A 54,463-nucleotide genomic window follows, 5' to 3' on the forward strand; every position below is an offset into this window, starting at 1 on the left:
AGGCTGATGCTTTTACTTTACCTAGCACAACCCGTGTTTTCACTGAAGTCCATACTTCTTAGGCCTCCTCTTCCAGTTCCACCTGGGTGGACACCATAGTGGGCGTCCCCAGGCCAGCTGTAAAACAATCCCTTCAGCGTGTCCTAGTTCTGTCCCGTGGCCTCCTTCTGGCTGGGCGTGCCCAGAACACCCCACCAGGGAGGCGTCATCGGGACTAGATACCCGAGCCACCTCAGCTGGCTCCTCTCCATGTGAGGGATGGAGAGAACTTCCGGGTTCACGTTTGTTGCTCTTTTGGTGGCTAGCTAAAGCTCGGAGGACCGATTCACCTGTCCATTTCATGCCCCTCCCTTGTGAACACGATCCTGAGGTTCCTGAAGTCTTCCACCCGAGCCAAGACCTCAATCCAGCAGATGTGCAGTGTAAGGTTTGATCGCATCTTCAGGTTCCAACTTGATTCCTCAAACCTGACTGCCTGTGTTTTTCTTGTCATGGTGTGCTCCACAGATTTGGTGGGCCTGCATGAACACTAACAAGTCTGAATCTGCCTCTGCACCGACTTCCCAACACCACGCATTCTTGCTTCCAGGGGAGACCGCGGATTTGAGTCCCTCAAGGAGAGAGGTGGTGAGAAGGTATGAAGGAGAAGTGGAGGCGGAAACGTGAAGAAGACAGAAGAGGACGAAGACAAGGTGGAATGAGACCATCATGAGGGTTGACGATTGCTGCCTGCTGGTTGCTGGTTGCCTGTTGGTGGGCAGCTGGGAAGGGATTGCAGGTAGGACGGATGTCTTTCTCATAAACCAATCTCCTCTGTCATCTCGCTTGTCCAAAGCCGTCCTCTTGCCAAAGCTGCTGGTGACCATCACCTCTGTGTTTCTGGAATAAGTACGTAGGTTCTCCGTGTGGACAAGCGAGAACATGTTGGCTTGACTTTGGGATCCCAAATATCTCCAACACACCGCAACCTCTTTTATGGACGTCATATTCAACGTGCTTGCTAACTCAACAGACGGCTTTGGGATCTGTTCAGTTTCTCACCTTCAACTTTGTTTCTTGGAATGTTTCCCACAATCCTTAGTATCAGAGTAGATAAATCAGGGTAATACAAATCGGAAGTTCTATAAACTATAGTACACATATGGCCAAGTCACTGGTTTATTGCACAGTTTATTGCACGGTTATTGTACAGGATGTTTTGGTGCAGCTGCAGGAAGGAAGAACTGCAACATGGCTCCTTCACACACTTGGCTGTATCATCCTATCATTCATGGAGATCCTTTTTTTTGGGGGGGGGGGGTGCATCAATGCTACATCTGTGCTACATATATATGCTATATATGCTATATATGCCATATATTATCTTATCACTCATGGAGATCCTTAGTGCAGTTAGTGTGTGTTTTGTGGGGGGGGTTGCATTGATGCTACATCGGTGCTATATATGCTTTATAGCTAAATATCATCCTATCACTCATGGAGATTTTTAGTGCAGTTAGTGTGTGTTTTGGGGGGGCTGCATCAATGCTACATCTGTGCTATATATGCTATATATCATCCTATCACTCATGGAGATCCTTAGTGCAGTTAGTGTGTGTTTTTTTTGGGGGGGGGGGGTGCATCAATGCTACATCCGTGCTATATATGCTATATATTATGCTATCACTCATGGAGATCCTTAGTGCAGTTAGTGTGTGTTTTTGGGGGGGGGGGGCTGCATCAATGCTACATCTGTGCTATAAATGTTATATATGCTACATATGCCATATATTATCCTATCACTCATGGAGATCCTTTGTGCAGTTAGTGTGTGTTTTTTGGGGGGGCTGCATCGATGCTACATCGGTGCTATATATGCTTTATATGCTATATATCATCCCATCACTCATGGAGATTTTTAGTGCAGTTAGTGTGTGTTTTTTGGGGGGGGGCTGCATCAATGGTACATCTGTGCTATATATGCTATATATCATCCTATCACTCATTGAGATCCTTAGTGCAGTTAGTGTGTGTTTTGGGGAGGGGGGGTTGCATTGATGCTACATCTATGCTATATATGCCATATATCATCCTATCACTCATGGAGATCCTTAGTGCAGTTAGTGTGTGTTGGATGGGGATGGGTGGTTGTGGGGGGGGGGGGGGGGTTGGGGGCATCTATCTGCATCTATCCTATATAATGCTTCATTTGCTTTAACTTAATCTAACTTTTTTTGCATGCCTTGATAGTTGTACTACTTTTTTATTACTAGCCTGTTTTATGTTACACCATCACACTGCAAAAAGGCCCTACTTTGTGTAATCTGCACTGACAATGGCAATAAAAACTATTCTGGTTCTTTTTCTTTTTTCTTTCTCTGTCTTCTGTCTTCTTTTCTGTCAGATAAAAGAGGCAGCTGATGAATGCATGTCATGGCTAGAAAGGCAGCTATTTAAAGAGCCCCAAAAAACTCCATCAATGTTTTCTATCCATGCTGTGAGCATGTAGTAACAGGTACATTGATGCTAACATGTTATACTTGGAGTATTTTAGTATAACTTCCTTCCTGGGTGCATTGATGTCACATAGCAACATAGAAAGAAAGAATATGTAGCATTACCTTTGGCTAGCGGCCTGAGGCATTGGAAGTCAGTGTGTGCTAAAGCTAGTCGCTAGCAGGCTAGTAGCTCACTACGCTATTAATGTAGTTCTTGGGTGTGGCAATGTTGATAAGAAGAATAAAATCAATGTGCTTCATATGAAGCCTGGACATGGAGCCTCTTTTTATCTACCAATGGACTACCAAGTTTTGGAAGTGACAAGAATTAGGTGATAAGTGGGATAGGAGCAGGATTATGTCATGGTGACCTATGATGGGATGAATGTAATATATAAATATAACCAGACTGCAAGGACGTGGGCAGGAGTGAATCAACACTTCCTTTTTTTTTAGACTTCTTTGTGTGTTCCTGCAGTCCTTGCAAATTCACGGGATGTCCACGCTCTTGATAGTGTTTTTGGAACACACGTCAACTTTGATTCACTGATCCAGCTCTTTTTGGAGGTCAAATGTGGCGAGACATAACAGAAAATGGGAACAGAAGAGCAACGGTGCAGCAAGAATGGGATAGAACAAATATACAGCTGAATTGTAATGTAAAGAAAATCAAATCAATAAAAATAAGATGGATCTCAGGCTAAATAGTAAACATGACATGTACTACTGTTTACTACTATGTAGTACCTCGGTAAGCATCCGCCCCCAGTAAGCCTCTCTTTCTGTCAAAGTTGACAATCTACACCACAATTTTGGCATTTACATACAGTAGTACAATGTCACCGTACTACTGTAGTACAATCACCATCACATGCTACTGTAGTACAAGGTCGCCGTACTACTGTAGTGCAATCACAATGTTTGTATTACTATAGTACAATGCCACCGTACTACTGTAGTGCAATCACCATCCCCGTACTACTGTAGTACAATGTCACCATCACCATACTACTGTAGTACAATGTCACAGTACTACTGTAGTACAATCACCATCCCCTTACTACTGTAGTACAATGTCACTGTACTACTGTAGTACGTGGTTGTACTACAGTCCGTAGACATTAACTTGGCTCATCTGTAGCAGTCAACTGCAGCATTTTCTTTGCTCTGCAAAGGTAGAATGTTTGATACCAAGCTGCTGTCTTCCTGTACCGTAAGGCACTGCAGGATTGATCAGCCCGTACATAAGTCACTACGAGGGGATCGCATACGACAAGGAGGATCTCCACAGGAAGCACCTACGAGCCCGGAGAGCCGCACAACCTCAGAGACGCACGCTGGACTTGGACTTTACTGCTTTTCACAGGTGTGGACTTGCTGTCACCATGGTCTAATGTCACCTAATACGCCCACACTACCGCTTTGTCTGTAGAAACGGGGAAACTGCAAAGTCAATCATGTGAAATTTCAAAGATGACACATCAAAAGCATTCATTTTTTTGCCATGCCACAGATAAAGCGGAAGTGAGGAACTAATGAGTGGAGCAGTTAGTGAGGAAGTAATGAGTAGTTACTGAGGAACTAATGAGTGGAGTAGTTGGTGAGGAAGTGACGAGTAGAGTAGTTAAAGAGGAACTAATGAGTAGAGTAGTTAGTCAGGAAGTAATGAGTAGAGTAGTTACTGACAAACTAATGAGTAGAGTAGTTACTGAGGAACTAATGAGTAGAGTAGTTACTGAGGAACTAATGAGTAGAGTAGTTGCCAGGAACTAACGAGTAGAGTAGTTAGTGAGGAACTAATAAGTATAGTAGTTACTGTGGAACTAATGAGGAACTAATGAGTAGAGTAATTACTGAGGAATTAATGAAGTAATGAGTAGAGTAGTTAGTGATAAAGTAATGAGTAGAGTAGTTACCAGGAACTAATGAGGAACTAACGAGTAGATTTGTAAGTGAGGAACTAATAGAGTACTAGTAGAGTAGTTACTGAGGAACTAGTGAAGAAGTAATGAGTAGAGTATTTAGTTAAGAAGTAATGACCAAGTAATGAGTCGTATAGAGTAGTTACTGAGGAACTAGTGAGGAACTAATAAGTAGAGTAGTTACTGAGGAATTAGTGATGAACTAATGAGTAGAGTAGTTACCGTGGAACTAATGAGTAGAGTAGTTAGTGAAAAAGTAATGAGTAGAGTAGTTACCAGGAACTAATGAAGAACTAACGGGTAGAGTAGTTAGTGAGGAACTAATAAGTAGTGGTATTACTGAGGAACTAATGAGTAGAGTAATTACTGAGGAATTAGTGATGAACTAATGAGTAGAGTAGTTACAGAGGAACCAATGAGTAGAGTAGTTAGTGAGGAAGTAATGAGTAGAGTAGTTACCAGGAACAAATGAGGAACTAACGAGTAAAGTAGTTAGTGAGGAACTAACGAGTAGAGTAGTTCCCGAGGAATTAATGTGGAACTAACGAGTAGAGTAGTTACTAAGGAACTAATGAGGAACTAAGTAGGAACTAAGGAGTACAGTAGTTACCGAGGAACTAATGAGGATTTAACGAGTAGAGTAGTTACAGAGGAATTAATGAGGAACTAACAAGTAGAGTAGTTGGTGAGGAAGTGATGAGTAGTAGTCTGGGTTAGGTACGATGGTTCCTCATGAACTAGTGATGCTAGTAAAAGGGTGTCTAAAGTCTTTGTGCATGACTGCCTGCATGGTCATCGAGGTTTTGGAAGGTGAAAGCCTGACCCAGGAAGTGATTTCAACAGCAATGTTTGAGACGTGTGTCGTTGTTTCCTGTAGAACATTCCGCTTGCGCCTGAGACGAGCCTCCCAGGAGTTCTCCAGCGACTTTGAGGTGATCAGTGAAGATGGCGGCGCGGCGCCCGACCTCTCGCACTTATATTCAGGCACCCTGGAAGGTGAGCGTGTGAAGCCTTCAGAAGGATTCACTCAGGCTGACGTGGTTGTCTCTGTCTTGGTCTTCTTGCAGGGGAAGACGGTTCAGCGTGTCATGGATCGGTGTTACAGGGCCAGTTTGAAGGAACCATCAGCACGCTGAACGCCACTTATCACGTGGAAGCGGCCCACAGATACAACATCATCCATCACCACTCCATCATCTATCGTGAAGATGACATGGGTGAGGGAACACGTTGCAGCAGCATGAAAGTGGTGACTGATTGGACGGACTGATTGCACCCCTACCATATTCCACCTTGTGTGCTCCCATGTGAATTTCCATCATAACACTGAGCAAATCATGCTGGGGGAGCACCAACCACATACAGACAATGTAATGTATTATTTCATTGTGATACATCCCATAATGACTGGACACAGTAGCGCTGCACAAGAGGATTGAACACAATCCCATAAACCCGCACGTCTGATCCCAAAGACGTCTTTTATATGATGACATGTAGTACAATGTTTGACCGCCAACATGCCAATGGTGCGTTTGAGTGCTTGTGTTTTTGTTGGAACCAGCAATGAATGCTGTGGATGGAAGACGTCACAGATGCCGCAGCACTCTTAGGTCAATTTAATAATCAACATGAAAACAGATACGTACGTGTTAGTACTTACTCATTGTATGAACTCCAAAGTGTCAGCTTGGTCTGTCTCATGACTCTACCAACTGGACTTTTGAGCTAAACTGGGTCTCTTTATTCATCACCCTGCAGCCTGAACTCTGGTCTGCCACTTTTTAGACGTCCATGTTAAACCCAGACAACAATAACAAGTGCTGTTGTTGCAAAAAGGCACCTATGATGTGTTGTTGTCTTCAAGAAGTGGTGGTGTCTTTCATGTCCCTTTTCAGCTGCCGTAGCGTGAGCATGAGTTGCAGTGTCGTTCAAGCACATGTGATGAAGCAATAAAGAAGATGGCTACCACCACAAACTCACACAATTGGTGCAGTCTGGAATACACATTATTTCAGAGCACCAAAAAAAATACCTAAACCTACGACACCGCGGCTGTGTAGGCAAATACGTCTATTGTTTACAAGAACTCCCTGAATACAAGACTAGTTATTGCAAACTTCCGGTATACAAGACTAGTTATCGCAAACTTCCGGTATACAAGGCTAGTTATCGCATCAAGATCTGCTCTCATGAGTGCAGGTTTCGTAGCCAAAGCTGACAGCCCCCGCAGTGCCTATTTCTTTCTGGCACTAGGCGGCAAGACAGATGTGACCAGGACCACCGCCGTAATGGATCCAACATGATCGCGGGGTAAATGGTTATATTCATGTAAAACATAGATATAGTGAAATTGATGCTTGATACGTAACCCACAATAAGCCACAATAACCAGTAAACCCATAAATAGACATAATAGATCATAATAACGCAATAAACCCATAATAGACCATAATAACAATGATAAACCCACAATAGACCATAATCGACCATAACAACCCCATTTTTGACTACAATAAACTATAATATCCATAATAAACCCATAATAAACCATAATGACAACAATAAAACCTACAATAGACCATAATAGACCATAACACCCCCATAATAGACCATAATAAACTATAATAATCATAATAAACCCATGACATACCCATAATGAACCCATAATAGACCATACTAACCACAATAAGCCCACAATAGACCATAATAAATCCATAATAGACCATAATGATGATGATAAACCCATAATAACCATAATAAACCCACAATAAACCCGTAATAAACCCATAATAGACCATAATAGACCATAATAGCCATAAGAAACCCATAATACCCATAATAAACCCATATTAAACCATAATGACCATGATAAACCCACAATAGACCATAATCGACCATAACAACCCATAATAGACTATAATAAACCGTAATAACCATATAACCATACAAAACCCATAATAAACCCATAATACACCCATAATAGACCTTAATAACCATAATAAACCCATAATAAACCATAATGACCATGATAAACCCACAATACACCATAATAGACCATAATAACCATAAGAAACCCATGATAAACCCATAATAAACCCATAATAGACCATAATAACCATATTAAACCATAATAAACTCACAATAGACCATAATAACCACATTAAACCACAATTAACCCATAATAAAACCATATTAAACCATAATAAACCCATAATAGCTAGACACGTGCATGAGTCTGCCGTTTATCAGGTCCAAAGCCGTACTGGGAAACTCCTCTGCACTGAGCAAACGTACATGGGTCAAATCAAAACCACCTGGTTCTGATCCTTATGCCCTTAAAGGTACAGTACCAACAAACTAGACCAGAGTGGTCACACACCCTAAAGAGTGTGGCCTTGTTCCGCCCCCTCTGAACGCCACAGCCAAACAGAGAACGTCCAATTATCTTGCAGGAAAGGGTGAAGAATGTGGCACACGGTGTTTCCACACAACAATGGACGCACCCCATCTGTGGACGGGCACACAGCCAGTGGACATTCTCGTCTGGTAGGACCTGTTCTTCCACTTCCTGTGGACGTGGTCTGGGAGCTGAACAAAAGCTTGAATGTCCTTGGAGAGGCATGGCGTCACCCGCGGACGTGGGACCCCAGTGTGGCCCCAAGGGGTTGGATTTAGAGTTGCTGTAGATCTGAAATGATTGGTGGCTCTACCCCCCCAGGATTAAGTTCATGTTGATTATGAAATATTGTTCAAATATATGACTTTTTATGATCAATAGCACAATATTATATAATTCCAGTTTGTGCCACCAGCTGCGAACCCAACTTTCTAGAAGTTGAAAAACCGTATAGGAGTTTCTAAGGAAAAGGGGTTCCTTCAAGACGTCTCTCAATGCTATTTAGCTTTAGCATTTTAGCGTTAGGTTTTCTACAGCATGGGTAAAGTCTAATCTGTTTTGGGGGACTACCAGTATGTAAGAAACTCTGGTAGAGCCACTGATTGCGGTGGGAAAAGTTTATTAGCAACGCCCTCCCTGTATGGACCCTCCCTTTTGCTCCATGACTTCCACTTAGGGCTCGTTGGTAAACGATTCGATGTGCAAATACGACTTTAAGATGACTTTAATATTACTTTAATCTTACATTAGTATGACTTAAATATGACTTTAACATGACTTGAATATGACATTAATCCCACTTTCATATCACTATAATACAACTTTAATATGACTTTAATAAGACTTTAATACAACTTTCATATCACTTTCATACAACATTCATATTACTTTAATAAGACTAATATGACTTTAATGTGACTTTAATACGACTTTAACACGACTTTTATAGGACTTTAATATGACTTTTATAGGACTTTAATATGACTATAATATGACTTTAATATGACTTAACTACGACTTTAATACAACTTAAATATGACTAGACTGTGGATGAGACATACTGTAATATTGTAGTCTGTATATGTTGGGCCACGTGACAGTAAGATATGAATATTTCAAAAATGTCTGGGAATACTGCACGGCTATTTTGTCATCTTTTTTGCTAAGCCGGACATTTTCTGTCAGCCTCTGGGGCCTGAATGTGGACGTGCATGTCCAAAAGTCGTTTTAATATTGCGTCAAAGTGGCCATGAATCATCCTGTCATGTTTTCAGAATCGCTGGTCAGCGGCTTTGCACAAGGCAGGGATTGAGAAATCATGTCGTTGTTTCCAAACTTTGATTAGTGTGGTGTTGAGTCACCATGCGGTCTGCAAAGATTAGCATGCATCGGAGGTGCCTGCTATTGAGTGGATTGCTGTGTGCACCAAGTTGATCGGCGTACAAACAAGGCCAAAAGATGAGCGCTTAGCTCGGGACCTAAATGTCATCTACCCCACAACCACTTGTGTCACGTCTGGCACAATAGTGCAGGTTTGTGATTGGCTGCATGAGAGTTTTGTGGTGTGGTGTGACCCCATGGTGTGTTGTGACTCTACCGGGCTGCAGAGATGCGTTGGCAGGACGGGAACGCCTCCTTGGCAAGCTTTGAAGTTAGCCGACACGATAAAACAAACAACGTAAAAGTCATCCCAGGTCATGTGACTTAACACAACATGGAGGATTGGCTGCCAGACGATGCCTTAATGTCTCCACCTGATGCACTCTTGGCTGACTTGGACTCGCCACTGATGGAGCTGCACCAATGCAACGGCTCCCCTGTGGGCCAGCATTATTTCAACCGTCCCAAAGTCAGACCTATCCCGCTGATTTCTCCAGAAAGCCCTTTGGGAATGCCACATTTCCAAATCTGTCTGCTCTGTGTTGAAAGTCCGCCAGTGCTCATATTTGCTTTTGGATTGACTGTTTCTCTGTCCACTCTTTTATTTGTATTTGTGTCATTCCCTTTTCCGTGTTTTCTAAAGAGAGAAAAACAGCTAGCATGTGGCAGCTAAATATGCATGTAATGGTTCACACCAGTACAGTGTTCCCTCATTTATCGCAGGGCGTGGGTTCCCAATACAGCTTGCAGTACTTAGCCTGCAGTAGTAAAGTAGCCAGCATCATTTTTTATGCAATTATTTTGTGTTTTAAGGCTGTAAAAGATTTTTTAAGACAGGTATTAACATTTTCTCACATTTCTCTTAAAAATTGTCTTAAAGTTGAATTTTAATGAGCTCCTCTTACCGTGCATCTTCACAGTTCGGCTGTGGCGTTTTTGTGTCCTTGTTGAAGCGTTTTTTTATTCCTTCACGTCGTGACTCGAGGATTTGTGTGTTTCCTGTGTGGCTTGCCTACCTTCGGCGTGTCTGGAGGTCCGGCTTCTTCTGCCATTTGGGTGCAGAGCATTTCGGTTGGCTTCTTTTGTCCCTTCTATTGTTTACAGTATTAGCTAGTTTGCTAGCCATGTATGGCCGGGACCCCAACAGCTGGTGGTCTACAGCCAATCAGGACGCAGAAGACTACAACACGCAACTTCCCACATTGCAATTCTTCTTGAAGGGCCAGGCTCGGCCTGGAACAACGTTCATACACTGCAAAAAATGTCTAAAAAAAGCACTAAGATGCACCAAAGAAAGAAACCTGTGTGTGAAAGCTGAAGTGCAATGGAGCAAATAATGCAAGTTTGACATTATATCATGAATGTACCTGTGACTAATTGCTCACATCATGAATAGAAAACCACATTGCATGCATTGTTATGCCCCCTTTTTCATATCTATAGAAGGCACAGACGGGGAATGAAATATGTGTTCCTGTTTCACAAAGGATTGTGGATGATGGGCAAAAATGCAGTGAAAAAGAAAGAAAAGAAGTGCACTTTTCTTTTCATAGGCTTGACAATCACATTGCATGGTCATGTGACACTCTTGCAAATACAGGCGGAGAGATTTTTAGGATTCGTGAAGAATGCATCCTGGACTTGATGAAGGTGGCTCACACACTTGAACTAAGTCTTCCCTGGGGAGTGGCAGCTGTTATCGCTGCAAAAAATATTTTCACTTCCTGTGTTTTCACTTTCCCCGGCCAAGTGTCCCAAAACTATTGTTAAGATTGCAATGTGCAAGCGCCAAAGGAAAACATTGATATCCATATTGGACTTACAGATAAGGAGATAACGTAGGTTTATAGCTACCACAACCACAATACAAGCACGTCTCTGTCTCCAGGCGCTCTTCAGCTAATTCTTGGCCGCACCTGGATCAAACACGACGCATCTTTATGACTCCAGGAGGATAAAACACCTTGATTGGTCTCCCCCCCTGGTAGTGACCTTGGCCTACATAACAATGGAAGCTTCTCTGTTTGTTTAAAACCAGCTTGCAGACGTTAACTGTGCTATGGTTTACTTTATGCTAACATACAACATCACAGCTTATTTCATCCCATCTTACTCTTATTTATTTGACTTCTCCTACTCTTCCTGTACCTACTTTACCTGGATAAATGCATTAATGCGAACAAATTAGTATCAGTAAGTCATTATGGATACAGAGCTAACATTTCTACCTCCATGCCACTGATCAAAATTAGGGAGGAAATCACTAACGCTATAAATCATAGGAAGTGTGCAGCCGCAGTATTCATGGATCTAACAAAAGCCTTTGATACAATCAATCATGACATCCTAATAACTACATTAGAAAGGTACGGAATAAGAGGATTAGTTCTGAACTGGGTCAAAAGCGACTTAGCTGACAGGAAGCAATACGTAAAGCTAGGAGAACACACATCTGCAAGTTCATATAATACATGCGGAGTTCCTCAGGGGTCAATACTGTTTAAATAAAACCATTATCATTACCATTACATGGAATACGACACTTATGATACCGCACAAACATTAACACCAGAGAATCAGATGAACACTGACTGTATCATCAGTGACTGTATCGACAGTAACAAATGAATAGGTTCAGGACTATGATATCAGACACGGTGGTTTTGATTAAATGGTAACAAATGAATAGTTTCGGCATAAATGATATTAGACGCTGGTTTTCATGAAATAGTAAGAAATGAATAGATTCAGGATAAATGATATCAGACATGGTGGTTTTCCTTAAATGGTAACAAATGAATGGATTCAGGATAAATTATATCAGACATGGTGGTGTTCCTTAAATGGTAACAATTAATGGATTCAGGATAAGTGATATCAGACATGGGCGTTTTCATTAAATGGCAACAAATGAATGGATTCGAATAAGTGATATCAAACATGGTGGTTTTCCTTAAATGGTAATAAATGAACGGGTACAGGATAAATGATATCAGACACCGGTTTTCATTAAATGGTAACAAATTAATAGTTTCGGCATAAATGATATCAGACGCTGGTTTTCATGAAATAGTAACAAATGAATAGATTCAGGATAAATGATATCAGAGATGGTTGTTTTCCTTAAATGGTAACAAATGAATGGATTCAGGATAAATTATATCAGACATTGTGTTTTTTTCCCTAAATGGTAACAAATGAATGGTTTCAGCATAAATGATGTCAGACCCGGTGGTTGTCCTTAAATGGTCACAAATGAATGGATTCAGGATAAATGATATCAGACACGGTGGTTGTCCTCAATTGGTAACAAGTGAATGGATTCAGGATAAATGATATCAGACAAGGTGGTTTTCATTAAGTGATAACAAATTAATGGGTTCAGGATAAATTATATCTGACACTGTGATGGTTGTCAGCATTCTTCTTGGTCCATGGGTAAGTAGGGGGCACGGGGGGGACAATAAGAAGTATGTATTGATTGTCCATGAATGATGAATAAAGATTGAAGACAGAGGTTAGCATTCTAATGAGGTGTGTTGGTTTTCCTGCAGTCCTCCCAACGAGACAAACTGGACTTGCGCCTGGATTCTGTGGTGTTGAACATCTAAATGTACTTGCCCAAAGCCTAAAACTCCATGAGGTAGGAAAGTCCACTGTGTCCATCACACACTTTAAACAGATATACATATAGCTCATACACTGCACATCAGTGTTTTTCAACCTTTTTTACATTGGAAAAATCTTGCGGCACACACACAGGGTGTCCACATGTGCACTTGGCACCGGGACACCCTGGGCTGCAGTTTGATGATTGACTTTGAGGTCGTGTCATCAGACTTGCTGGTTCAGCTCCTCGGTGGCAGGGCTCCGGGGGTGAATGAGATCTTCCTTATGGTCCTGGATTCTGTGGGCGCACCTTGGTTGACATGGCTCTGCAGCATCACGTGGACATCGAGGGCAGTACCTCTGGATTGGCACACCGTGGCGGTGGTCCCCCTTTTTAAGAAGGCAGACCAAAGAGTGTGTTCCAACTATCGTGGAATCACACTCCTCAGCCTCCCTGGTGAGGTCTATTCGGGGGTCTGGAGAGGAGGATCTGTCCGACAGGTGAATCTCGGATTCAGAAAGAGCAGTGTGGTTTTCGTCCTGGTCATGGAACTGTAGACCAGTTCTACCCTCTCAGCAGGATCCTTGAGGGTGCATGGGACTTTGCTCAACCAGTCTACATGTGTTTTGTGGACTTAGAGAAGGCATTCGACCATGTTCCTCTGGGAATTCTGTGGGGAGTACTCCAGGAGTATGGGGTATCGGACCAGCTAATCCATACTGTTTGTTCCCTGTATGACCGGTGGGTCGTGACCAAAGGTACAGGCGGCCGAAATAAGTTTTCTCCGTAGGGTGGCTGGGCTCTCCCTTAGAGATAAGGTGAGAAGCGTTGTCATCCGGGAGAGACTCGGAGTAGAACCACTGCTCCTCCGCATTGAGAGGAGCCAGACGAAGTGGCTTGGGCATCTGGTAAGGATGCTTCCAGGACGCCTCAGGGAAGACCCAGGACATGTTGGAGAGACTATGTCTCCCAGCTGTCCTGGAAACGAGAGGCAAGAGGAGAGGGAAGTCTGGGCCTCCCTGTTTCGGTTGCTGCTCTTGCGATCCGACCCCGATAAGCGGTAGAAGATGGACGAATGGATGCATGCTTGTGCAGGTGTAATTCATAAGGGAGCATTCATACCAATGATAGTATCTGTACAGTACGGCTCAACTGTGTTGACAAAAGTCGTCCAGTAGACATCCGCCTCGTCTGGACTATTCAGCTAATGTTCTCTTTGGGTCGCCGGCTTATTGTTCATCAAGGGAGGTGATGTCCCCAGCGTCCATTGTCAACACAGACTGTGGAGACATTTATTCCTATCATGCCTGCCTGGCTGCATCACTTCCAATCTTGGGTTGCTGTCAAATGGTCTGAGCAGATGTTCTTCCCATCAGTTGTGTTCCTGCCGGTTCTCAACCGTGACCCCCCTCCCTCCCATGTGACCCTTCCTCTCACCGTCCCGCAGGAGGCAGCAGTAAGCCGTGGCAGGAGAACGGCGGAGGAGGCCAAGATCACCTGCTTGCTGCACCTCACCGCCGACCACCTCTACTTCAAGAAGTTTAAGTCCATGAAAGCAGTTGTTGCTCAGGTGACCTTCACACAGCATGGACCTTGGGAAGTAACATCTGTACTATGTCTGTAGTTGATATGAAGTATGTAGTGTACCCCCAACCAGTAAAACCCTGATTGATTGTACCAGGATTTCTGTGATATGAGTCAATGTTAATAAATGGAATAAAAACCTCTTTAGGACTTTTTAGTCACATGTTTTAGCATTGTTGGAGCCCTGTAGACATGAACTAACACCCTTACTTTTACACTCCTATGATTCTTTGTTTACATCATATTGCCCGGTAGTCTGTCTCCATGCAGTGTAAAGGTCAGGCAATATAACCTCATGTCTCATCATGTCGCTGATGCCTAGTGACCACAATAGGACACACATAGAACTTGTCTCTCGATATCTGAGTCAACCACCAAACAGCCATCATTTACTCATTATTTGAAACACTGGGAGTGCTATTTGAACTGTGATGTAGCGAGTGATTACCGTACTACCAAGAAGCTCATTTTCTATTTGCATGAAGACACTGATATTGACAGTAAGCCAGCCTCTGACGTCCTGACACGTTAGCCCTGATGTGAACTAATGGACTGTGCTGTATTCGACATCTGAGATGTTACTGAATATACCAAATAGAAAGAGAAAGGCAATAGTGGTGAATTGGACAGGTCAAGCACCTCCACTAATAGATAGAATATCAATAGAAACACACTTGGTTGGGCTGCTGATGTGGCATGCATGATCTTTTCACAATGAACATAATGCAGCTAACTTTGCAGCTAACTTTGCAGCATTTTTTCCGCATAAAGCAATCACACATACACACACACACATATGTTGTTATCCCTGGCTTCCTGCCAGACCTGCAAGGTGGTATGAAAACATAATGTAAGTGATGCCGTGACATGATCTTTAGCTGTAAATAGACAAAGGGCTATTGTCAATCACCTGCTGACCTGCTTCCCTGTCTCCTTTGTATATTTATAATATTTACTGGTAAAGTCCAAGAAATCCCTACCGCTACCCCTCCCCCCGCTGGGGTTTGTGTGTGTTCCATCTCCTGCAGTATACGCTCTGACTTTCACGTGACTGCTTTTCACATGCCTCTTTGAGCTTGTGACCACCACACTGAAAAACACCCTAACCTTAACCAGCACACTGAAAAACACTCTAACCCTAACAGCAACCCTGGAAAAACAACCTAACCAACACATTGAAAAACACCCCAACCACCACACCGAAAAACACTCTAACCCTAACAACAACACTGGAAAAACACCCTAACTACCACATTGAAAAACACCCAAACCCTAACCTCCACACTGAAAAACACCCTAACTACCACACTGAAAAACTCCCTAACCCTAACCACCACACTGAAAAGCACCCTAACCCCAAACCACCACACTGAAAAACACCTTAACCCTAACAACAACACTGGAAAAACACCCAAACCCTAACCACCATTCTGAAAAACACCTTAACCAGCACACTGAAAAACACTCTAACCCTAACAACAACACTAGAAAAACACCCTAACCACCACATTGAAAAACACCCAAGCACTAACCACCTCATTGAAAAACACCCTAACCCTAACCACCACACTGAAAAGCACCCTAATCCCAAACCACCACACTGAAAAACACCTTAACCCTAACAACAACACTGGAAAAACACCCAAACCCTAACCACCACTCTGAAAAACACCTTAACCACCACACTGAAAAACACTCTAACCCCAAACCACCTCACTGAAAAACACTCTAACCCTAACAACAACACTGGAAAAACACCCAAACCCTAACCACCACACTGAAAAACACCTTGACCAGCACACTGAAAAACACTCTAATCCCAAACCACCACACTGGAAAACACCCTAACCACCACACCGAAACACACCTTAACCCTAACCACCACACTGGAAAACACCTTAACCAGCACACTGAAAAACACCCTAACCCCAACCACCACACTGAATGTGTTTGTGTTCCCAGGTGGCGTCATACATGCGTGCTGTTAATGACATATACGACAAAGTGGAGTTCGATGGCATCAAGCTGATCCACTTTCAAGTGAAAGCCCTCACTGTATGAGCTAAACTTGTATTCGTAACGCATAATGGCTCAACGCTACAGTCTCATATGTAGTTCTTCCTGTCTTGGCCAGGTCATGACAGAGGAGAACAAAAAGCATCCTCTGCATCCTCTCTACATCGGACCAGAGAAGCTTCTGAGTCTCTACTCGGAAAACAATTGGGGCAACTTCTGCCTGTCCTACCTGCTCACCAACCGAGACTACAGCGGAGTGCTGGGCCTCGCCTGGGAGGGCAAGCCTGGTGAGTTAGAGGCAATGCATTCTTAGCATTAGCATTAGCATGTATTAATATTAGCATTCTATGTATGTCATTGTCTTAGCATGCATTAATATTGACATTAGCATGTATATAATTGTCTTAGTATTAGCATGTATTAGCATTAGCATGTATTAATATTAGTATTCCCATTTATCTCATTGTTTTAGCATATATTATATTGACAGTAGCATGTATCTCATTGTCTTAGTATATATTAGTATTTGCATTAGCATGTATCTAATTGTCTTAACATGAGCATGTTTTAGTATTATCATTAGCATGTATCAAATTGTCTTAGCATTAAGATATTTTAGTATTAGCATTAGCAGGTATTTAATTGTCTTAGCATTTATTAGTTTTAACATTAGCATGTATCTAATTGTCTTAGCATTAGCATGTTTTAGCATTAGCATGTTTTAGTATTATCATTAGCATGTATCTAATTGTCTTGGCATTAAGATATTTTAATATTAGCAATAGCATGTATCTAATTGTCTTCGCATTAAGATATTTTAGTATTAGCATTAGCATGTATTTAATTGTCTTAGCATTTATTAGTTTTAACATTAGCATGTATCGAATTGTCTTAGCATGAGCATGTTTTTGTATTATCATGAGCATGTATCTAATTGTCTTAGCATTAAGATAGTTTCGTATTAGCATTAGCATGTAATTGTGCTAGCATTAGCATCTGTCTTATCATTAGCATTAGTATGTACAGCATCTAATTGTCTTCGCATTAGCACATGTGTCATTGTAGTAGCATTAGTATGTGTGTAATTGCGTTGAACAGCAGAAAGGCTCCCATTCAAGTGGAAACATTCCAATCTCCCAGCACTGACAAAGACCCTATGGAACCCAAACAGAAATGGGAACGTTTGTGTGTCCATGCTCAACTTGAAAGTTGAAATAATGTTTTTCTGCTCTGCGTCCATGTTTGAATCTCTGCACGGGGCAGTGTTGATGCATTGAGGCGTAGCAGCCTATATGACTTGTAGGACTCCCAGGTCATGACCGGACACCAGCTTTCTTTAAAACAACAGGTACCCAGGGCCAAGAGTTGCTGTTGAGTAGCAAAAGTCTAACTTGAAGAGGTGTACTATAGCTTGGAAATGGCTTCCCTGTTAGCAGCGTGAACCGAGGCTCTGCCGGGATTCAACATCCTATCATTTGGGTCTGTTTTGCAGGCAGTATTTTGGTTTTGGCAACCATAAACCACATGTGAGCAAACTCCTCAACCAACATGCCTGACATCCAAAACTTTTAATAATTATATTCCACTCAGCTTTCAGCATGATAATTCTAGAGTAGTGACACAGCGAGTAGATTAGAAGTGTTTTCAGCTTGGATTTGAACTCTTCTGGAAAGCTGTTCCTGATTTTGGCATTATAAAATTGAAAGGCAGCCCCACCGTGTTTAGTCCTGACTCTGGATACCACTCAGGAGACCACTACCTGAGCTTCTCAGACCTGGCTCTAAAATGTCAGAGATGCACTTTGGCCACCGAGACATGAAGAGACTTGTACACAAGCAGAGCTGCCAGTGCAGAGTCCCAAGTACTGGACTAATGTGCTCATACAGCTGGTTTCGATGAGAAAGGCCGTTACAGTAGTCCAGCCTGCTGGAGACAAAGGCATGGATCAGTCTAAACCTACCTTCAGCACTTTTTCCCTTGATTCTGCCAATGTTTTTTTTTTTAGCAGATAAAAAGCTGATGATTGATTTCATGTAGCTGTTAAAGTTGAGATCTGAGTCCATTGTTACGCTAGATTTCTCAAATGATGATGAAGTTTTAGAGAAAGAGTCTCAGGGTGACTGATAACACTTTGTCTATGTTTCTGTGGGCCAAAGACAACAATTTCAGTTTTGTCTGAGTTGAGCTGGAGAAAGTTGTTTTGATCTGTTTGAAGCAGTGACAAAGTAAACGTGCAGAGCCATCAGTAACACGTAGAGCTGAGTGTGGTCTGCATAGTTGTGGTAGGACACGCAAATGAGCCGGCCTAAAGGAAAGCATGTACAATAGGGGTCCCGGGATTGAACCCTGGGGAACACCCCAGGTCATAGCTATTTGGTCTGAGACACAGTTACGTGCATCAGCTCCAGGGGGCTCATTCAGAAAACATGATGTAGAAATCGTACTAAAAGTGTGCGTATGCCCAAAAGCTGAAAATTGTGTATGCCTACAAATATTCAGATTTATAAAACGCACGCAATTTTACCATGAAAGGTCCATGCTAAGTACCTCATGAATGTTGCGGCCATATTTAATCAGCCTTGCTTGCATTTCGCTTGCTCCTTCTGAATCATGGCCGCTCAGAAGCCAAAGACGAAAAAGCAGAACTTCACTGAAATTGAGGTGGACATCTTAGTTGGAGACCTGGAGGCCATAAAAACATCATCATGGAGGACATAGCAGTGGGAGAACAAGAGGAAGATGAGCGAGTCACCAGCATCAGTGGAACGGGGCGCACCATAATAGAAGTAAAAAAAAAAGCGGTCGGATGTCAAAGAATACATTTCTATTTTTTTGTGAGCATGTTTTGTACATTTTTGCTAATTGATAGCACATTTGAGATAATATAAGCAAAGCAATGACAAAACCAGGATGTCGTAGTTATGTTGACAAAAAATTGGCTTCCATTGCGTGTTTATTTCTACCATATGATTTCACTTCACACTTCTAATATGTGGCCTTATCGCCACGTCTCCAAAAGATATATACGGCAACTTTGTGGTTGGCGTCCCGGTGCGCACATTCTCACGCTAAGTTTATTTTATAAATCCCAACCTTTGCCCGTTTTGTGTGTAAGCACGTTTTATAAACGAGGTGCCGGGTGTTGAGCTGGCTGCAGAATAGTTAGTTCATTCATTCATTCAGTCATTTTTTACAGCTTATCCTCATGAGGGTCGTGCGGGGTGCTGTAGCCTATTCCAGCTGTCTTCAGGCGAGAAGTACACCCTGGGGTACACCCTGGACTGGTAGCCAGCCAATCACAGGGCACATATAGACAAACAACCATTCACACTCACATTCATACCTATGGACAATTTGGAGTTGCCAATTAACCTAGCATGTTTTTGGAATGTGGGAGGAAACCGCAGTATCCAGAGAAAACCCACTCAAGCACAGGGAGAACATGCAAACGTCTCTGAAAAGGTATCCGAACTGTGAGGCCTGCGCGCTAACTACTCGGCCGCCGTGCAGCCTGAATAGTTACTTATTTTACTTAGTTACTTATTTTTTATACCTTGAAGTCATTGCACTTCCATGTATACATGAACTATGAGGGCAGTGAAAGTGGAGGGTTTGTTCATCTGTTCACCGTACCAAACAATACAGCAGGGTTGTTACTAAAGTTGGTAATGATTTCAGAAAAATAACTCTCTTGTTTACACGAGTTTTGGTTGAAAACACATAGCTAGCTTTTCTTTGTAAAGCAAACACATCAAATCGGTACAGCATACACAATTGGTTCTATAGTATGTGGGAGAATTACACTTTCTCCACTCACATTTTTTTTTACCACAGAGCTTTTACGACGTCACGTGATGTATATGCACATATATACTGTATATTTCCAATGTATCAACATAAATGGTCTATTAGCATATGGAATATGTGTAAGATATTGGAGATTCCTTTCCATAATGAGGCTTATTAAAAGACTTGGCCAGCATGTAGATGGTCTTTCTTCACCAAGCGTGACCTCAGGCAGCACATGCACCACAGATGTAGAAGGCGGAAATAACAAAATGCTTTGCAAAAGGAATCTAATAGATTGATATCCTGTATTTAATGCAAGAGTCATAGCAAAGAGACGGAAAGACGATATGCAAAGGTCCAATAAAACATATGAAATGCACTTTCCATGTGATACGTGCACTCTCACCCTATGGCCAACACGCCACCCGTTTACTCCACACGCATGGAGCACCATGGGCGTACGTTTGTCTTTCAACCGGAAATAAAGGTGCGTGAACAAAGAACCTCCGTGGCTGAAATATCAGCACATCACATGCACGCCTTCTGGGCTTTGCTTACGGCAAAGCCTGTATGGCCATTGGTAACCTCAGTAACTACTCTAAATTTTTGAGTGTTGGTCATTAATTTTTCATTGGTTCACAGGTAACTACTCTAAATATTTGTGTCTTAGTCATTACTTTGTCATTAGTTCCTCAATAACTACTCTAAATGTTTGTGTCTTAGTCATTACTTCTTCATTAGTTCCTCAGTAACTACTCTAAATGTGTCTTAGCCATTACTTCTTCATTAGTTCATCAGTAACTACTCTAAATGTTTGTGTCTTAGTCATGACTTCATTAGTTCATCAGTAACTACTCTAAATGTTTGTGTATTATTCATTTTTAATTACTACTCTAAATGTAATTACTACTCTAAATGTATGTGCCTTGGTCATTACTTCTTCATTAGTTCCCAGTAACTACTCTAAATGTATGTACCTTAGTCATTAGTTCCCCTGTAACTACTCTAAATGTATGTACCTTAGTCATTAGTTCCCCAGTAACTACTCTAAATGTATGTGTCTTAGTCATCAGTTCCCCTGTAACTACTCTAAATGTATGTGCCTTAGTCATTGATTCTTAATTAATTCGTTCCTCGTTAGTTCCTCAGTAACAACTCTAAATGCAAGTGTCTTAGTCATTAGTTCCCCTGTAACTACTCTAAATATATGTACCTTAGTCATTAGTTCCCCTGTAACTACTCTAAATGTATGTACCTTCGTCATTAGTTCCCCAGTAACTACTCTAAATGTATGTGTCTTAGTCATCAGTTTCCTAGTAACTACTCTAAATACATGTGCCTTAGTCATTAGTTCCCAATTAACCACTCTAAATGTATGCGTCTTAGTCATTAGTTCATCTGTAACTACTGTAAATGTATGCGTCTTAGTCATTAGTTCCCTAGTAACTACTCTAAATGTATGTGCCTTAGTCATTAGTTCCCCATTAAACACTCTAAATGTATGCATCTTAGTCATTAGTTCATCTGTAACTACTCTAAATATATGCGTCTTAGTCATTAGTTCCCCACTAACTAGTGTTTGTGTGCATGTTGTTGTAAAGTGAGAGTTGGGTTTACTGACTTTAGGAGGAGCTGGTGGTGTGTGATCCATGAATAAATGTCCTACTTCTATTGGAATTCCAAGTTTTGACATGATGCATAGCCCAAGACGACGGCTCAAAGCAGAACCAGTAGATATTCATTGTGTGCAGCAGGAAGTTTGAAACGTATGCGGGAATTGTGGTGCTAAGAGGATTCTTCCTGCTTGTTCCTCCAAGGCGCTTTTTGATTGGCTGAAGTAGGGGAGGCGTGAGAGCAGGCATGTGATTACCTTTGACACCCGAACACCCCCCCCCCCAGCACCCCCCCCCCAGACGTCTTAGAGGCTACATTCCACAGTGCGATCACCATGGTGACGTCTCACGTGATTGTGGGCAAGAAGCTTGTTGTGATCCTTCTAGCACTTTGTGACCATGTAGAGTTTCCTTTTTTTGACCTCATATGGCCACTGGTGTCCTGGGACACGCCTCTGCCTTCATGGCATGGCTTCAGGAAGGCCGCCCTAAGAAGTAGGCCAACACCATTCATGCCATGGACCGGCTGTGGCGACTCCTGACAGAGAAGAGCTGAAAGAGAGGCCTGAAGCTCATCTGTATCTCCTGTATCTCCTTGACCCTAACCTTCCTTGACTTACATTATTGCTGGTGTTGGCTAATATGTGGCTTAAACCCCCCTCCAACGGGTGCGCCGTGCACAAACATGCAGACACACCACCCTCACTCCTCCCCCAACTCCTCTCCTTGCCTTTCTGACAGTGGAGCACGGGGGGGGGGGGTCACATCGGTGTCCAAATGGCCTCAAGCGCTGAAGTGTTGACACCAGTAAAATTCCATCCTCACTCCAACGTTTGCTGTCGGGAATAACGCCTGCATTTATCTACACTCCTGATCCAAGTGTCCAAGGACAGGAATGGACTTTTGGCATTCCTGGATCTTCAGGAGCTTCAAAATGCAAAAGGAAGAACTGAGAGGGGGCGAAAAAAGTCATTTTCAAGTGAAATACGCTGTTCATCAAGACCATAGCTTAAACCAGAATCCGCCTCAAATAGAAATAGAAAGTATGAAAAAGGAGTGGGTAACTTCACTCATTCATTCCCAGCCTAGTCAACCCCTCCACTAGCCGCCATTTCATCCCTTTGAAACAGGTTAGGTTTGACATAGGCATTATAAAGATGTAGAAATATGTCTTTGTTAGAATTGAAAGAGTTAATCAGATGAAAAATGGGTTCGGGCAAACTGGAATGTTGTCATTGATGGATGAGTAATAGTAGTAGTAGTAGTACAATTCCCAGGGACACTAAATTACAGTAGTTAATAAGGAGCCAACCTACCTAAACTACTCATCACTTCTTTAGTTCCTCAGTCTTCTTTCTCTTTGGGCTTTTCCCTTCAGGGATCGCCACCGCAAACCAATCTCCTCCATCCAACCCTTTCTTCCGCATCTGTCTCTCTCACACCAACTACCCTCATGTCCTACTTCACTACATCCATAAACCTCCTCTTTGGTCTTCCTGTACGCCTCCTACCTGGCAGCATCCTTCTACCAATATAGTCACTATCTCTCCTCTGGACATGTCCCAACCATCTCAGTCTGGCCTCTCTAACTTTATCTCCAAGGCCTCTAACATGTAATGTCCGTCTGATGGATTTGTTCCTGATCCTATCCATCCTGATCACTCCCAATGTGAACCTCAGCATCCTCATCTCTGCAACCACCAGTTCCTCCAGTACCAGTACCTCTCACCACAGTTTTGTATACCTTTCCTTTCATTTTTGCTGAAACTCTTCTATCACACATCACGCCGGACACTTTTCTCCACCCGTTCCATCCTGCCTGCACACGCTTCTTCACCTCCTTTTCACAATTTCATTAGTTCCTCAGTAACTACCCTAAATTGGTGTGCCTCAGTCCATCAGTAACTACTCTCCTCATAACTTTCAAATTTGTTGCTCAGTAGCTCTAAATATATCCGCCGTAGTTCCCTAATAACTACTCTCCTCATTAGTTCCTCCATAACTACTGTAAATGTATATATCTTGGTTCCTCAGTAACTACTCTTCTCATTAGTTCCTCAGTAACTACTGTAAATGTATGTGCCTTGGTTCCCCAGTAACTACTCATTCATTCCTCAGTAACTACTCTCATTAGTTCCTCAGTAACTACTGTAAATGTATGTGCCTTGGTTCCTCAGTAACTACTCTTCTATTCGTTCCTCAGTAACTACTCTTCTATTCGTTCCTCAGTAACTACTCTTCTCATGAGTGGTTCATTAGTAGCTACTGTATTTCTCGTCGTAAAGTGAGAGCCAGTTCTTTCCAAGTCACAAACCATAGGCAGCATTTTATCATTAAAAACAGGAAACGTCAGCAAACGTTGACTGGAAAAGTCCCCCAAACTCCAAATAAGAGTCTCGATGAGATTAGGCTGTACGACCTTGACCTTGAAGCTTTTCTTTTTGTTACTTTCCCATTTGGGTAAGTAAGGGCCTTATCACCTCAGCATTCCTGGAGCCCCACGGCAAAGAGAGGTGATAACATTCGCCAAGACCTAAAGAGTAGCTGTCTGAAGAGTACCTAGACTTGGACCTGGAGGTCATTGAACTCTGGTGACGCATACTGGGAAGGAGGAAAAGAAAGCTTGTGGACTATTGTCAGCCTTTGTAGTGAACAATGTGCCTCAAGAGGCTTTTATCTTTTATGTTCATCTTTTATTCCCTGAACCTTTCCTGATGTGTGACACCATCCAAACAATCAAAGGAACTAAGTCTTATCCACCGAGTCTTTCATGCCGTCTCTTTTCCAGGATGACAAGCCAGAAGGGAATGCGTCTGCTCACCCTGCCAAAATCCCCAGTAGACCTTTCCAAGTAGCGGTCTTTCTAGGAAACTCAGTTCCTCGAATGAGCACAACAACATTGGACTCCAGAACCAGCGAATCCTGGATCAGCTCGGCTGACCGTGTCTTTTAGCATTTAGATTCAAGTTCAAGAAGAAAGTTCTCATTGAATTGACCACTTCCTCGCTGGGGGAGGAGGGGGGAACTGTTGCTTTGTTTGCCGACCACTAAGCGTCCGGCCCGTGGAAGTCCCAATGGCCCCCATGACAAACACTCTAATGTGAGATCCAGATGCCCACAGCTGGTTCCCACAGTGCTCTACGACACCCAGTGAACTTGCCTTTCCTCCAAGTAGATATATCTTTAACAGAACAGCATGTCCCCCACAGGTGGGATTATGTAAGAGGCGTTATATAAAAAATTTTAAAAAATCACATGAGCAACCTAAAGCACATGGTTGGAGACACCTCCAGCATCTGATGATGTTTAGGTGCTCATGGCCATCTCTGTGTCAATCATAGCCTCAGGTCAAACACATTCTATTCTCTTCAACATCTCATTTGTTTGCACTTTCCAACAATGTATAGCAAATAATGGAAGGTGCACATCATGTCCTGCATCATAGCAATGGAATCATGTTGTCTTCTTCACCACTGTGGCCTGATATTTGTCCAAAAATGGCTGCCAATTGCTTTACCCCAATACAAACCGCGAGGGGAAAAGTGAAGTAATGGGTGTGGTTATAGGTAGGTTCCTCATGAACTACTGTCATTTTGTGTACCTTATTGTAAAGTGCCACATTGGTCACTAGCTGCCAGTGATCGGATTGCCGGGTAAGAGAAGCCCCCATGTGATCACCAGAAGGACAGGCTTTCATTTCACATTTAAATGATCTCAGAACAGGCGCAATAATACAAACAAAATAAGCAGAATTACAATAACATGGGCTACTGTTGCGGCCAAAAGCTGAAACTCAACTCCGAAACTCCTTGTGTGCCACCCAATCTGCTACCTTTACAAGCACCGGAACACATTGACAGCAACACACACAATAAATAGCTTTATTTAAGTCTTAAATGTCTTATTATGTCTGCTTTATTGGGTAACATGAATGTGAAGACAACTCTAGGGCTGTTATTTCATGTATAGAGGACTCTAATAATGTTTTTTAAATTGTATTTAGAAGACTGTCAATAAATTTTCAATGCCATAAGTTTGAAATTTCCTTGTCGTGGAACCAATGAAGCACCATAAACTGTGTGGCACCCGGGCCAAGTTCTGGCACACTCCAGCTAAGAAATCATGACCATTAGCAACGATCATTCCAGGAAGTGAAACAGCTTTCTGTGGTTGCTGTTGACAACATGACCTCATCCTGTCAAAGATCCCACCGTACCCCCGTGGCAGCCCCACTCTAGTCATGTGACAGCTGTTGGTAAACAAAGGGCGTCCTTTTTAGGAGCGTTGCGTAATCCCAAAGTGTGCGAGGTGGGGATGTTGACGTGTGGGTTTTGTATGATAACTTCAGCAAGCAAAGCCTTGTTGGTTGACGGTACATACAGCAGCTCAAGGTCACTTATGTAATCCTGTACAGTAGCTTGTCGGAGTCCCTCATGGCACCTGTCCATTTCCATTTCACAGATGGTATCGCTGTACATCTGCTGTATATACAGTAGGGTAGGTTCAGATTTACACTATATGCCTAACACCACTTGTTAGCAGGAAGGTCAAGCTAGCGGTTATGGTTCCATATCAGAGGAGCCTGATAACTAAATGCTCTACCTCCCATTCTACTTATAAACATGCTAGGAGTGGAAAGTGATAGGAAAGTGTCATATAACTATGTAGTTCATAATAGTACATTTCCATGCTTCCTACCTTAGACTTTATGATAATAACTAGTGGATAATAGCTGATTAAAGGTGTAATAAGATAACAGGGACGGTGTGATCATGAGTAAGTTCTGGCTACGTACACACCAGAAGAAAGAGTTAATGGTCAGTGTGAGAGTGATTAGACTCAGCATTGTATCATTCAATTCTATATTCTATTTTAAATTCATATCTCTGATTCCATAAGAGTGATTAGACATTGTATGGCATTTTTGATTAACTTTCAAGACCCACATAATATTGACTTTTAGGACTATAAAAACATTGAAACTATGTCAAGAAACTTTAGACTCTCTTCTTTCATAAGAAAAAGCTTGGTTTTAGCCTTTTTGGGTCTTAATAAATGGGCAGTAGCCTCAATGGGGTACAAGCTGGAAGGACATCCAACGTAAACATTTTGCAAACACAAAACACAACAACACATGCAAATCAACAACACAACTTCCATACCGGTTCGGTCGAGGCCCAGGTCAACAACGACCGCCATCGGTGGTGTTCCCCTGCAGGGTGCCGGTGGAAATTGGTTTACTGTTGGTCAAAGAAGGAGAGGAGGAAGATGTGCCCGTAAGAAGAGAGAGAAGAGGAGTGCCAAGAACCTAGAACTGAGAGTAGGGACTTTGAATGTTGGAACTATGACAGGAAAAGGTAGAGAGTTGGTTGACATGATGCAGAGGAGGAAGGTAGACATACTGTGTGTCCAGGAGACCAGGTGGAAAGGTAGCAAGGCTAGAAGTTTAGGAGCAGGGTTCAACTTGTTCTATCATGGTGTAGATGGGAAGAGAAATTGAGTAGGAGTTATCCTGAAGGAGGAGTTGGTTAAGAATGTCCTGGAGGTAAAAAGAGTGTTAGGCCGGTGTGGTGTAATGAGTCTGAAGCAAGAAATTGAAGGTGTGTTGTTCAATGTTGTTAGTGGGAATGCCCCACAAGTAGGATGGGAGTTGGAGGAAAAAAGAGAAATTCTGTCTGGACCTTGATGAGGTGATGCAGAGCATCCCTAGAATGGAAAGACTTGAATGGACATGTTGATGATGGGCCGACTCCACGTGGGAAGCAGGCCCAAACTAGCAAAACCTGCTACCATAGCTGAGCTAGTGCTTTCTAGAAATGGTGCATTTCGGTGCATCACCTACCTCCTAAGGCACAAAATGCTGCTGCGTTCATAGACACTTGGAAATCACAGGAAAATCCAAAACTTGCACATGCGGCCCCAATGAAACAATGTGCTCCTGATAACAGGCATAATGAACACCCCAAGTAAAATATGTTCATCGTCAGTTTGGGGCTTTCTTTTTAAAAGTAGCCCCCAGGCTGAAAAAGTGAACTAATCTGTGAGCAGTAGAGCTAAATGCTCCCTTGCGTGACTTTGTCATCCTCACCATGTCTTCAGGAAACTGGGGAGGAATCTGTTCAAAATACACCACCCTACGTAACGGCCGCCAGTCCTCCCTGAACACGGGCCTGGTCACCATTCAGAACTACGGACAGTTCCTTCCGCCCCGGCACGTCCAGCTGACCTTCGCTCACGAACTCGGACACAGTCTGGGTTCTCCGGTCAGGTCTAACCTGCACCCACAGCACAACATTAGCATGTGTGTCAACTGCATGTTGCCCAAAGAGAGACTTGCCCATGTCTGTTAGCATACTTAAAGAGGTGTTTGGGTTGCTAACCCAAGCTTTCCCACATCCAAACCAGACATTCCTCCAGGGATGTCTTTGTTTTGGCCTATTTTGCATATTTATCAGCTTTACTAAAGCGCTTTTCAGCAGGAAATCAACATGACAAAACATAGCATACGTGCGCACACTGATGCGTTCATGCACCTTTCTATGTATGACTGCAAACACCCTCACTGCCAACCCAGCCCCTTTCTTACATGCCATCCCAGCAAGCCAAAAAGAGGCTCCTGAGCCGATTAGTTCTGCTCCAGCAGCCTCTGGCCCCTCTTAAGTCCTCCATCTCCTTCCTGGCATCCGTCCGGTGTCCTGATAAGACGCATGTGTGGTTACTTCAAGGGAAGCTGAGTCATTGTGTCATTTGTAGGAATGAAATCCAAACAGCTATTAGCCTTGTTTACGTCCCAGCATACACAATCTCCCTCTGCTGTTTGTGCAGCTCATGCTTTCAAGCATCTGTGGCTCGTCCACATTCCCTTTTCAATACATTCAAAGCATCTGCTAGTTGATTAGAATGGAGCGCCATTTCCCTGTTTCATAGTCAATACAACCATTTATTCCTTCATGCACAACCATCACTTGAATAATGCCAGAATATATGCCACTCCTACCTTAAATCAAGTCAAAAAAAATTATGTTGCCCATCATCCACAATCCTCATGTTTATCTTTTCTGTGCCTTCTAAAGATATAAAAACAGATTAAAAAAAAGAGGTAGCTTATGAATACACATCATGGGCCACACATATTGGCCCTAGAAAAGCGGCTAGTCAAAGAGCTCCAAAAATCTCCACCAAGGTTTTCTATTCATGCTTTGAGCATGTAGTGACAGCTACATTGATGCTAACATGTTATACTTGGAGTATTTTAGTATAACTTCCTTCCTGGGTGTATTGATGTCACATAGCAACCTAGCCTCCAAAACTAAAATATGTAGCCTTACCTTTGGCTAGTGGCCTGAGGCATCGGGAGCCAATGTGTGCTAAAGCTCGGTGTCACTACGCCAGTAATGTAGTTCAATGTTCATAAGAATAATACCAATGTGCTTCATATACAGCTCACATGATGGAGTGGAGCCTTGGTGGCTTTTTTTGGAGGTGTGTCTCGTTACATAACTGCCTCTTTTTATCTGTTTTGATATGTTTAGAAGACACACAAAAGAGAAAGACGTGTGTGTTCCTGTCCCACATAAGGATGGTGGATGATGGACGACATTCCAAAAAAGTTCACGTTGCCCTTGAAAATCCCAAATAAATGTGCAAGCAATGGCTAGTTTCCATAATGTTGACAAGCGTTTATGTCAACAAAAGTCAACTAGTGCCAGCAACTTAATGGTTTCCACTGTTCCAATCCTGCATACTTGTTTCCTAGCACGATGAAGGCTCTAATTGTGGCAGCCTGGGCTCGTCTGGTGGAAAGGGCAGGTACCTGATGTTCCCTCACGCCACAGACGAGGTGCGTGAAAACAATGACAAACTGTCCACCTGCAGCATCCAGCACATAAGCGAGCTCCTGCGCACCAAGAAGGACGACTGCTTTGTGGGTGAGCACATTGCAACATGTGTTTATGTGGAGTCACAAATACTATTCCCTCTGGATTGTCACGGTATTCTCTCTCTCTCTCTGCTCAGTCAGCGATCAGCCCATATGTGGCAACCAGATGGTGGAGGAAGGTGAGGAGTGCGATGTGGGTCACGATGACACCGACCTCTGCTGCTATAGCGCTAAACAGGCTGTAGGGGTTCAATGCCGCCTCAAGCCTGGTAAAATCTGCAGGTACTCCTCATTGGAAGACACCAATCACTCAGGTTGGGAAGGATACCCTTATGGAAAAAAAATATTGCAGTATATTGGCAAAGATAATGCAATGTATTAGGAAATATATTTCCATATATGGGATCTTATGTTTATATTTTCCAATATATTGCAATATATGCATAGATCATATATGTGTATACATTGATACATATAAAAAACATAAAAAATATCTTGCAATCAAGATAATATATATTAATATATTTCAATATATTGAAAGCGGCAATCATTTGTATATTCTGCAATATATTGCCATATATTACATGAATATATAATATATTGTATAATATATGTACAAAAATATATTATTCCATGTATTCATAATATATAATGTATTGGAAAATATAATGGAAAAATAATACATTATAATATAATACAATATAGGGGCGGCACGGCAGTCTAGTGGTTAGCGCGCAGACCTCACAGCTAGGAGACCAGGGTTCAATTCCCACCCTCGGCCATCTCTGTGTGGAGTTTGCATGTGGAGTTTCCCCGTGCATGCGTGGGTTTTCTCCAGGTACTCCGGTTTCCTCCCACATTCCAAAAACATGCTAGGCTAATTGGCGACTCCAAATTGTCTATAGGTATGAATGTGAGTCTGAATGGTTGTTTGTCTATATGTGCCCTGTGATTGGCTGGCGACCATGTTGTTAGTGGGTATGCCCCCACAGGTAGGATGGGAGTTGGAGGAAAAAAGACAAATTCTGTCTGGACCTTGATGAAGTGATGCAGAGCATCCCTAGTAGGGAAAGACTTGTCATTGGGGCAGACTTGAATCATTGAACATGTTGGTGCAGGAAATAGAGATGATGAAGAGGTGATGGCAGGTTTGGAGAGTAGACAGGACTGCAGAGAGATGAATCATAAGGTGAAAGTAGAGGTGGCAAAGGCCAAACAAGAGGTCTATGATGACTTGATAGCTAGGTTGAACAGTAAGGAGGGAGAGATGGATCTCTACAGGTTGGCAAGGCAGAGAGACAGTGATGTGAAGGTTAGGGTGGTCAAGTATAGGGATGGAAGTGTACTGACAGACGCCAGTAGTGGGATGGGAAGATGGAAAGAGTATTTTAAAGAGTTGATGAATGAGGAAAACAAGAGAGAAGGACGAGTAGAAGAGTTGTCTGCTGTGGACCAGGTAGATATATGGCATTATATGATATACGTATATGGTATTATATGGTACCATATGGTATTATATGGTATATGTGGTATTATATGGTATATATGGTATTATATGGTAGCATATGGTATATGTGGTATTATATGGTATATGTGGTGATATATGGCATATATGGTATTATATGGTCTATGTGGTATTATATGGTATATATGGTACTATATGGTAGCATATGGTATATATGGTATTATATGGTACCATATGGTATATATGGTATTATATAGTATATATGGTATATAAGGTATTATATGGTATATATGGTATTATATGGTACTACCATATGGTATATGTATATGGTATTATATGGTACCATATGGTATATATGGTATTATATGGTATATATGGTATTATATGGTATGTATGGTATTATATGGTAGCATATGGTATACATGGTATTGTATGGTACCATATGGTATATATGGTATTATATAGTATATATGGTATATAAGGTATTATATGGTATATATGGTATTATATGGTACTACCATATGGTATATGTATATGGTATTATATGGTACCATATGGTATATATGGTATTATATGGTATATATGGTATTATATGGTATATATGGTATTATATGGTATGTATGGTATTATATGGTAGCATATGGTATACATGGTATTGTATGGTACCATATGGTATATATGGTATTATATAGTATACTATATGGTACCATATGGTATATATGGTATTATATGGTACCATATGTTATAATATGGTATATATGGTATATATGTATACATATATGGTATTATATGGTAATATATGGTATTATATGGTATATATGGTAATATATGGTATTATATGGTAATATATGGTATATATGTTATAATATGGTATATATGGTATTATATGGTAATATTTGGTATTATATGGTATATATGGTACATGTGGTAATATATGGTATTGTATGGTATTATATGGTAATATATGGTATCTTTACCGGTGAATCTAGAGGCGTATGGTCTACCACAAAGAGATTGACATCCTGACCAATAACATGCTCACCAGCTACAAACAAACCTGCTCTTTTCCAGTCCCAGTCAAGGTCTCTGTTGCAGTGAGGACTGCATCTTCAAGTCCAAGGATGAAAGCTGTGATGAAGAGACAGACTGTCAGAGGGAGGCTGTCTGTTCAGGTGTTTCGTCTCTGTGCCCAGAGCCAAAGCCCAAGGAAAACTTTACCGTCTGCAGTCACGGTACACGTGTCTGCCTGAATGGGGTGAGTCAGCTGAGAAGTGCATCTGTTTTTCACTTACTGGTATCACAGCAGGGAAGCTGGAGCTGAAACATAGTACAGTTCTTATCTGAGAGAGGGTCGTGGGGGCGCAGGGAAGCCCAGACTTGGTCTCTCCGATGTGTCCTGGATCTTCCCTGAGACCTCCAACCTTCCAGCAACTCATTTTGGCCCCATGTACCCGCCATCTTGTCCTTTTGGTCACTACCCAAAGCTCATGATCATATTCTGGTTCAAATATTGTTCCCTCACTAAAAATAAGAATATTGAAAGATAAGTCCTCTGTGGTGTTATGGTCACTCAGCATCATTACATTTGATCACATTACCTGCATGGAGACTGAATAGGGAGCCATCATAACCCAGCCCACATGCTGTGGCTGACATGAACATGCCATTACTGTGACCAACATGCCATGGTCCAAACGGACATGCCACGGTCCTGACAGACATGCCATGGTCCAAATGAACATGCCATGGCTGTGACAGACATGCCATGGTCCAAATAAACATGCCATGGCCGAGATGGACATGCCATGGTCCAAATGAACATGCCATGGCTGTGACAGACATGTCATGGTCCAAATAAACATGCCATGGCTGAGACAAACATGCAATGGCCAAGATGGACATGCCATGGTCCAAATGAACATGCCATGGCCGTGACAGACATGCCATGGTCCAAATGAACATGCCATGGCCGTGACAGACATGCCATGGTCCAAATGAACATGCCATGGCCGTGACAGACATGCCATGGTCCAAATGAACATGCCATGGCTGTGACAGACATGCCATGGTCCAAATGAACATGCCATGGCCGTGACAGACATGCCATGGTCCAAATGAACATGCCATGGCTGTGACAGACATGCCATGGTCCAAACAAACATGCCATGGCCGAGTTGGACATGCCATGGTCCACCCACATGCCATGGCTGAGACGGACATGACACACATGCCATGTTGCAGACAGACAGTCCTTCTTACCGCCAGGTGTGCCATACTAAATTAAACGTAAATTCTAAAAAGTAGAAAGTTATAGTTATCATATTGGTTTTGAGAATCAGAAAGTTATCAGTTTGAAGAAAACAATGTCATGTCTACTTTATACCCATTAGCATGACATGTTTTGCTAATATGCTACTATGGTGTTTCTTGTGTGGGCAGGTCTGTGCTGCGTCTGTGTGCCTGAAACACGATTTGGAGCAGTGCGACTGTCCTGGTGACTCCAAGAAGGAGAAATGCCACATGTGCTGCCAGCAACCTGGTAAGCCCCCATGGTCACCACTCATCAACCTGTGTCCATTTGCTCTCATTTGGGTCTGATTCCTTCCATTCGCTTCACCCACAGGAGGATATCAGTGTTTGTTCCAAATAAATACTCATCAATCCTGTACAATATTTTCTGTGTATCCATGGTAGGTACACCTGGGACATGTGCAAGCACCACCTCCTCTGTCTTGTCCCGTCACTTCCAGAGAAAGGCCTTGCCCCTGGTGGGCGGGGCGCCGTGCATGGCCAACCAGGGTTACTGCGACAAATTTCAACTTTGCCGTCTGCTGGACGCGGATGGGCCCATTGCCAGACTGAAGAACTCTTTCCTTCATCTGGACAAGTATGAAGACCTGGGAGAGTGGATGAAGGTAGTACCCAAACAAAGTCAGATTGATGATGGCTGTGGAAGTACATGAGAAGGAAATGCAGTACAGTACATAAAGTGAAGCACAAAGTTACATCAAAGCAGGCTGTCACGGTTGGCCAAGGCTAGTGGACAGGAATCCAAGATGCAGAGGCAAGGATTCCGTGTACCAATTCCGTGCAATAAACCAACATTTTTTTAAACAGAGGGGGAACTCGCAAAGTGAAAAATGCAACACAGTACAACAGAAATACACGGGAACCTAGCCACGGTAAAAACACGAAACAAAAAGTGCTGCCGAGAACCAAGCTGGGAAAAACGATAAGTAATAAGCTGAAAACCAAGCAGGCTAACAAGAAGCTAACCACGGCTGTAGAAAACCGAGCAGGGAACAAAGGTACTCACAAAAATACATGATACATGAATGGACCAGAAAGTAGTGAATAAGGAAGAACACAAAGCAGGGAGGAGCGGGATTCAGGCAAGGTGCAGGGAACAATCTGGCGGCGAGCAGACTAAACAGCACAGCAAAAAGACCGTCACTGACTTGGCAGACATACGTTAAAATCTACTTCCATTGGAGCCATATCATTTTTAACATTGAATACAACATTTTTAAGCAGGAAAACAAACACTTGATGTGTTTGTTTCGACTTGAGTAGAATTCAAAGTGTTGTGCTTCCGGACTGAAAGACTTTAGGAAGCGCCATTGCTGTTTACGCCCTGGGCGTCTTGACCTATTGGGAATATCTCGCTTCAGTTAGTAAATATCCTGACATCTGTCTTAGATGTTCCATGCCACATGGCTTTGAGGTTCAGATCTTGGTGACGGCGTGGCAAATCTGGAATGCCCGGGTGTCTGGCTTGAAGAGCACCTCGATGAGCCGTTGCACGGATCAGTGACTCCATTCCTGAATCCTGAATTATTTGTCTTTGTAAGGCGGTCGAGTGGTTAGCATGCAGACCTCACAGCTAGGAGACCAGGGTTCAATTCCACCCTCGTCCTTCCACCATCTCTGTGTGGAGTTTGCATGTTCTCCCCGTGCATGCGTGGGTTTTCTCCGGGTACTCCGGTTTCCTCCCACATTCCAAAAACATGCTATGTTAATTGGCTACTCCAAATTGTCCATAGGTATGAATGTGAGTGTGAATGGTTGTTTGTCTATATGTGCCCTGTGATTGGCTGGCGACCAGTCCAGGGTGTACCCCGCCTCTCGCCCAAAGACAGCTGGGATAGGCTCCAGCACCCCCGCGACCCTCGTGAAGAAAAGTGGTAGAAAATGAATGAATGAATGAAGATGGAGGGAAACTAATCCCAACTTATGTTTAGATGACCCAACGTTACGTTGAGTAAATCCATGGCACCACCCCCGGAAGTAGACTGCTCGCTGACACACAGGATGGCAACCTTCAATGTAAAGCTTGTAGTAAATACTGACATGAATAAATGCCATCCACAGGCTCACTGGTGGGCCATCATGTTGGCTATCCTGACACTGTGTGCCATCATGGGCTGCACAGTCTGCCTCTGTGGACAACCTCTGGATACCAGAAACCGGGACTGACCCATCTCTCAGACCACAGACATGGAACTGACGTGGCTTCCTGGGACCTCACGTTGCTTTTTGGTTAACAGCCTGCAACGGTATCATGTTGCTCTTCTCGGTCTTCTTCAATTTTCCTTGTTCTTACTTCTTTTTCTCCTTCTCCAGTCACCATATACGTACATCTTGTAGCAATAAACCTAGTCATCACTTTGACGACGCTGCACGGGTTGAACGTGCTTGACCAGCAGAGGCTAATGTTTGCGTAGCAGTTTATGGTTGGCAAATACGTACTTGCTGAAATATGCATCAACACACAAAACGTACGAATCATTGTTATTTAACAACCCACCTTAACACATTTGCATCTCATTTGCATACCTGGCACCAGTTGCACACTTTCACGGCACTGCACAGGTTGAATGTGCTAGACCGGGGGTCCCCAACCACTATAGAACAGCTACACACCATAACCCGCACAGAAAGCTTTCTAGATCTTCCACAACCTGCACCTATTCCAGCTGGATTTCATTGGATTTCCAAAATGCTCTAGTTTAATTTATTCCCCCCCCGGCCGCCTCAAAGATGCGCACTCCACTGTGATTGGTCACAGTCCCAAGCGCTCCCGAGGACTGTCGAACTACTGCCGAAACCCCACTTTCTAATTGTGTGGGTATAGGAGTTATAATACATGAATAAAGCCTTTGGAGAGCTACTTGAAAATTGTTTAGGAGCTACTGGTAGCTCATGATCTACTGGTAAGAGACCCCCCTAACGTGGATGAACTCAAAGAATACTAAGGTAGGTCCGCGTACTGAGTGCAAGCATAGCTTGTCCGACATAAATGCACCTTAACCGGCGAGCGCACGCTGCTTCTGGCTTCAGCAACAGCAACGAAGATGCTGTTGCAATGAAGATACAATGAAGATATTTTTCTCTGACTGGGAATCACCAACTCCAACCACTTCTGCCTGACTTTGCCTCGTAGAAAGATTTCCTGGGAGCCATAGCTAACACCGGTAAACAGAGTGAAGCACAGCTGTGGGGAGGGCAGTCCTAGAGCATATTTGGCCTATAGTGTATGCCCATATAAGAAAGCTGACTCCTTGTGATGTCACAGAGTGGCCATGTTATAAAAAAACTCTCCGAAACCAAGCATTTTGAGCCATCCCAAACTTCTTTCAGGGCTCACTTCCAAATGCACCAAGCTCATTATGGGATGCTTTGGCATGGTTTAGCACCAGAATCCAACATTCTAACTACATTTATAGGTCAGAAAAGTGGAAAAGCATCATAGGTGTCACGCCCTGTGTGGGTTCCCTCGTGACAGTTTGTTTGGTTTCCTTTCTGGACTCTTATTTTGTATTTAACTTCCTTTTGCCCTGTCTTCCTTGGTTGCCTCACTCATCCACACCTGTCCCTAATTTGTATTGGTCTATTTAGTTCAGGTGTGTGCTTCTCCCTGTGTGGGATTATTGTGGTTTGTCCATCAGCAAGTTGAGTTGTGTTTTCTTCTGCTGCTATTATAGCCAGAATAAATATTATTTTACCTGCATTTGGTCCTGCTCTCTGCATCCTGGGGTCGCACCGCAACATCGACATGCCGAACCGTGACAATAGGTCCCCTTTAAAAAAATACATTTGCAAATAACAAAAATGTAAATGCTTATAATTTTTTGAAATATTATTATTATATATTATTATAATATTACTTTATTCACTAAATGATACAAATCCCATAGTTTTTGCATGTTTAAAGAGAGTGGTAACTTGTCCCACTTTGTTGGACGGTCCTTGAACGCACCATTTTGGATTGTACCAAGAAATATCCACATTGGCACTCACTAAGCTCATCAAATCCTACCTTGCTGCTCTTTTCAAAAAAGCTGTTTTTTTAATTGGCAACTGATATTTAGCTGAAACTTCCCTGCTGATACTAAAAAAGGTAGAAACAAACTTTAGTTGTGATGAGTCTTTCTTTTGGTAGGTTCCATGTTGATATAGCCTTAGAAGACAATACCCTGTGTGCCGTGAAGATCTGGGACTGAACAAGTACAGTGGAAATGGTCTTTGACAGCCCGAATTCTTCTACATGTTTACTTTGCAGCAGCATAGTAAGATAGTGGATCATACATTTGCCTTACTGTCTGGAGATGCAGGTTTGAATCTCTGTTCCAACATCTCTTTGTAGAGTTTTCTCCCAACTGAGAGCCGAATGAGGAGCACGGATAAAAGATGAGTGGTTGAGTATTTATTGTGTTATGGTATCTTTTACTGCAGCAGCATACGGTATGTGTAGCAGGTGCATCAACGCTCTCCTCACGTTACAGCAGCATGTGTTGTGGAAAAAGACAACTGTTGGCCAACATGCATATACGTAGCCAACACACCCGCATGCAAAGATGCAGCGACTTTCCCCACCTTGTCACCGTGTCCTTGTCGTATTTCAACGTGAGGGCTCACACAGGCCGGCATGACGTCCAGCTTTCCATCACGCCACTATCCGTGATGCTGGCGCTGCAAGCCATGACCTCTACTCTAAATATATTTCATTTGTTCCTCTGTAACTACTCTAAATGTGTGTGCCTTAGTCATTACTTACGATGGGGTGTGTTGGCATTGCGTTGCGACCCCAGGATTCAGAGAACAGGTCCCACATGCAGGTAAAATGTCTTTTTAATAATAATTGCGCTATGCAGCAGCAGCCAAACAAACCAAACAAATGATAGACAATGAACCAACAAAGGAAGGAGCACACACCTGAACTGAATAGGAAACAGAAAATTAGAGGCAGGTGCGTGAAAGGTGTGGGCGTACGGAAAGGAACAACAAAGGAAGTGGCTACAAAATAAGGGCATGGAAACAAGAACTAAGGCATAGGGAAACTAAATGAGCTGTCACGGAGGCTAACTCCCAGATCGGGACAACTTCCTCAGTAACTACTCCAAATGTATGTGCCTTAGTCATTAGTTCTTCATTAATTCTTGAGTAACTATTCTAAATGTATGTGCCTTGGTCATTAGTTCTTCATTAATTCTTGAGTAACTATTCTAAATGTATGTGCCTTAGTCATTAGTTCTTCATTAATTCTTGAGTAACTATTCTAAATTTATGTGCCTTGGTCATTAGTTCCTCAGTAACTACTCTAAAAGCATGTGCCTTAGTTCCTCTGTAACTACTATAAATGTGCCTTAGTCATTAGTTGTTCATCAGTTCCTGAGTAACTACTCTAATTGTATGTGTCTTGGTCATTGGTTCTTCAGTAACTACTCTAAATGCATGTGCCTTAGTCCTTAGTTCCTCGGTAACTACTATAAATGTATGTGCCTTAGTCATTAGTTCTTCATTAATTCTTGAGTAACTATTCTAAATGTATGTGCCTTGGTCATTAGTTCTTCATTAATTCTTGAGTAACTATTCTAAATGTATGTGCCTTAGTCATTAGTTCTTCATTAATTCTTGAGTAACTATTCTAAATGTATGTGCCTTGGTCATTAGTTCCTCAGTAACTACTCTAAAAGCATGTGCCTTAGTTCCTCTGTAACTACTATAAATGTGCCTTAGTCATTAGTTGTTCATCAGTTCCTGAGTAACTACTCTAATTGTATGTGTCTTGGTCATTGGTTCCTCAGTAACTACTCTAAATGCATGTGCCTTAGTCCTTAGTTCCTCGGTAACTACTATAAATGTATGTGCCTTAGTCATGAGTTCTTCATTAGTTCCTGAGTAACTACTCTAAATGTATGTGTCTTGGTAATTAGTTCCTCAGTAACTCCTCTAAATGCATGTGCCTTAGCCATCAGTTCCTCTGTAACTACACTAAATGTATGTGCCTTAGTCACTAGTTCTTCATTAGTTCCTGAGTAACTACTCTAAATGCATGTGCCTTAGTCGTTAGTTCCTTGGTAACTACTGTAAATGTATGTGCCTTAGTCATTAGTTCTTCATTAGTTCCTGAGTAACTACTCAAAATGTATGTGGCTTAGTCGTTAGTTCCCCACTAGTTCCTCGCTAACTAGTCTAAATGGATGTGCCTTAGTCATTAGTTCCCCATTAGTTCCTCAGTAACTACTCTAAATATATATGCCTTAGTCATTAGTTTACCATTAGTTCCGCAGTAACGACTATAAATGTCTGTGCCTTAGTCATTAGCTCCTCTTTAGTTCTTCAGTAACTACTCCAAATGTAGTATGTGCCTTAGTCAGTTCCCCATTAGTTACTCTGTAACTACTCTAAATATATGTGCCTGAGTCATTAGCTGTCACAGACCCGAGTTCAATTTGGCCATCTCTGTGTAGAGTTTGCATGTTCTCCCTGTGCATGCGTGGGTTTTCTCCGGGTACTCCGGTTTCCTCCCACATTCCAAAAACATGCTAGGTTAATTGGCCACTCCAAATTGTCCATAGGTATGAATGTGAGTGTGAATGGTTGTTTGTCTATATGTGCCCTGTGATTGGCTGGCCACCAGTCCAGGGTGTACCCCGCCTCTCGCCTGAAGACAACTGGGATAGGCTCCAGCACCCCCACAACCCTTGTGAGAATAAGCGGTAGAAAATGAATGAATAAATGAATGAATTAATGTCTTCTAACGTTTGATAGAAAATGCTAAGTGGACGTAGTACATGGAAGTGTGTGTACACCGAGCAATACCTAGCTATTTTCACAGTCAGGTATTATGTGTCATTATATTTCTGGCCATAATGAACTGAATTGTAGGCTTTGAACAATGACAGTGAAATACTAAACATTTTCAAAGTTTACTGCTTCGATGTTGTGTATGTTTTCTAGCTAGAAATACTAGATACTTTTTAAAGGTCGCTCTCAGGCCGATAGTTGTGAGCGGCCCTGATCTCAATGATCATCAGCCTGACATCCTTGGTGTCCTGACGGCAAGGACATATTTCTGATTCTTTATCAAAAACATGGACAAAGGAAGGCAAGACGACCTTTCGTGTGTGTGTTGCTTGATTGAAGAACATCCAGGCTGGCAGATATTCCCTCAGGGAAGGAACACCAGGCAATGGGACGGACACCCACATGTATGTGCCTTAGTCATTACTTCATCATCAATACCTCAGTAACTACTCTAAATGTATGTGCCTTGGTCATTACTTCATAATTAGTACCTCAGTAACTACTCTAAATGTATGTGCCTTGGTCATTAGTACCTCAGTAAATACTCTAAATGTATGTGCCTTAGTCATTACTTCATCATCAGTACATCAGTAACTACTCTAAATATATGTGCCTTAGTAATTAGTCCATCAATAACTACTATAACAACATGTGCCTTAGTCATTAGTCCATCAAATACTACAGAACAGTGATTAATCAGATTAATCACTGTTCGCAAATTAATTAATCATGATTAATCCCCATGTCTCACTATGTCCGAAATTTTTACCATTTTACCATTTTACCGTATTTTTATTGAAAGAAAGACACATTATAGGGCAGGATTATGTATATTTGTATGTATTAACAGCGCCAAAATTTAAATCAAATGAAGAGATGGTACACATGTCTGAAAATATGTTGACCTAACACTGCTTTATTTAATTCTCGCCTGAAGGCAGCTGGGATAGGCTCCAGCATACCCTAGTGAGGTTACAAAGCACAGAAAATGGATGGATGGATGGTTGGATGGTTGGATGGTTCCTTTAATATCAGATTATTTTAATCAGACTTGAACTGTTTTATTATTAGCAATGAGGACTTGAGTTCAAGGAGCCAGTATTACTTGGTTTACAGTAGCTAGCTTACTTTGGTTAGCTCGCAGTAGATAGCTTACCATAGAAGCTAGCTTACTGTAGCTAGTTTACAGTAGTTAGCTTACAGGAGCTAGTTTACTGTAGCTAACATACAGTAGTTAGCTTACTAAACTTAGAAGTTTACTAAACTTACTAATTTAAAGAAGTTAACCTACATAAATTAGCTTACAGCTAATTAGCTTAATCCATCCATCTTCTACCGTGTATCCGAGGTCAGCAGCAGCCCAACCCTCTCCCCGGCTACTTTGTCCAGCTCCTCCCGGCGGATCTCAAGGCGTTCCCAGGCCAGTTGAGAGATGTAGTCTCTCCAATATGTCCGGGGTCCGAGTTTCTTTCAGATGAAGATCGGTATTATACAGCAAGTATCGGCCGATATCAATACCATGCTTTTCCATGAATGGCTTCCATGCTAGCGGTGTTAAAGGTATGCAGGGATATGCTTATGCTAAACTAGCCACTTTATGACATTGGCCAGCAAAAGCAGTGATGTGATGACATTCATAGTGCTTACACGGCAGCCAATCAGCTTTGCTGTGATGTAATCCCTTGTGTCACTGCAGGCCAATAGCGTTGCTCGCTATCTTAAGGTGGTTTTAGCAGAAACATAGGTGCAAGTTGTTGTAGCCACACGGGTCGGTCAAACAACAAGCTATTTTCAGACAGGAAAGCGTACTAAGTCGTCGTGTCGTCGGTCACCTCCACAGCTGCCTGGCATTCCGATTGGCAAACCAACGCACAAGAGGCCTCTTGAGGACAGCAGCAGTCCCCCTCTTTACCTCAGATGCCCTCCTGTCATGATCTAGACCAGAAAACCAAGAGCACAACAGGAAGACCAGACTGACTGGAGTTTATGACAAACAGGCTCTGGTCATCTTAGCATGAACATTAAAGGTAAACATGGTGATAGGAAGGTGACAAAGAAGAAAAAGTGTCATTAAAGGGATAGTGAGATTTCACAATGGCTCCCAGGGAATGTTTGTTTGTGTGTGAGTGGAAGCTAATTCCTAAAGAGACAAGCATCAGGTAGAAGTGGTTGGAGTTCTGATTCCCAGCCAGGCACTTGATGCTACATTGAAATTGAATCATAAATAAACTTTGGAATGCTTTGGCTGTCAAAATTAGAACTTTAACAGCAATAATTTGTATCGTAATTAACGCATGTGCACCATGTCAAGCAACCCCTCTCTGTTGTGATGGCAGACGGGAGGTACAGTGGATTGTCTGCAGAATCTGCCGCTCTGTAATAATTTTTATTACTATGTGTGGTCTAAATGAACAGAGAAAGTGGATATTCTTACCACTCACTAACTCACTCTTACTGCGGAAGTACAACTTGATGCATTCAAGTATGCTCGGAAATCTCAGAAAATACATCTACACTCCAAACGTGAATTCAACTTCAGTTACATGGTGTCTTTGAATGCAACTCTTCATGGCATAAAGTAGAGTTGACAAAATGGTCCTCATTCACATTTACTTGCAAATGGTGATTAATCATAATTTGATTAAAATGTGAACTCATTTGACAGCCATAGTTGGAATGCTTGACAAATATGTTGGAAAGGGTTAGTACCATATTATCATTTTGGCAGTGCTGACGTACAAAGTATGGATTTCGCTGTAGAATATGATGTTGGTGCGGAACAAGATCCAAGCAGTCAGGAAGTGTCATTTCAAGAATTTATTCAAGCATCTTTAGACAGTGCACTGCAAATCAGCTCATGAATGCACCCAGCAGCTGGCATCCAATTGGATCCTGCAGCTTGTGCATGACATAGAATCACAAAACGCCTTTCAATTATGTATATATTACAGCTTAATATACAAATATATAAATGTACATTCAATAAATACAATATGGCATATTTTAGAGATGTATCCTGGCTAGTGTGGGCCAGTGCATCCCACTTTGCATATGATGTCATATTTGCAGCCATCTTGCAAGACGCATGCGAGGCTGCGCTAAGCTAACGAGGGATTCAGTGCGTCCCTGCAAGGCTGTATCAGCGTAACATTTCTCAAAGTCTGCAGGGGCGCAGAAGAAAGCGTTTTAAAGTGACCTGTGACACAAACGCAGTCAAGGCTTCAGGACAAAAACATAATTCATAATCCAAAATATATAACACTGACTTTTCTTTCAAAACCAACTATGCTTATTTACAGCACAATGTGATTCTCAGCAGACACTCAATTCTTCTTTGGTCCATGTCCATGGGTGGCAGGTAGTGGCTGGGTCTGTGTCTATGGGTGGCAGGTAGCGGTTGGGTCTGTGTCTATGAGTGGCAGGTAGCGGATGGGTCTGTGTCCATGGGTGGAGGGTAGTGGTTGGGTCTGTGGGTGGCCGATAGTGATTGGCTCTGTGTGTATGGGTGGCAGGTAGTGATTGGGTCTGTGTCCTTGGGTGGAGGGTAGTGATTGGGTCTGTGTCCATGGGTGGAGGGTAGTGATTGGGTCTGTGTCCATGGGTGGAGGGTAGTGATTGGGTCTGTGTCCGTGGATGGAGGGTAGTGGTTGGATCTGTGTCTATGGGTGGCAGGTACTGATTGGGTCTGTGTGTATGGGTGGAGGGTAGTGGTTGGGTCTGTGTCCATGGGTGTCCGGTAGTAATTGGGTTTGTGTCTATGGGTGGTAGGTAGTGATTGGGTTTGTGTCTATGGTTGGTGGGTAGTGGTTGGGTCTGTGTCTATGGGTGGACGGTAGTGGTTGGGTCTATGTGTATGGGTGGCCGGTAGTAATTGGGTTTGTGTCTATGGGTGGTAGGTAGTGATTGGGTCTGTGTCCATGGTTTGGCGGGTAGGGATTGGGTCTGTGTCCATGGTTGGCGGGTAGGGATTGGGTCTGTGTGTATGGGTGGAGGGTAATGGTTGGGTCTGTGTCCATGGGTGGTAGGTAGTGATTGGGTCTGTGTCCATGGGTGGTAGGTAGTGATTGGGTCTGTGAGTCGTGGGTGGTGGGGAGTGGCTGCTGGGTCTGTGTCTATGGGTGGCAGGTAGTGGCTGCTGGGTCTGTGTCTGGTGGGTAGCGGCTGGGTCTGTGTCTGGTGCGTAGTGGCTGGATCGATGTCTGTGTCCGTGGGTAGTGGCTGCTGGGTCTGTGTCTATGGGTCTATGGGTGGCAGGGTCTGTGTCTATGGGTGGCAGGGTCTGTGTCTGTGGGTGGTGGGTAGTGGCTGGGTCTGTGCCTGTGAGTGGCAGGTCGTGGCTGAGTCTGTGTCTATGGGTGTCACTTGTTTAATCAAAAAGGGACAAAACACTACAAAAAAGAAGATGGTGCCTGTCACCCTGGATCAAAAGAATCCAAAGGTCATATAGGCCATAATGACTATATGGATTACAAAAACAAAGATTGCAAACTTTTGTTGGTTTGTTGTCAGCAGCAGAGGTCAAAGGTGAAAGGCAGTGTTGGTGTGGCTATGCATCGCTAAAGTCCTCCTTTGGTAGTGCATGATGGGCAGGCTGATTGGTGATGGGAGGGCTTGGGGCGTGTCTCCGAGGACATCAGGCGTTGTTCTGATCAAAGAGACTACCCTGCGTTTTCATCTTGTGCATCCTGCAAAAGCAGAGAAGAAGATGAGGTTTAGAAAAGACACGCCTGCACTCTCACTGACCTGATAGAAAGAACTTTCAGGACTTAAGTGTCCTGAAAGTCTTCCTCTTGGGCACGCTGGAGATTATCATGGTTATTAACCGTTGGCCGGGGCGATGGCACTGATCATGTGACTTTTGGGATTATTTTGAAGCTTTCTATTGATTATATACCATGAATAACACAACGCGTGGGCTTTGATTTTGATTTAGAATAGTTACAAGTGATGACTAAGGCACATACATTTAGAGTAGTTACTGATGAACTAATGATGATTTAATAGGTAGAGTAGTTACTGGGGAACTAATGACTAGGGCACTTACATTTTGAGTAGTTACTGAGGAACTAATGACTTTGGTACATACATTTAGAGTAGAATTAATGACTGGGACGCTTACATTTAGAGTTGTTACTGAGGAACTAATGACTTTGGTACATACATTTAGAGTAGAATTAATGACTGGGACGCTTACATTCAGAGTTGTTACTGAGGGAACTAATGACTGAGGCACATACATATAGAGTAGTTACTGGGGAACTAATGGCTGGGGCATGTACATTTAGAGTAGTTACTGTTGAACTATTGACTGAGGCATGTACATTCAGATTAGTTACTGAGGAACTAATGACTGGGGTACATATATTTAGAGTAGTTACTGATGAACCATTGACTGGGACATTTGCATTTAGAGTTGTTACTGAGGAACTAATGACTTTGGTACATACATTTAGAGTAGAATTAATGACTGGGACTCTTACATTTAGAGTTGTTACTGAGGGAACTAATGACTGAGGCACATACATATAGAGTAGTTACTGGGGAACTAATGGCTGGGGCATGTACATTTAGAGTAGTTACTGATGAACTATTGACTGAGGCATGTACATTCAGATTAGTTACTGAGGAACTAATGACTGGGGTGCATATATTTAGAGTAGTTACTGATGAACCATTGACTGGGACATTTGCATTTAGAGTTGTTACTGAGGAACTAATGACTTTGGTACATACATTTAGAGTAGAATTAATGACTGGGACTCTTACATTTAGAGTTGTTACTGAGGTAACTAATGACTGAGACACATACATATAGAGTAGTTACTGGGGAACTAATGGCTGGGGCATGTACATTTAGAGTAGTTACTGATGAACTATTGACTAAGGCATGTACATTCAGATTAGTTACTGAGGAACTAATGACTGGGGTACATATATTTAGAGTAGTTACTGATGAATCATTGACTGGGACATTTGCATTTAGAGTTGTTACTGAGGAACTAATGACTTTGGTACATACATTTAGAGTAGAATTAATGACTGGGACGCTTACATTTAGAGTTTTTACTGAGGGAACTAATGACTGAGGCACATACATATAGAGTAGTTACTGGGGAACTAATGGCTGGGGCATGTACATTTAGAGTAGTTACTGATGAACTTTTGACTGAGGCATGTACATTCAGATTAGTTACTGAGGAACTAATGACTGGGGTGCATATATTTAGAGTAGTTACTGATGAACCATTGACTGGGACATTTGCATTTAGAGTTGTTACTGAGGAACTAATGACTTTGGTACATACATTTAGAGTAGAATTAATGACTGGGACGCTTACATTTAGAGTTGTTACTGAGGTAACTAATGACTGAGACACATACATATAGAGTAGTTACTGGGGAACTAATGGCTGGGGCATGTACATTTAGAGTAGTTACTGATGAACTATTGACTAAGGCATGTACATTCAGATTAGTTACTGAGGAACTAATGACTGGGGTACATATATTTAGAGTAGTTACTGATGAATCATTGACTGGGACATTTGCATTTAGAGTTGTTACTGAGGAACTAATGACTTTGGTACATACATTTAGAGTAGAATTAATGACTGGGACTCTTACATTTAGAGTTGTTACTGAGGGAACTAATGACTGAGGCACATACATATAGAGTAGTTACTGGGGAACTAATGGCTGGGGCATGTACATTTAGAGTAGTTACTGATGAACTATTGACTGAGGCATGTACATTCAGATTAGTTACTGAGGAACTAATGACTGGGGTGCATATATTTAGAGTAGTTACTGATGAACCATTGACGATGCACTTGGATTTAGAGTAGTTACTGATGAATTAACTGTATTGTATAGTATAGCATAGCATAGTAATGTGGTCACTTGTCAACTGTCCAATCTAAAGCATCCTTATTGTGATTTTCTTTGTGAACGTACAGTTTTTCTTTGCGGCTCATGTTGTCTTCTTTGAACTTGACAAACACGGCAGCTTCTCCGCCTCTCAGCAGCTCAGTGAAGTCGCCTTCCTTGGCACGGAAGATGATCCTAAAAGAAAAGTTCAAGCATGAGTCGTATGGTGAAATGCCGATGGACGGAGCGAGGGGGCATACTTGGACTGGGTCTCCCCGGACTTGACACGTAGTTTGCGGACATGGAACTTGCTACTGCCCCACCAGTCCGACCAGCTGATGATGGCGTCCTTCTCCCAGCGCAACTTGACCATCATCAGGTCGCCCATGTCCACATCGGTGGTGATGAGGAAGGACAAGGAGGTGTTGCCGTTCATGACGGGCCTGTTAAAAATGACAGGGGTGTGCGTGAGTAGGCATTGTGCACACAACCTCTGTCTTCTTTTACACAAACATATTCATTTTACCTTGATGACATGGTATTACATGGTAATTACATGGTACCAGCATTTGGGAGTAAATATGAGGTGAAAGAAATACAGCACGGTCGATCTGTGCAGCATGGGACAAACATGGGGCGTTCAAGGGCCGTGATATAAAGTGGAATTTGTCATTACTAGCATTGCAGATGAAAAAAGTGTATCAATTGGAATGATAATATATTTTGAATAAAAGAATGACCCATTCTTCCAAACTTGATAACCATTTACATACATGATATGTAGTTATGAACAAATGTTGTTTGTCATTGCAACTTCAGGTTTCCCAGTTTGGCCCCACCTTGGGCCCCATCCGGGTGTGATGGATAATGAGCTACTTACAGGACTCGAGGGATGTCCTCCTTCTCTCCGTGGGTCCCGTACAAGGACACTTTGATGGGCTGCTCAGTGAAGCTCAGGCTGTCCTTGCTGAACAGATGCATCTTGACTTGGTAGTGGAAAACTACGGAGCACGTATACAAACATCAAACACTGCCGTCCACTCCAACCCCCCCCCCACAGTATCAAAAATGTCCTGTCATGTGACCTCCTGTTGCACATATTCAATATTCCATTTTATATTTCATACACAGCACCTGTGTGCCATTCCCATTTGCACACGTGTAGTTTGCTTTGACTTGCTGCTGCATGCAGGGGCAGAACGTATTCAAACCACCCAGTGGGCATGGCCAATGTTACAGATGTTTACAATTATTCATTAGAATAGCAGTTTTGGAGGTAGCACACCTTCAAAGTGCTAGAGACAATGATGGCGTCCTCAGCATGCAGTAGTTGTTGTAGTTGTTTACCTTTGTATGGCATCATCTCCCGAGTCTTCAGGTACATCTTGGCGCTGCGCGTGGTGCGCACCCTGTTGATGTTGTAGCCGATCTTGTTGCAGCGGTTCTTGCGGCAGCTGAGGCACAGGCCCTTGTTGAAGGCCTCCTTGGAGTTGCAGCGGAAGGCCACGCTCTGCTGCTCCGTGTTCAGTAGCGAGTCGATGAACAGGTGGATGGAGCGCTCGTGGGAACACTTCACCAGTTGGTCCATATCTGCACATATTGCCCATGTTTACATACACTGCACCTCATTTCTTCCTCCTAGCTTCGCTACCTAAGGCTTGCCAGCTTTTTTATTCTATTTATTTCCCATTCCACAAAGATGGCCGACATATGAGATATGCAATACTTTGTTTCAGACAAAAGTTATGAAATGATAATATTCATTAAGAAGAAAATTCAGTTGAACACATACCTCCACCAAGACAAAACATCAGAGTTCATTCTGCTAGCTTAGCGGCTAGTGCCACAAACATGGCCGACATGCTGCAATTCCACATTTTGCCATGTTTTTTTAAGAATGGAATAAGGACATGTATTATTATTATTAGGGCTGTCAATCGATTATTATTTTTGATCACAATTAATCGCATTTCCATGTCTACAGTTAACTCAGATTTAATCGCATTTAATCACAGATAGAAATAAGTTTTTATCTATAATAAGTAGGGTAGGGTAGAGTAAATCTAGTAGGGTAAAAAGTAGGGTCAATCTCTTTGTGGTAAATGATTCGATGTGCAACTACAACGATAATTACATCCAATTTTATGTAAAAGAATATAAAAAGGAACTACGGGCCATTTTTCAGCAAATCCAAAATGTGAGCGAGTGAGACCTCTCACACTGACACAAACTGACACTGACCCCATGTTTTTGTTTATTTGTGTCAGCTCAAAATAAAATTTGTTTATTTATGATACTGGTTTTAAATTTAAAATGTTTGTGAGTAAAAAGCCTATTTAAGAACATTCAGAAAGTTAATTATTATTAAAGAATTGCATCCAATGCACCTTTCCTTCATGAAATGCACAATGAAAATACCTAAAACATAGGGCAATAGTCTTAAAACATTTCATCCAAATTGCAAACCTAATGTCATATCATTTCTCTTTTAAAACACATTGAAATACATAGAAATTCATCATTATTGTGACGATCACCTGTTGCCTCTTGTGGTGCTCGCTCTCTCTCTCTCTCTCTCTCTAGTCTATAGCCCGCCTGGAGCCGGGACAGCTGGACGCACCTGTTCCCCATCAGACCGCTCCGCTACTTAGGCTGATTGGAGGCAGCTGGGAGTCGCTGGTTCTTTGGCACTCTACCTGACGTTCCCGCACGTCACGACCTTGCTGCCAGCTCTCTCGCTCCTGTCCAGTGGACTCTAGCCAGTTTCCTCATCCTGGTGTGCCTCTTCCACCAGCACCCTTAGGTTGTAACTCTTTTCTTTTGTTATTAAAGAACGTTCAACTCCTCCAACCTGCATCTGCATTCTGTGGTTCGCTACCGCGAACACGTAACAGAAAGAACCAGCGACTCCGAGCTGCCTACAAATAATGTAGATACAAAATGCCTAGATACAAATAACTTTGGTCTTGCTACAAGAGCCATCTGCCAGGGCTTTGAAGCTAACTTTACCAAACGAAATACTCTTTTCTTTCTCCATTTCCCATCAATATTTGTTCCAGCTTGTAGCTACAGTTACCGTGCTTCAGTCAAACTACGGAGGGGGCCGAGGGTCAAAGAGGAGGAGCGCACGTTCATTGCGCCTCAAAAAGTACCGCCGTTAAAGGAAACGTCTGTTAACGCGCCATTAACGTGTTGACTTTGACAGCCCTAATTATTATATATGATTGACCCTACAGAGGATAAGCGGTACAGTAGCAACATATTCCACAAAGATGGCCGACATGCTGGCTTTAAAACACTATACTTTGCCTCACATAAACCATTTTTTTAAGTATTATGGAATTATGGGTACATACTTTGTAGGCCCTTGATGCCTTCCAGTGCGATGCCCATCAGGGTGTTCTGGATGTTGCAGCCCGGCTGGAAGGTACCCCCGTTGGGGTAAATGTCGATGTGTCCCACTGCCTTTTGGATGCCGATGCTGCGGCCCGGTGAGCCTCGGGTGTTGGTGTGCAGGACGTCCACAAACTGGGCGTCATCTCTGGACAGGGTGTCCTGGTCCTCTGCGTGTTCGAAGGTGGGACCAGCGGGATCCAGTCCTGACAAGATACACATGTTCAATAGCCTGACGCCAGCCTGACGTCTCATCATTGTTTTGGTAGGTTCTATGTTTATATAACCCTAGAACACAATATTCTGTGTTCAAATGGTCTAAAATGGCCACTGAATGGGTTGTCTTTTGAAGAATGGCTGGGATTTAATGAGTTAATAAGAATAAGATTGCTCTTGTCAGTTCTGCGTTGCCGTTACCTGTGATCCTGCTGATCTTGTGGCCGGTGAGGTCTCCGGCGATTCCGGCCACATGTGCCCCCAGACTGTAACCCAGCAGATGGATCTTCTCCCAAGGCAGCGGCAGCTCTTTCTGCAGACACGCCACAAAGAAGGAATATCCTTCACATGCTGGAACACTTCTTGCTAGAGTTCCAGTACTTGACCGGGTGGAACTTGGACAGTACGGTAGAGAGTATCCATACTGGACTACACTCCCAATGCACAGGTTGGAACGTACACAGCAAAGAAAACTGTGTCACACTTTAGCTTTAGCAGGTGTGTGCTCTCGTTAGTCTCATTTTACGGGAAAACCAAAAACAGAACTTACACAGACTAATAAGAATAATATGAAATGTACCGTGTTGCTATGGACACTTATTCAATTCACCACTAAGTCTCCAATAGTCGCCAGGTATGTGGGCTACAAAAGTAAATAACATTGCCAATAACAGCTGTGGCTGTAGGAGACCACCAAGATGGTGGTAGCTGCATGTGAAGGATGAGGAATGGTCAGCATCCAGCAACTATACCTATTTCAACAAATGTAACACCAATTATTGCCATTTTGCAATTAATCAGACAAATGTATCTCCAATTATTGCCTGCTCCCGATTATTACAACAAATGTAACTCAAATTATTGCCAGCTTCCAATTATTACAACAAATGTAACTCCAATTATTGTCTGCTTCCGATTGTTACAACAAATGTAACTCCAAGTATTGCCTGCTTCTGATTATTACAACAAATGTAATTCAAATTGTTGCCATTTTGCGATTAATCAGACAAATGTATCTCCAATTATTGCCTGTCTCCGATTAGTACAACAAATGTAACTCCAAATATTGCCTGCTTCCAATTATTACAACAAATGTAACTCCAATTATTGCCTGCTTCTGATTATTACAACATATTTAACTCCAATTATTGCCTGCTTCCCGTTAATCAGAAGAATTTAACTCCAATTATTGCCTGCTTCCGATTAATCTGACAAATTTAACTCAAATTATTGCCTGCTTCCAATTATTACAACAAATGTAACTCCAATTATTGCCTGCTTCCGATTATTCCAACATATTTAACTCCAATTATTGCCTGCTTCCCATTAATCAGAAGAATTTAACTCCAATTATTGCCTGCTTCCAATTAATCAGAAGAATTTAACTCCAATTATTGCCTGCTTTTGATTAATCTGATGAATTTAACTCCAATTATTGCCATTTTCTGACCAATCATAAGAATTTAAGTCCAATTATTGCCTGCTTCCAATTAGTCCAATAAATTTAACTCAAATTTTTGCCCACTTGCAAAATGTGGGTAAATAAAGGCTTGGGTTAGAGTTAGGGTATTTTCTATTCTTATAAATACACGTATGTGCATATGCTGTACAAATGTATTACATACACGTACATAGTTTATGCTAGTGTACACGGACGCCGGTGCACTGACCTGAATCCAGGTGATAAACTTGGCCACGTCTCGGCCCACCAGCTTGGTATAGGCGGCAGAGGTGGGGTAGTGCTGATTGGCCCGCGTCAGCCAGTCCACCACGATCACGTTGGCGCTGGGCTCACGCTCGTAGAGAGCCGACACCAGCTTGGGCACCCAGCTCTCAAACATGCCCGTCACCTACGAAGTGAGAGGCAGGTCGGTCTGGATGTATGCGTCCGCAGGAAGTCAACTTTTGAATGAGGACATGAAGACGTACCGTCCAGCCGTGGATGATGACAAAGGTTTGCGCGTCACGGTTGAATTCACACTCTTGGATGCTTTCGGGCCTGCCGGCCACCAGGTAGCACATGTCATCATCGGGAATGTCGGCCGTGCGCAGGGAGAACTTGGACACGATGTCAGTGTAGTCCCTGATCCATTCAGTGGTGGTGGGCAGGAAGGGAGGGGTGGTGGTGTAGTTCACTGTTGCCAATCACCCACACACACACATAGAGGTCATATGGGCACCAAGGTCACACACAGCGCACAGTGCAATCAAATGTCATGAACTCCTTAGTAAATGAAACAAGTTTTTACACAAGACAGCACCATGACTGATGTTCCACTTGTTGCCTAAAACAAGACTCTGTCGCCCCCTTTTGGCTTTCCACCATTTGTACCACAAACAAGAAATCTTGTTTTTCCCCGCCACCAAACAATGGCGTCACCACCACGTGACCAGAAGTGACCGTTGACGACGAGCCAGCATAATATGTGAATATTTGGACGGACATGATTCTGACAGCTGACATTCTCCTCATATTTTCTTGCCTTATTCTCCAAAACGACAGCTAGAAGTAATTCCAATTCGTCGCCTTGGAAACCAGAGGACAACGGATTTAAACGCATGCGTTCTTTCTTCTTCTGGAGTTTGGTGTGTCACGTGGTTTCGTCTGCGTGTGTGTTTACAGCGCCACACGTAGTTGTGCCTTGTGTATGAGATCCTCTTATTCCCGCCTGGATCCAAGTATTTACCGCTAATCCGTGTATGGACCCGAATAATTTGATTTAATTATTGATTTATTGATTTAATTGTTTAAAACCCCAGGAACCTTCCCGTGTCGACAGAGCCTTGGATGAGTCAATTGTAAAAAAACGGTCAGAAGAGGATTTTGGCGCCACCTCCAGTCTACACGCGATTTTGCACACACACTGCGCAGCGCTCGTGCGCAACCTACGGAAACGCTGTAGGGACACACTAGACGGCCCTCGCTTTTGCTAACCTCTACATGCGGCCCAAAACCTTAGGTCCCTAGACTCTATACAAGTTAGCATTCATGTTTTGTGGCAAAAATGGAAGTTATTTTCTCCAAACCCTAGCCTGAAGTCAACATACGCTATGTGAAACGCGTTACAGGTTGCCTGCTAGTTCTTTAAAAAGTCAACAGAAGCAATAATTATCTTAAATTAGCGTGGAATGTAATTATTGTAATGATATGTGTTCACTTATGGCAATGCATGTATAAGACATAATGTATATGCAGACCTGCAGGAGTCTACTCTGAAGCTTAAAATACACACACATGTTATTTTTAAATATGGGATAGAAATGTGTCGCTCCTACCATAGACATTAGTGGTGGTGTGTTCAGGGTCAGAACAAAAAGTAGCCAAGATTTTTCCCAAAATGATCCAAGCAGTGAGAAAACGTATATTTTCTTTTCCCATATTACTAAAACGTTGGTCCTGTGAGGTATCCTAATATTAAAAAAAATGGAGGGGAAATAATAGCCTTGATCGATCACTTTGACAAGTTAAAAAAAATAAATTAAAGAAAGCGCGGTAGAGTCCGAAGTGCCCTGAACTTACTTTTACGTCTGTCACCGCTCAGGGAACAACGCGCCTTTAAAAGTACTTTATTTGCATATCACAAGCTGATTGGTTGGTATTTTAAAGGCGTGGCTTCCGCAGCCTATTCAAGACGAGAGCCGGGGTACACCCTAGACGTGTCACCAGCCAATCACAGGACAGGACACAGCACCTATAGACAAACACACGCTCATACCTATGGACAAATGAAAGTTGACCAATGAAGCAAACATGCATATTTA

The 54,463-nt window shown here is 42.6% G+C and overlaps 2 protein-coding genes across 2 annotated transcripts; one reads left to right on the top strand and one right to left on the bottom strand.

Moving 5' to 3' along the window:
- The first annotated feature begins 602 nt into the window (after positions 1 to 602).
- LOC131130086 (disintegrin and metalloproteinase domain-containing protein 10) lies at positions 603 to 35,918 on the top strand. The gene is made up of 15 exons (XM_058074212.2): positions 603 to 778; positions 3,696 to 3,843; positions 5,277 to 5,395; positions 5,467 to 5,616; positions 12,734 to 12,822; positions 14,237 to 14,359; positions 16,336 to 16,428; positions 16,508 to 16,676; positions 27,891 to 28,054; positions 29,548 to 29,719; positions 29,808 to 29,952; positions 32,207 to 32,390; positions 33,575 to 33,674; positions 33,830 to 34,050; positions 35,507 to 35,918. The coding sequence occupies exons 1-15, from the start codon at positions 709 to 711 to the stop codon at positions 35,609 to 35,611; spliced, it is 2,052 nt and encodes a 683-aa protein (XP_057930195.2). The 5' UTR covers positions 603 to 708; the 3' UTR covers positions 35,612 to 35,918.
- A 7,111-nt stretch (positions 35,919 to 43,029) lies between these two features.
- LOC131129767 (lipoprotein lipase-like) lies at positions 43,030 to 54,218 on the bottom strand. The gene is made up of 10 exons (XM_058073612.2): positions 53,978 to 54,218; positions 52,631 to 52,836; positions 52,372 to 52,551; positions 50,903 to 51,014; positions 50,449 to 50,691; positions 48,440 to 48,682; positions 47,973 to 48,093; positions 47,353 to 47,535; positions 47,180 to 47,287; positions 43,030 to 44,910 (listed from the first exon to the last, which is right to left on the bottom strand). The coding sequence occupies exons 1-10, from the start codon at positions 54,078 to 54,080 to the stop codon at positions 44,859 to 44,861; spliced, it is 1,551 nt and encodes a 516-aa protein (XP_057929595.2). The 5' UTR covers positions 54,081 to 54,218; the 3' UTR covers positions 43,030 to 44,858.
- Positions 54,219 to 54,463: the final 245 nt, after the last annotated feature.

The sequence above is a fragment of the Doryrhamphus excisus genome, linkage group LG4 (assembly GCF_037039965.1).
Source record: "Doryrhamphus excisus strain RoL-2023G ecotype Guam linkage group LG4, RoL_Dexc_Guam_v1.1, whole genome shotgun sequence".
NCBI classification, from domain to species: Eukaryota; Metazoa; Chordata; class Actinopteri; order Syngnathiformes; family Syngnathidae; genus Doryrhamphus; species Doryrhamphus excisus.

Bases quoted from the DNA above. Each gene is read 5' to 3' on its own strand.
- LOC131130086 (XM_058074212.2), top strand. From the start codon at position 709: ATGAGGGTTGACGATTGCTGCCTGCTGGTTGCTGGTTGCCTGTTGGTG. The intron at 779-3,695 runs GTAGGACGGATG...CTGTACCGTAAG, and splicing joins CAGCTGGGAAGGGATTGCAG to GCACTGCAGGATTGATCAGC. The intron at 14,360-16,335 runs GTGACCTTCACA...TTGTGTTCCCAG, and splicing joins TGAAAGCAGTTGTTGCTCAG to GTGGCGTCATACATGCGTGC.
- LOC131129767 (XM_058073612.2), bottom strand. From the start codon at position 54,080: ATGGGAAAAGAAAATATACGTTTTCTCACTGCTTGGATCATTTTGGGA. The intron at 51,015-52,371 runs GTCAGTGCACCG...GCGTGTCTGCAG, and splicing joins AGTTTATCACCTGGATTCAG to AAAGAGCTGCCGCTGCCTTG. The intron at 47,536-47,972 runs GTAAGTAGCTCA...CATTTTTAACAG, and splicing joins GAGGACATCCCTCGAGTCCT to GCCCGTCATGAACGGCAACA.